The 72,089-nt window shown below is 38.9% G+C and overlaps 3 protein-coding genes across 3 annotated transcripts in view; 2 read left to right on the forward strand and 1 right to left on the reverse strand.

Moving 5' to 3' along the window:
- TFPI2 (tissue factor pathway inhibitor 2) overlaps positions 1-2,341 on the reverse strand; it is a 5,149-nt gene extending 2,808 nt beyond the window's left edge. Inside the window, exons 1-3 of the mRNA XM_014853362.3 lie at positions 1,963-2,341; positions 1,475-1,657; positions 391-570 (exon numbers count right to left, since the gene is read on the reverse strand). Coding sequence (XP_014708848.1) covers positions 391-570; positions 1,475-1,657; positions 1,963-2,050 — 451 coding nt within the window. The 5' untranslated portion in view covers positions 2,051-2,341. The remainder of the gene's footprint in view (positions 1-390; positions 571-1,474; positions 1,658-1,962) is intronic.
- A 13,545-nt stretch (positions 2,342-15,886) lies between these two features.
- Positions 15,887-20,923, forward strand: GNGT1 (G protein subunit gamma transducin 1). Its single transcript, XM_070500788.1, has 3 exons — positions 15,887-15,985; positions 16,080-16,182; positions 20,673-20,923. Exons 2-3 carry the CDS (start codon positions 16,087-16,089, stop codon positions 20,799-20,801), a joined length of 225 nt encoding a protein of 74 aa, XP_070356889.1. The 5' UTR covers positions 15,887-15,985; positions 16,080-16,086; the 3' UTR covers positions 20,802-20,923.
- A 9,291-nt stretch (positions 20,924-30,214) lies between these two features.
- Positions 30,215-35,105, forward strand: GNG11 (G protein subunit gamma 11). The gene is made up of 2 exons (XM_014853361.3): positions 30,215-30,944; positions 34,667-35,105. Exons 1-2 carry the CDS (start codon positions 30,849-30,851, stop codon positions 34,790-34,792), a joined length of 222 nt encoding a protein of 73 aa, XP_014708847.1. The 5' UTR covers positions 30,215-30,848; the 3' UTR covers positions 34,793-35,105.
- Positions 35,106-72,089: the final 36,984 nt, after the last annotated feature.

Raw genomic sequence — 72,089 nt, forward strand, 5'->3', positions numbered from 1 at the left:
TATATTCCACTATCTCGTACATACAACTGATTCCATACAAACCAGAGGTCATGGCAGTCATTAATGAATACTGAATTTTTTATGTATAAATTGAGTAGATGAGAAATAGTTCTAAAGAAACAATGCAGAAGAGGAAGCAAAAACTTGAATCATGGCTTTGTCACTTTCCAGCCCTGAGAGCTTGGCAAGCGAACTTCTAGCTTGTACTCTCGAAAGTAAAAATGGGGATAATAATACTTCGTCACAGGGCAATAGTATGAAGATTGGTATTGTACTATATGTGAAATCACCAGAACGCAAACCATGTTAATTCCACATCAAATTATCGATTTTTCACCCTAAAGTCTTCATAAAGAAATGAAATAGAAACACCATAAAAATAGTATTTACTTTTCTTTGGTGCACAGAAGCCCATACAAGTAGCTTCATCTGGGAACTGGTTCTGATTGCTGTGACACCCGCCAGATATGAATTTTTCACATGTCATGGAACTTAGATTGAAGAAATACTGTTTTCTGGGCTCCCCACACTGCCCCTCACTGACTTCCAACCGGCAAATTTTGGGAACTTCTAGTAAAAGGAAGGCATAAAACAATGTTAGTCAAAAATTAGCCTTCTTAGTATTACTTTCAAAACTTTACTGTATTTTCATAAACAAGTGGCGGGAAAAGGCATATTTAATGCTGGGATAGTAAATCCCCCAAAAGCTGCCCAATAATCCAGTTATTTAGCTTTTTTAAACAGCGTCTCCAGAGCTGACTCAGCTATGATAAATCTTTCAAAGGCAATGGGACGACTCTGTTCTCTCCGGGTGTTCTGATTGTGTCTACATATGAAGTTAATCAAACTTATTCACAGGAAGACGCATTTTCCCCTGGCTCAGTTCCTTGAACGTGAAAGCCCCATGCTCTGTTATAGGCCCTAATAGATATAACAAACATAATTGAAATAAAATAGAAAACAGTGCCATGCATCTCCACTAATTCCTACAGTAACCCAAGGTATGTTTGGGTCCGGGAGACAAAGTGAGGTTATAATTAGCTAAATCGCACTTTAATAATAAAAAACTTTATACAATTTCAAATTGATGGACAATCGACATGAGGAAATGGTGTTCTCAAGGAGGCATAAAAACCATAGGTTTAGAACTAATGATAAATACAGAAAAGCACTTATGTTGCACCTAAAACATTATACCCTTGCATTATTATGCCCTGCGGTGAAATCTTTCCCTGAGCCCGCACAGGCACTGAGTTATGATAAATGCCAGTTAGGAGAGAAGAAATGTGTTAGTGGTTGTAAACTTGTGATTACTTTCAGGAAACTGAAAACCAGTGAGCCATGCTTAATGCTTGAGAAAACTCAGGCTAAAACTTACCGTAGAAAATGGGATCTGAAAACTTAGCTAAGTTACTACCAGCTCTCCCGTGCAAGGAGCGGCGCAAGAGTTCTGAATGTGAGTGCGACAACTTACTCTCTATCCTCCAGCAAGCTTCATCGCAGGCCGCCCAAGTTTCGAAATTGTTGGCGTTGCCCTCGCAGCCCCCGTATATGAACTGGCGGCAGCTCTGCGTGTACCTGTCATAGTAGTAGCTGGGGATCCGGGCTCGGCAGGGCCCTTCGTCCGGGGGCAGCAGGCAGATCTCTGCGTTGTTTCCTACCATCGGGGCAGAAGGAAAAACCAAAGAGAGGGAGGGGAGTCAGCCACATCTCAGGGAGGGAGAGGCTTCCCGGGGAATTCTGTCCTCTCCGTTTGGAGCAGAGGGGCCTCTGCAGAAAAAGAAAGTGCGAACTTGGGCGCAAGTGTCCCCATCGCACGGCTCTGCGGGGCGCCCAGCAGGGACCTGGGAGAAGGAGGGCGCAGAGATGGGGTGCAGGGGGCCCATGGCCAGCCGCACCCTGGCCGCCTGGTCCAGAAAAAGCCTGGCGGGAAGAGGGATTCTTGGACGGGCCGATCGATACCTGACGGCACCTGAGCAGCAGCTCCCAGCACAGTCCCCATGAGGAGCAGCGGCAGAAGCAACAGCCCGAGGGGGTGAGCAGCGTCCATGGTGAAGTATCCCAAGAAAGCGCCAGCGGGATGAGGGTGCGCAGCGTCCCGCCTCGAGACAGCCTGGGTGCCTGCTTTATGTAGGGTGAGCGTCCTCCGACCCCGGACGGGGCGGAGCGTGCCTGTGCAGAGCCTGGAGGAGAGGTTGATTCATGGCTGGCGTCTGTGACTCCCACTCTCGCCGCCCTGGCGCTGGAAAGTGTGTTGGGGGGAGGAATTCCCCAAGTTGAACCTGCCTCACAAACTGTCTTCTGTAGCCGGCAGGGATGACCAGATGGGGCATGTGTCAGTGATGGGAAGTCGACAAGCTAGAGGGAAATGACCTGGGGGTGATTTCATAAGGTTGCAGTTTGCAGCATCACGCTGAAGCCTGGATCCACATTTTGAAAGCACGAAATCCACGTATTTGAAGGGCAGAGAGAAAGTATGAAGTTCATAAGGCCAAGGGAAGCGGGGCTCAATGCAGTGGACCCTTTAATTAGATTAGAAATTTAAGTACATGTGTATTTATTTACATTTATACATATATACATATTTCAATCGAGGCTAATTAACATTTAATAAAAGGCTCATAATATATCTTAAATGTACTGTTTGGTGAATTTTGACAATTATATACACCCTTGTAATCACCACTCCAGTCGAGAATTAGACCATTTCTATCATTGCAGAACATTCTCTTATATCCTTTCCCTGTCTATCCTTCTATCCCTAGACCGAGGGCAACCACTCTTCTGATCACCCTGGATTGATTTTGCCTGTTCTTGAATCTAATGCAAATAGAATAATAAAGTATTTGCGGTTCTGTACTTCTTTTGCTCCACTGCTGTTTTTGAGACACAACTGTGTTATTGTATAGTTCGTTCCTTTTAAATGTTACGTCGTCTTCCAACGTACGAATATACCACAAATGGCCTATTAGTGGACATTTGTGTTTTTCCAAGTTTGGAAATATTATAAATAAAGCTGCTTTGTGTACACAAGGAATTTTTACTACTCTTGGGTAAAATATTTAGAAACTGCCAAACCGTTTTACAAAATGGTTCTATCATTTTACACCCCCACCAGCTATGCTTGAGAGTTGTAGCTATGATTTTTGAGCTGGAACATGAAAGTCCAAAGAGAGGTGGCTTTGGGGAATGCCTCCCCACACCTTTCTTAATGTCGGTGCATCTGTGAAAGTTCCCTGCTCCTTTGACATCTTAGCCAGAGTCTAACTTTTTATTTAAACAAAACAAATTATCTACCCTGCGATTTGACATGAAATATTAAAGATATTTTTGGAAAATATTTTAATGAGTTCTCTTGATAAGCATGTCTTCCCTTCCTCCTCTTTTTCCTTTTCTTCTATTCAATAGTCTCAAGAGAATAGTTATTCCTGCCTTTTCCTGAGGGTATTGGAGGGAGTTTACAGTTCTCTCCCAAGTTTCTGAGAATCCCAATCTCACAGTGGGTTAATAGTCTGGGATATTTTGCACACTATACCTCCTTGTGCTAGTTTTCAGTTATCCTCATGTCATGGCATAGAATCCTCTTCCTAGGAAAATGAACCTTGTTTGGAAATACTGAGAGTCACTTACGCTGTCAGACTATCTGTGATTAAGAATGGCAGTCAGGGGGCCGGCCTGGCAGTGTAGTGGTTAAGTTCATATATCCACTTTGATGGCCCGGGGTTCACTGGTCCAGATCCCAGGCATGGACCCAGCACCACTCATCAAGCCATGCTGTGGTGGCATCCCACAGGAAAGAGAGGAAGATTGGCACAGACCTTAGCTCAGCAACAGTCTTCCTCAAGCAAAAAGAGGAAGATTGGCAACAGGGGTTAGTTCGGGGCCAATCTTCCTCACAACAAAATAAAAAAGAATGACAGAATGTAATTACCGGAAGTGGAGGGTGGGAGGAGGAGGAATTGGAGGAAGGTGGTCAAAACATACAAACTTCCAGTTCAAAGGTAAATCAGTACTAGGGATGTTACGTACAGCATGATGACCACAGTTAACACTGCCGTACAATATACAGGAAAGTTGTTAAGAGAGTAGATCCTAAGAGTTCTCACCACAAGGAGAAATTTTTTTTCTTTTCTTCTTTCTTTTCTTTGTCTTGTTCTATATGAGATGATGGATGTTAGCTGAACCTATTTCAATAATCATTTCACAATATATGTAAATCAAACCATCATGCTGTATACCTTAAACTTATACAGTGATGTATATCAATTATTTCTCAATAAAACTGGGGAAAAAAAAGTATAACAGTCAGAGATATAAGGATATATGTTTAACAACCAGCTCTCCAGTAGGAAAAACAAAGAAGAAGGGCTGGTTTATAGAGGTTGCTGATTTCCATGGTGTAAATGCTCCCATCATGGCCAATTTCAAGCTGCTAGAGTTGGAAATAGATGGGTACAACTCGTTCCCCAGAGCCAGTGTGAGTTGGCTCCAGCACGCCATCAGCTGGTTTTGGAAAGACCCATTCATGGGAAAATCAGATTAGACCCTCCCAGTACCTCCCAAATATTCTTAGTGGAGAGAAATTTTATCAAACATTTAACCAGGATCACGTTCAGGAGAAAAGTTAACTCAACTTCAAACTTAGCTATTTCCATTCTTTTGAATATGATTGAATATGTATCTCCCAAATGGACTAAAATAAATTCAAGGACTGATGCTGAGTCAAATGTGTCATTCAGCATTGACTCTTATCACTTCTGTTCTTTGTAGTCAGCTGCTGGCACTTTTTGATCATCTTTTGCTTCATATAAAAAGAGGAATCTTTTGAAATAGGGCAGATTACTGTGGGAAATTGCATGATGCAATGGGAAAATAGACTTAGGAGGCAGAGGAGACCCAGTTTTTAGTCTTTGCTCCTTTGGACAAGTTATATAAACTCTCTAAGACTCGGTTTCCTTATCTATAAAATGGATATAATAACTGTACCTTACTAGTGTGTTATGAGGATTACAGGGAACGTGCTTAAGCACTCAAAGAGACATGCTTTAGCTCCTCACACACAGGCACCGAATCCACCCAGATCATCCCACGGCCCAGTGCCCACTGAGAGCCTTGGCACAAAATTTTAAGATGGAACCTCAACCACAATCAGGACACAGAGCAGCATGAACTGGCCTTGCAGGACTGAAACTTGTGACTTTGTTCCCATCAGCTCTTGTCTTTGGCTGAGCTCAGAGGCCACCTCTCTGCCTAGGAAGGAGTGGCACAATCAGACATCACTTTGTGATGGTCTCTTCTGGGGAAGGGAGCTTCAGGGTTCTCTCACCTAGAGCAGAGTACTGAGTCCGCTCAGGCCTGCTGTGTAGCACATGGAGTGAGAGGGGGTCCAAAAACCAGGCTTTTCACCCCTCTGTGGGGTAGAGTCTGTAGACACAGATTGAAATCCATGTTCAGAAGTACTCTAGAAATGTTAGTTTCCTTCCCTTGTTCTGTGCCAAATAGGGTGCATCTTTAACACCTCCATGAGCACTGAGCAGGGACGGGGAAGAAGGAGAATTGAACAAGTGGGGTAGTTAGAAGTTTGAGGTTGTCAAGCCAGGTTATCAGGAAGGAAATTACTCCTCTTAATTGAAAAACAGTTGAGTATTTTTTTGTCCATAAAAAAGATATCTTCCAATATAAGGGGAATCTAAATTTCCTGGGACGACTATAAATTACTGAATTTATCCTTAGGACCATGTGGAGGGAGCCATGTTACTACCACAATATCCTCCTTAGGGATGTCGTAGTACTTCTGTCTTCTTAAACCAATGTCTGGGCCAAAGGTTACTACATAGCTGAGAAAGAAAATTCCTTTATCCAAAGTCAACAGGAAGTACAAGGCTGGAGGGAACTGGGAAGAACAGTCACCCAGATTGATTCGTCATTGCTGTACCAAGTCACAGCTTTGATGACTGCGGCTAAAGACAGAGGCTCAAAATGGTTTGGAGTTCTGTAAAATTAGGCATGAAGTTCTTATAATTTGAATGCTGAAAGAAACTGTGAATACATCTGTTCCAGTATTTTCATTTTACAGAGTTATAAATTGAGACCTAGAAAGATAAAATGACTGGTCGTGTTTATTTACCTTAGTTGTTGGTAGACCTGAGACTAGAAGAACCCAAGTTCTTGATCCTCAGCCCTGTGTTCTTTCTAACATACCCAGACCCGGGCTCTTTCTTAGGGTAGAACACTAAACACTGAATCGAAACACACAAAAGCTACAGTGAGTTCAGAGCCTGTGTGCATGGGTCAGATCCCTGCCTCTGTTCTTTCTCCCCCCTTGGCGCCATAGCAAATGGATGTGAAGTTGATTTGGAACACAGTAGCTGCTAGAATTTCCAAGCCTTGAGCATGATGTTCTACCCTCTGAGAGCCCCACAGGCTTAGAAGGTGACCATGAAATTTAAGGTAAGGATTGAGGCAGATGGTCTTCGTCTCTGTCAGACACTTTAGAGAGAGGCAGCATGTTCAGCTTATGAGTGAATGAGAATTAATTTTTCCCACTTATTTGGTGATACTTATTATATTTGTAACACTTATTATATAACATAGTCTCTTAAGGAGCTACATTATAACTTCATCATAAACAGAATTCTTGCTGCCTGTTAGTTTAAGGTCTCTCAAAATAAAATCTGAAATGAGTCCAGCTGACAGTAACAAGTTTACACATCTGCTAAGAAAGGCAGTTAATCTCTTCTGAGAGATGAGGGGTCACGAGGTTTTGTTAGAGCTTAGGCAACCTTCACCAACTAGGCATTTTTCTAGCAAGTGGGGCCGCATAGGACGTGTTTACTCTAACGCGCCCTCTGTCGGATACAGAGTGCATTTGTGAGTATTATATAACAGGTGGACCCGCTTTAAAGGATGAGACAATTCCTATGCCTGATTTTATTATTCTTGTTCCCCCTAGGGAGGATAAGATAACAGAGTATGTGATGTGTCTCTTACTTGGTCATTCTTTCATTGACCTATTTAAAAAATAAGCAGATTAAATAGTTAAAATGTGCCAAATTTTGTGCCAGGTGTTTGGGATACAGAGATGAATAATCACATTAGGGATCTCACAGCATAATAGGGTAGACACATGAACGCTATATAACACTGCTGCGGTATAGTGTTCTTAGTACATATTAAAAATGTGTACCAGGTTCTATGGGGCCATAGAGGAGGAAACAAATAAAAGTTAAGCAATAGCTCAAAATAAAATTCAAAATAAAAGCCAATCCACGCAAACATATCCAACATTCCATCTCCTGTGCCTGTGGGATACAGAGTCTCATTCCATCGTCAGCTGGTTGCTTTGGTTGGTTATTTTAGGAGCTACGGTTCTAGCAAAGCATTACCTTCCATAGGAGGGCAGAATCTCAGAAAGCCCCTTTCTCTTCTTGCTAGATGTATGTTCCCTCAAATGTCATGCCTACATGTGATGCAGACCATCTTTTTTATTGCTCATGTTTCTGCATATTTAATCACGTAGAGCACCCAGAAGCTTGGGACAAATTTTGTACTATTTTAACCAAGACCTTTCCGGCACAGTGCAGCCTCACTGCCTACCCAGAATTCTAGCCTGGTTTACTAATCACTGGAGAGTGGCATGTCAAGAATGAGGAAAGCAAGAAAGAATTTTCCCTAACTCCTGTATACCATGTCGGAACCTCAATAGCAATAACTATAAGAATGGATACAATGTTTGTTGAGAGTTTGCACTGTATTTTGAGTCCATTAGCATATTGAATCCCCTGTAATAACCACTTGAGGGAGATACTTTATTCTCCCCACTCTGCAAATGAAGACGCTGAAGCTCTAGACAGATAGGGATGTGGCCAGAGCTGTACAGCTCGCACAGGCAGTCTGAATCCTGATCCGCTGGGCTCACTCACTGTGTCCACATCCTTTTCTTCCACACTGGTGAAGATCAAAGCCAGGCTCATACATAACACGTGTTCATGATCCTGCTTCAGTACTGGACAGCTCTATTTCAGGTTTCCTTTTTACTCAAACATAAAGTTTATAACTGAGAACAAACAGATAGCTACAATTTAAATACATTGCTATAATGCTCTAAGAGAAACATCTGCCAAAGTTGATAATCAGATTAGAGAATTGAGAGTATTAATCATGGAAGTCCTTATTTTCAGGGTTATATTTAGCAGAAAGGAATAGACCTTGACCTTTCAAGTCTAAAGACATCTTTTCTTGCAAAAATATTGTCATTTTTATGCTCTAGCCCAAATCTCCTGTTAGTTATACACTACTTACTAAAGTGCCATAAACCCTCCAAATGTTCATTTATTCTAGCTTTGTGTGGAAAAGCTTTTGTATCTTAAATCACACAGAGGGAACAGCCTGCCATTTGGGGGCAGGGGGAGGCAGTAGCTGCAGTTGGAAAGTGGCATACATCTCCTAGGACACCCACTCTTCTTTTTTTCTCTTATTGGCTATTAGCTGAGGGAGAAATTTAGGTGAACTGAAAGGTCTGTATTAGGAGAGAGTTGTGTACACTAGCCTGGACTACGTATACTGAACCAGCCATAGAGAGGGCTGCTCCTACTGATCAACTGAATCTCCCGTATTCTCTATCCTCCTTTCTGTCACAATGGAAGTTATTCCCTGGTCCAATCAGAGGCCAACCCCCTGGCTGCTGCTCTGGTCCTTCGCCCTCTCATCTTCTCAAGGACTTCACTCCTCTGTCCCCTCCACACCGTCAGGTCTGCTCCTGTCTTACCCCTCAGCACACACACCCAGGTCTTAATAATTTCTGCTTGGAGTGCTCTATCCCTGATATTTTTCACCCCAAATTTCAAGTTCATATTTGATTCTACATCCTTTCCTATTAGGGCCCCATTTCACTGCTCCCTTTGCCAGCAAAATTTAGCAGAAATGTTATCTGCACCCTCTGCCTCGACTTCCTCATCTCTATTTCTTCCACATTCTTCTCCAATTAAAATTCCATACTGGGAAGAGGATGAACAGGAAGTGCTCTTGTCAAGGGCAACTCATGTTGCCACATCTTACTGGATCTCTCAATAAATGTGACACCCAAGCCAGCTGTCCCTAAGATCACCAAAGACCATATTTTCCCATTTATATTTTGTCTAACCTCTCAGCAGTATTTAACAGTTTCAAATCCTTCCTCATTCTTGAAATGCTTTTTTTTTTGGTATTTATGATACCACATTCTTCTGGTTTTCCCCGACCTAGTTGACTACTCCTTCTCAATCAATCTGGCCTCCTCCTCTGCCTGCCCATTAAAGGGTTGGCAACTCAAAGCTCAACTTTGAGAACTCTTCTCTAACTGTACTCTCTTCTTATGTGATTTCAAGTATATATACATGAAAACCAGGTACACACACATATACATACATACACATACACATATACATATATTTGTGTGTATGTATATAGTCTTGATCTCACCTCCAAATTCCAGAAACTTATATCTATTTAACATCTCCACTTGGATGTCTAATAGACATCTCAAACATTATATGTCCTAAACTGAAGTCTTGATCATATACCCCCAACCTTCCTTCTTTCTGTAAATGACACTTCTACTTAGATTCTCAAGCCCAAAACTTTGAAATCACTCTTTACACCTCTCATCCCTTCATTGCCCAATCCATCAATAGTCCTGTCAATTCTGTCTCCAAATCACTTTTTTTTTTTCCTGAGGAAGATTAGCCCTGAGCTAACATCTTCCTCCACTTTATATGTGGGTCACTGCCACAGCATGGCTGACAAGTAGTGTTAAATCCATGCCTGGGAATCAAACCCATGAACCTGGGCCCCCGAAGTGGAGTATGTAGAACTTAACCACTACACCATGGGGCCAGCCCCCCCAAATCACATTTTTAATCTGCCCAACTCTATGTCCATGGCTACCAATATAGTTCAAGTCTGTCTGTTCTTAAGGTACCATTACATTAGATTCTTACCTAAACTCCCTGTTTCCACTTTTGTTCCCTACTCAACCCCACACAGCAGAGTATTTTGAACAAATTAGACCATGTCACAACACTTCACTTCTTCAAAATGAAATTAAAACTTTCCATTAGCTCCTCATTTTATTCCTTACCATTCAAGTCAGTCAGTCTGAGTGACTCTGTGTGATCTGACTACTGCCTCCCTTACTGACCTCATCCCATCTCTCTCTCTTGGTCTTACTATCCTCAAGTTACACTGTGTTTTCTATTTTCCTAGTACAACAAGTTTGTTTCCACCTCAAGTCCTTTGCATGAGCTGTTCCTTCTGCTTAGCCCTTCTCCCTGCATGAAATGCTCATCTCCTGACCTTTGCTTCACTGTCTCCCTCCTGGCAGTTGGATCTTGGTCCCACAGGCTCTACCTCTAATCAGTCTACATGATGTTGCTCCACATCCCAGTCGTCCCTTATGACCTTGTGGTATCACAAACTATCTTTCTAGCATTCATCAGTTGAAGTCACTATGTTTATTCATTTTATTTTACTTGTCTGATCCTCTCACTATGATGTAAGCTCTGTGAGAGCAGGGAACTTACCTGTCCTATTCACCATTGTATTCCAGTGCTAAGAACAAGACCTGGAAAGGAGGATCTCATACATGTCTGTGGAATAAACAAATTACTTACTATCACCAACCCACCTGGCTCAGTAGAAACAGAGAAACAGAATTGCTCTGGGGAAGAAAGTGAGTTGTCATAGAACATATCTAAATGTCTATAAGCCACCTGTACCTTAAGAATAAGCTAACAGGTTGAGAGAGAATGGTATTTATGTAACAAAATATCAATAGATACAAAAACAACTGGCTTCCAAAAGCCAAACACGATAAAACTTGTGATCAACCTGATTGCATGGAGGAAAAAAACCCCAAAACGCAAACTACTTTTTATGTGACAGAAAAAAACCCTCAACTGAAAAGAATGATTTATACAGTGATGAAGAATAAACACAGTAAGAGATTTAAAAAAGCTGATTTTGTTTGCTTTTTCAACCTTTAGCAATCAAGATGCCTGGAACATGGTAGTTGATAAATACATGCTGAATGAATGAATACTTGTTAGCTGCTATCATTTCATTGGCCCAAGTAAAAAAAACAAAAGGAAAAAAGAGTAGATACATAGACATAACGTGTTAGAGGCATTGTATACAAGTGGTCAGCACTGTGTCCAGCACACAGTAAATGCTCAAAAGTTGTTAGCTAATATCATCTCATTTAATCCTCATCACGACAAATCCACTCTCCTGTGTTATTTTCGTCTCTTCTCTCTCACTTTAGGGTGCTCCAGCGTTCAATCCTCTGTTCTCTTTTCTACTTACCTTGGGTGTTCTCACCTGTTCTTGTTCACGTGGTTCTCTCCCAGTTCTGGCCTCTCCGCTGAACTGCAGACTGCTCGTTCAAATGAATGTTTAACAGGCATCTCAAGCTTGCAACTCCCCTTCTCACGAGCTTCTCAATCTCCATCTCAAGAAATAACAAATCCTTTCTTGCAGTTGTTCAAGCCCAAATCATTGGAGTTATCTTCACTTTTCCCTTTCTTTTTCATTTTGCATGTGACCTCTCAGCACATCCTATCCTCTCTACTTTCAAAATATATCTAGAATCTCTCCACTTGTCCCCACCTCCACTTGTATTACCTTGACTTTAGCCACCATCATGTCTCAGCTTAATTACAGAAAAGGCCTCTTCCCTGCCCTCACCCTTGCCCTCTATAGCCTAGCCTCAAAATAGCTGCCAAAGTAATGCCACTAAAATATAATGTCACTTTGTTACTTAAAATGCTCAAAGATCCCTAAGTCACTCAGAGTAAAGCCAGAGCCTTTACAATGCCCTGCAAGACCTACATGACCACTGATCTCGCATACTATTCTTCCGCGTATTCTCTTGGCTCCTTGTGTCCATACTGGCTCACTGGTCCCCTTGCACTTACCGTCTCCTGGAACTGTCTTCCCTTAGATACATACGTGGCCCACCCATTCATTTCTTTCAGGCTGCCACTCAAATAGCTTCGTCTCAGAGAAGCCTTCTCTCAATCATCTGAACACTTCTCTTGACACTTCCTGTTCCTTCTCCTTCTCTGTTTTATTTTTCTCCTTAGCACTTATCACTATCTAAAATTTGGTACAGTTTATTTTTTATCTTCTTTACTATCTCCCTAATTAAAATGTAAGTTCCTTGTGGGCAAAGTTCTCTAATTGTTTTCTCTGTTCTACCCTCAAGCATCTAGAATAGGGTCTGGCACATAACAGCACACAGTAAATTTTTGTTGAATGAATGAATAAAATGTTAGCTGTTATTTTTTACAGTCCCAAGTATAATGTCAAGATGAAAAAGATGGTACAAGGTAAGAAAATTATACCCATATGATTACAAGTTTATTGTACATAATACAGTGAATCTTTCTGAAAAAAATGTATCAAACAATGTTTAAAAATCAAAATATTTAAACTGCTAGCAACATTTATATTTCAAAGACTCTGTGATTGCTTCTCCGTATAAAACAAAGGACTTTTAAAAAATTATTTTCATAATTTTCCTCCAATACAGCCCCTATAAGTTAAATATTTTGTCAAGTTTTCTTACTTCAAAATGCGCTTATCTGAAATGTGTAAAAATAAACAAAACAGGTAGCCTTTGAACTTTACACTAGTTCATTTTAATTCTAAAATAAATTACCAAGAAACCTAATGGAAACTCTCAAAGACATTAGTGAGACACTTGGGCTACTCTACATAGTTCTAGCCTCCTAACATCCCTCACCTCCACCCACGAAATCCACAAACAACTTGATATATTTGCAAAGGGCCCCCTAGGGGGCACTGTTGCCCCCATTGAGAACCAGTGCTCTATGGATGGAATACTTCCTTTCCCTCCTCTTCACTGTTTTTGGACCTTAGCTCCTCTGATGGTAGTGCAGAATGGAGAAAGAGGTAAAGGACAAATATCTTCTGCTTAACGGGGGTATGTTTCTCCCCGGGGTTAGCTGTAACTGCTACCTTAGCCTGTTGTTTTGAGTCTTGAGTCCTCCTTTTATATTCTGGTGAAGGTAGGGGTGGGGATGCTCGGTAATAGGGCCAGTAATCTGATCTAGCCCCTCTTAGGACTTCTCGTGGAGATGTGGCCCAACCTGACGGCTTAGATATGAGCGGCCCAGGTTGGGAGCAGGGGGAAGCTTGGGGATAGAGAGTAAATTAGTTGAGGTTATATCTGAATCCTTTTAAACCCTTGACTTCAAAACAACTTTGAGCATCTGAACTCTCCATGAGACGATATATGCTGCCCTTCTCTGTGGGTCTGGGTGTCCTTGAGGGAAGTGAGAGTTGTGATCCTCACTCTTTAAATTTTCTCATGCAAGACATGTGGCATCAAATTTGTCAAGCATTCTCGAATTTTCTAGGATTGATCTCCACCAAATGAAGTGTGTTTGACTTAAAATACTATTAAACATGGTGAATCACAGCATTTTAGAGTTAAGAAATCATTTGCTAATAAAATGAAGTTAAATGCCTTGCACTTTTCTCTATGTCTAGGTATATATTTGTGACATAGCTTGCAAGTGTCTTTATCAACACTTCATGATTCTCTTCTGTATACCTAACAATATACAGGGCAATAGGCAGTAGTAAGGAGATAAAGTTACAAAAGATATGGATGCTCTTATAAAGATCCTTACAATCTACAGTGTCTTAGATTTCTTAAAAGTAGAGCCTAAGACAAGGATCCTTGTCTAAGTGATTTATCGAGGGTAAGCTCTCAGGGGAAACCTCTGAAGGAAGGAGGAAAGGAGGATGAAGCAGAAGTTAAGCAAAGGGATGGTTTCAGACGTCTAGCTTCATCCTGAACCTATGGGGAGTTCTGTAAGGTTCTCGATTACACCAAGGCTTTTCAGCCCAGAGGCAAGTGGTGTGGGCTGTTAGAACCCTACTTCAGCCAGCTATTTGCCACAGGTCACCCACAGGGGCGAGTTGAAGGTATAATCTCCAGACATCACCAGTTGAAGTGATTCCCATCAGCCAAGGACAAACCCATGCAGAAGGTTTGCCCTTAACAGTCAACACCTGCAGCTGCTGAGGGACGAATACCTCACCCTAGAAAGGGAGATCTGGGCAGGGCAGCACCATCAATGTCTACGCATGGTTTTAAAGGAGCCAAATCATGTCCACATGATCTTGTAAGAGCACTTATAAAGCCACCTGTCAGCAAGTGACATGTAAGACAGCACGGTCTGAAAGTCTAGAGGTACAGAGTAAGTGAGTAACCCAGCTAACATGTACTGAGTGCTTGCTCTGTGCTACATACTGTTATGCAGTCTTTATTCCTCTCAAGAAATCCATAACGTAGGTAATATTATTGCTTCTATTTCCTAGTAAACTGAGGCACAGAGGGGTTAAGTAACTTGGTCAGGGCCGTACAGCTAGCAAGTGCCAGGGAATGATCATTTCATTAGCAATAATATGGTATGGTTTCTCTGGAACAGAGAAGATGAAATTCTAAGCCCTACCCCAAATCAACACCTCTTAGGTTAGGCTCCTATTTTAACAAGTTCCTAAAGTGATTCTTATGCACACTGAAGTGTCAGAGCCATGGCCAATTGGAATATGTTTCCCAAGATGGAGAAAAGTTATACAAAGGACAATATCAACAGGTAAAAATCATCAGCAGAAATAGATGTTTGTGAATTTTATAGATATTCTGAAGGAAGTGAGAAGGAAGGTAAGAATAAAATTGAGATGGGCTCTCAAATACCAAATGATATTTACACAGGAATAAATAACCTTTCTGTTGTCATATTGTTTCTTAAAAAAAGAACAGATTGGCAAAAATAAAAAAGTACAGGAAAGACTAGCTTTGGGTACCCATAGGGTGTTCTTTCCTACCTCTGGGCTGGCCTGATTAAACATCTGTCCCTAAAACTAAGTTAAACTACCTCTTTCCCAGAGAAGAGTAGGTATTATAAAATTTCAAAGGTTTTGGAAATGAAAACAAGGAAATATATACATACAAGTAAATAAGTTAACTGCTACTATATGATTAGCAGAGTATTTTCGTGTAGATGTATAATGTTAAATTGTTCTCTGAAATAGGATGTAGCCTGAATATGTCTACTTTCATAAAAATACATTATTATAAAAATTGGACCAGGCAAACAAAAAAGAGAGAGAGAGGATCAAAAAAGGAAAGATTATAAACATGATGCCACGTGGCTACAATGAAATATTTTCCATTTCATACGGGTCCCACCAGGTACTGAACCATCTTTCCCAATGCCCATTGATCTAATGAAGGACAAGAGACTGCTAGGGGTGCAGAAGAGTCTATTCTTTTATGATGTACATCGATAGATCAGACTCACTATGTGCCCTTTAACCTGCTGTGGTTGCATCATTGCTATCCAATTCACTGTGACAGCTACACACAAATTCCAGATATTGTTTGGAGAAACACTTCTAAGTAATATGCTAGTTTATTTCTGATTAACAGTGTTGTTTGTTTGCTATATTTCTATTCTGTTGGTTCATATTTCAATCCATAATTTATGAAGAACTTATAGTAACCCGTTGTATGGTTCTCTGTTAATGTGAGTTTATAATAGTCTAGTGATTTAGGGGCTTAATGAGCAGTCCTCAGAAATGACCTCAAACTAACTTAAATGGCATGAATCATATGGTGAAGGGATTTGGAGTTGGAGATGAGGGTTGGAAACCCAAATTTTTACACTGTGCAAAAAAGCAGGGAGAAGGAAGAGCTTTGGGTATTTAAGATTTTATACTGACTAAACTGACCTCTCCCCACAAACCTACTAGCAGGTGTTTAGAGTCAAGCGCTTGGTTTAATCATATTAATAAAGATTATACAGGAGCTTTAAAATCCCAAGGCTAGTGTGCAGTGCTAGAATTGCTCAGAGCGTTCATGAGAACTCGATTCTCACAGGAAGTTAAATCAAAGAAAGAAACAGCTCACTTAGTAAGTTAAGGGCTGAGGCAAGGGTTGGCTCATGTTGACTTGAATCGAGTCCAGCAATTCAAATGTATGAACTAACCTTCCACCTTTTTGGTAGGCAAAAGATGCCAGTGATCAATATTGAGGACCTGACGGAAAAGGACAAGTTGAAGATGGAAGTTGATCAGCTCAAGAAAGAAGTAACGCTGGAAAGAATGCTGGTAAACTGCTGCTCTGTCTTGAATTTTAGTTTAAGCTAGACACACTGGAGGATGACCAGGTTAGATACCATTGAAGGGGAGCAGACTGTGCCACCCCAAAATATGCCTCTTTGGCACAAGGATTATTTAGGCTGATTATTTTTAAGAAACAGCAGACACAGGAAAATCTCTGGACACCAAGTAAGTAGAAGTTACCCTTTTGGAAGAGACATTTACATTTATATGGGAAATCTCCATTTGTAAGGGTATCTCCCCCTCTGTACCAGGAAGAGAAGGATGACCAAATCTCTAGAAACTCCTATCAATGCAGAAGGCAAGGACTTAAATCTGCTTAACAACCTTACGTTTCTTTCCTGTGCTTTTCCTGGTCACCTCTCATCACTGGCTCCCCCACCTCTCAACATCTTCTTTCGTCTTTAGCTGGAGATGGTGTTTAAGGTGGTGTCTTGGGCCATTTGGGGGAGTTACTCAGTTTTCCTGGGTATCTCCCATGTATACAGGAGGTATACATGTTATTAACCTTCTATTTGTTTTTCTCCTGGGTTAATCTGCGTTTTTTATTACAGGGATGCCTAGGCCAGAAGCAAAAAGGGTAGAGGAAAAATTACTTTTCCTCCCTGGCACCATTCACTGGGAAGGCTTAATGTAGCTAAAAATAAATTGTTCACATAAAAATTAATCAGGGATTGGGGCTGCTCGGTGGTGTAGTGGTTAAGTTCACACACTCCACTTTGGCAGCCCAGGGTTTGCAGGTTCAGATCCCAGGCGCAGACCTAGCACCGCTCATCAAGCCACGTTGTGGCAGCATCCCACATAAAACAGAGGAAGACTGGCACAGATGTTAGCTCAGCAACAATCCTCTTGAAGCAAAAAAAGGAGGAAGATCAGCAACAGATGTCAACTCAGGGCCAATCTTCCTCACAAAAAAAAAGATTAAGGGATTAGTGAAGAATACGAGACAGAGACCATATTTAGCAGAGCAAGAAAGTAAAGCAATGCATATAGCTGTTTCATTTTTACTCTTTTAAATTGATAAGCTTCTCTTTATTTGATTTATTTGATATGGCTCAAATACTTTTAGCCAAGACCTCATCCCCTTCAGCACTGTCATGGCCAGTAATGAAGGAGTACGTTCTATTCCTTCTTTGCCAGTAAAAATGAGTTCAAGCCCAAGAACTCGCTGGTTCCTCCTATAAACATCTGACAGATCTTGGAAATGGTTACCAAGAGTTCTCCGCCTTTGGAAGGAGCAGAAATGGCAAAGAAATAAAAGTTTCCACCAAACAAAATGAAGCTTGGAAAAATGTAGATATGTATTTTAGATCTCTTCGTTTTAGGAAAGTTAGTAGAATAAAAACTCCTCCACAAAAGATAAGAGTATATTTTATGTTTCTTTTAAAAACTCATTTTATCGGGCCAAAGCAAAAAAAGGAGTTTGCATTATTTTCATATTTTGCTGAAAACTCTTACTCCCAATAAAAATTGGAATCCTGGCTCCTTTTCTGTTTATAATTGTCTCAAACTTCCCTGCTGCCCCTTCCATACAGGCAAAACATGTTTTGCTGTCAAGATAAAATTAAACCTATAAGCAGCACAAAAGCTTGGAATACACACCAAAAGTTAAAATCCTTATCTTTATAACTTGGAGAAAATAAAATAAACTTTTGAGGTAAAGGAGAGTTATTTTCTCTTCTTTACTTGAAACTTCCAAAAGCTGTTTTATTATTTCTATACCCAGGATTGTTGTTTTGCAGGCAATTTGGTTATCTTTATTTCTATTACTCACTTGTGGCAAGCTCACCTGGGAATCTTTATTTTGGGTAAACATCACATACATCTCATCTGTCAGGTTTTGGGTTTCCTTCTCCCTATTACTCAATGTCTCCTTGGTCTGGAAGTCAAACTAATTTAATAGACTGCCAAAACTCTGCGCGCGCGCACACACACACACACGCGGAACTTCCAGGTCCTGAACCCATAGCTCTGACGCAGCATGGCATAATGTCATTACCATATGGTTAAGTGGATAGACTCTGGAACCATACCCCTGGTTTAGATCCTGGCTCCACAACTTTCTCCCTGTGTAACATTCACCTAAGTTATCTAACTTACCTGTGCCTCTATTTCTTATTCTGTAAATGGGAATAGTAACAACACCTAATTCAGACGGCAATTGGGAGAAATAAATGGAATAGCATGTAGAAAGCTTTGAGAACAATCCCTAGTAAATAGCAAGTGCTATCTATCATCATTTTTTTAATTAGTATTGATAACTACGAACCAGAATGATTTATAATATGCCTCAACATATTTTGCTGTCAAGGCACTGGTATTGTCGGAGTAAGACAACTCTTTGCATCCAGTTTCTAAAGCTGACAGATTTGCAATGACTATAAGTCAAAGTAATAGGCAAAGACTAAAGACAATCTTTGCAGTAATAGCTAAAAATGCCTACCATTTGACTGAGCATCTATGGCATGCCAAGCACGTAATGCAACCAGTGCTGCTCTTCCTATTTCATAGAGGAAGTAGCTAAACCTTAGATGAACTATCTAAACTAAAGATACACACGTAGCTGGTAGGTGGGCAGAGAGCAAATTGAAACCTGGGGTGACCTGAATCCAATGTCCATGCCCTTTCCACCGTGCCAGGTAATCCTGTATTAACCTATATATACTTATAATAAGCTTTCCTGAAATAATTTTTAAACACATACACTCCCATATGATCTTGGGTAATTTATTGCTCCTCAGATCCTGAGATCCTAGCCAGATACCGTCAAACCAACCCTTCACTGACTCCTGAATTAGACAGCAATTTAAAGATTTTATTTTTTTCCTTTTTCTCCCCAAAGCCCCTCCGGTACATAGTTGTATATTCTTCGTTGTGGGTCCTTCTAGTTGTGGTATGTGGGACGCTGCCTCAGCGTGGTTTGATGAGCTGTGCCATGTCCGCGCCCAGGATTCGAACCAACGAAACACTGGGCCACCTGCAGCAGAGCGCGCGAACTTAACCACTCGTCCACGGGGCCAGCCCCAATTAGACAGCAATTTAAACCTCTGTTCCTGACATCTGGTTGGGGCCAAAACAGCTGGTGTTTGGAGAAGGAAGAAAAATAGTGAATCTAAGTTACTGCATATTTCAAAAGTGTGTATAAACTCCAAGTAGCATCATATGAAGGAGCCACCTGACCAAGGCCTTGCCCCAGCAGGAAATAATTTGTTCTAATATGTGGATCATGAGTTTGCAAAATTGTGAAGTAATCTTGAATTTTATGTCTAATGTTGCTTGGAATTTGCAAACAAAAATGGCAGAAAGTAAAGATTTTATTTTTTAAGAAACCAAATAAATTAGTTAGATAACTTATAGAATGGCCACTTCCATTAAGGACTGCCAAAAATGAAATAGTGTTCATATCATAAATGGTATATTAAGTGAAAATGAAACAAGTTGAAAGTTAAAAGAAGTGAATAGTTTGATCCAGTGTATATATGCATGTGCACACACACACATTTGTATTTACATATGTATAGAATACTGCCTCTCTCTAAAAGACGTGTTAAATAGTACGTTAACAGGTTCTGCTGAATCCATTAAAATACTAAAGCATGATTTTTCCCAAAGTTGTTCAATGGTGCTGATAAGTGAGGAGGAAGCTCATAAACAAAACCAATGATTCAGTTCAGCAAATATTTATTTATGAGCACCAGTTAAAAGCAGGCTCTGTTCTAGGTGCCTGGGGTACATGTGAACAAATCAGCCAAAGGTCCCTGACCCTTTGGAGCTCACCTCTACTGCACTATCATGATCAATCATTGTAGATGAGTTTAAAATAAAATTGCATGTGCATGCTTCTGAGAATCCAGGAGTGGTGAGAAGCCTGGAATTTAACAATTATTCATTCCCTTTGCCTTTACAGGTCACATTTTTAGAGTGAGGAAAAAGAGTTAATCAATGTTCACTCTGATGACATTTTTTTTTTTTCTTGGTGAGGAAGATTGTCCCTGAGCTAACATCTGTGCCTATCTTCCTCTATTTTTCATATGTGGGATGCCACCACAGCATGTCTTGACAGTGGTGTGTAGGTCTGTGTCCCAGATCCAGGCCTGGAACCCTGAGCTGCCAAAGCAGAGTACATGAACTTAACCACTACACCACTGGGTCAGCCCCCACTCCAGTGACATTCTTGGCCTGTGTTACCAGCTCTGTTCTGATCCCTGGATCCTGTCTCCTTTACAGAAGCTGGAGGCAGTGTCTGCTGTGAATCCCTAGCTGGAGTGTGGCCAGTTGTTTATCCTTTGCCTGGAGATATCCAGGAGGACAGGGGAGGGGGCAGCTATTTCTTCTTCTCGCCTAGAAAGTACATATGCATTGGGAGAAAGAATCACGTTGAAAAGATAGAACGCAAAAAATTATTGTAATAAATACATCCTAGGATTCTGCAATATTCCATATTAAACAAGAGTCATCTTTTTCTCCTTTCCTTTAAGGTATCCAAATGTTGTGAAGAAGTGAGGGATTATGTTGAAGAAAGATCTGGGGAGGACCCACTAGTAAAGGGCATCCCAGAGGACAAAAACCCCTTCAAGGAGCTCAAAGGAGGTTGTGTGATTTCATAAGAAAAAAAAATCCTTGGAATATCTTGAGCTTTAATGACAATACTAATTTTTGGTCATATATAATACTATGAAGCATGTACATGAATTTTTAAACTTTTAATAAAAATTGAGATGTGATAATACGTAAGTCTATGTTTTCTTAAAGTATTCAACACAGGGTTTAACGCATGATTGACAATAAATATTAATTGACCCGATTCATTAACAATAATTTCTATGTTTTATGAATAAGTCTATATTATTCTGGTTGCCAGCATATAGTTAATGTTTTATGTTTATTCACTTCCCTTTCAACACTCATAATAATTCACCCAGAAATTTCATGGTTAGACTTACATTTTTCCCAACTTTTCTCTTGCTTACAGAATTAGGAAGTCTATTCTTTTGATCCACAGAAGATCTATCTTGGCAGAATGTGTGCTGGGAAGATTTTTGTTGTGGATTTTTGTTTTCTGTTTGCTTTTCTCTCTCAAACCCCAGTCAGTGGTGACGGTTTTAACAAAACCTCTTCTCACATTCTTACCAATTCTACTTGTCGCTAATGACGAGACGTTTTCCCAGAATGCCAACTGGATTAAGGGTTCAGTCTGTGGTCACAGAGCACAGTGGATTTAACTAGAAGCAGAATAAAGGTTATGAGAAGCCACAGTTTCTGGCTCTGGCACTTTACTGCGTAACTGTCTTTGGATAAATTACAAAATCTTTATTAATCTCAGTTTCTTCTGCTGGGAGTTAGGGATAACAATGGTGCTATTCCCTTTTTCATGGGGTTTAATATTATAATAGGGTGACTGTAACACTTGGCACACTGCCTGGAACATAGTAAGACCTAATAAATGTTAACTAGTATTATTACTGGGCAAGGAACTAGACAAAATATCCAGAATCCTTTAAGATCCATGATATTCCATCCCATGCCCATGAAGACTCTCACCAGTACAGCTCTTTTTCTGTAGCAGTGTGAGGGAGAGATGATAGACAAACAGTATCACCTGCATCATTCTGCTAATCAGTTTCCTCCTGGCATCTTACTGGATTTGCAGAAACCAAATTTCACTGCTTCTGTGCTAATGACTAAAAGATAACTTGTCTCTGTTTCTGTAACAAATAACCAGTGTTAATTACTCCAACCTGGAAACTGTTTTTGGCGATAGTATTTCCTTGTTGCTGTCTCACATTTACAGTGTTATTTTTGGATACAACAGTGAGTGGAATACTCAGAAATGCAAATTGATTGTCATCCTTTTAAAACAAGGTAAGAACTATTATTTGGGCTGGAAGGCAATCTAAAGGTCATCCCAACTTTTGCCCCTAGAACAGTGCCCTCCCACTCTGGCCAATAGTAATGCTCAACAAGGATCTACTGACTCTTGTCCAACCCCTTCATTTTGGAATGGAGAAAATCAAAGCTCAAAGAAGTGAATTGATAAATGTCTCATGTTCAGACTCTGGATCTCTCGCTAAATGGTTAGCAACACATTCTACCACATATCAAACATGCTTTGGGTATTAAGGGATTCCAGGATAAACTACTGGAATCTCTTATTTCCTTTTCCTCAGGAGAAGCTCTTTCCCTCCTGTTTAAAACTACAAAACCCTAGAAGAAAACGTAGGCAGTCAGCTCTTAGACATTGGTCTTAGCAATATTTTTGGAGGCCAGTCTCCTCAGGCAAGAGCAACAAAAGCAAAAATAAACAAATGGGATTACGTCAAACTAAGAAGTTTTGCACAGTGAGGGAAACCTTCAACAAAACAAAAAGGCAACTTACTGAATGGGAGAAGATATTTGCAAATTATACATCCTACAAGGGCTTAATATATAGAGAACTTACACAACTTAATATCAAAAAATCAAACAATTTGATTAAAAATGGGCAGAAGACCTGAAAAAACATTTTTCCAAAGAAGATATACAGATGGCCAACATGCACATGAAAAGATACTCAGCATCACTAATCATCAGAGAAATGCAAATCAGAACCACAATGAGGTATCACCTCACACCTGTCAGAATGGCTATTATCGAAAAGAAAAAATAACAAGTGTTGGCAAGGATATGGAGAAAAGTGAACCCTTGTACACTGTTGGTAGGAATGTAAATTGGTGCAGCCACGATGGAAAACAGTATGGAGGTTTCTCAAAAAATTAAAAATAGAACTACCATACGATCCAGAAATTCCACTTCTGAGGAAAACAAAAACACTAATTAGAAGTGATATATGAACCATTATGTTCATTGCAGCATTATTTACAATAGCCAAGATATGGAAGCAATCTAAATGCCCATTGGTAGATGAATAGATAAAGAAGATGTGGTATATATACACAATGGAGTATGACTCAGCCATAAAAAAGAATATAATCTTGCCATTTGTGACAACATGGACGGACCTAGAGGGTATTATGCTAAATGAAATAAGTCAGAGAAAGATAATTACCGTATGACTTCACTTATATGTGGAATCTAAAAAACAAAACAAAGGAACAAACAAAACTAAACAGAAACAGACTCAGATATAAGAAACAAACTAGTGGATATCAGAGTGGGGAGGGGTTGGGCGACAGGCGACAAAGGCAAAGGAAATGAACTTCCAGTTATAAAATAAATAAGTCATGGGGGGATGTAATGTACAGCATAGGGAATATAGTCAATAATATTGTGATAATTTTGTATGGTGATAGATGGTAACTAGACTTATTGTGGTGATCATTTCATAATGTATATAAATATTGAATCACTATGATGTACACCTGAAACTAATAGGATATTGTATATCAATTATACTTCAGTAGGAAAAAAAAATTACAAACCCTCTCCAACGACTCCCAGCACTTCCTGTCTCCCTGTCCCCTGCGATTTTCCTCCACAGCACCCATCGCCATCTAGCATGCTGTGTATTTTATTTGTTTGTTTGTTTAGTTGTGGTCTGTCTCTAGTGGATTTCCACGTGCAATTCAGTGTTTATTAAGTGTTCTGTATATCTTTGTTTTTCCTGATTAAAAAATTGCAAATGCTTGGCTATGGCATTTAGTACATGTTCGTCCTAACCAATGTCTCTAGCTTTCATCTAACAACTGGAAATCGATTTTGGAGCCAGATGATTCCAAGTTAAAACCCTGGCTTGTCCACGTTCTAGTTGAGAACTTTGGAAAAGTAACTTCAACTCTTTGAACTTCAGTTTTTTTAATGTGTAAAATGGAGGATTAGGATGGATCCTTGCATGAATATTTAAAATTGCTTAAATCAGGGCTGAGCATATAGAAGAAAACGTAATAGATGTCATCTATTTTTATAAGCCCTGTAGACTTCCTGTAGTCAACAAACTTAACAATTAAATAATCCCTGACATGACTCCTCATTTTTCCACCTTCTGGAATTTGGTTACCCTGACCTCTCCACCTGAAGTGTCCCTCCAGTGCATCTCATTTCAGCCTTTTGAAATCCTACTGCTCTTCTGAGGCTCACTAAGAAGTATCTCTGCTCTCCCCGACTCCATCCCGAAAGTATTTTGTATCTCTTAAGTCATTTAACGTTATTTTGCTTTCTCTTATTATAATTTGTATGGTTCTCTTAATCTCAATGCTATATTGTGAATTTCCCAAGCCAAAAGCTCTACATATCTTTGAAACTGCCATACCAACTAATAAATTGTTTGTGCAATTTAATTGACCGATAAGTGTTTAATTTAATTAAAAGCAAGTAAGGACACCAGTGCAGGCATACGTTGGAGACATTGCAGGTTCAGTTCTAGGCCACTGCAATAAAGTGAATATCTCAATAAAGCAAGTCACATGGTTTCCTAGTGCATATAAAAGTTATGTTTACACTATACTATAGTCTATTAGATGTGCAATAGCATTATGTCTTAAAAACAACGTACATCCATTAATTAAAAACTACTTTATTGCTAAAAAATGTTAACCATCATCTGAGCCTTCAGCAAGTCATAATCTTTTTGCTGATGGAGGTTCCTGCCTCTGTGTTGATAGCTGCTGACTGATCAGGTGGTGGTTGCTGAAGGTTAGGGTGGCTGTAGCGATTGCATAAAATAAGACAACAATGGAGCTTGCTGAGTTGATAGATTCTTCCTTTCACAAACAATTTCTCTGTAGTATGCAATGTTGTTTGATAGCATTTTACCCACAGTAGAACTTCTTTCAAAATTGGAGGCAATCTTCTCAAACCCTGCCACTACTAAATCAACTAAGTTTATGTCATATTGGTAAATCCTTTGTTGTCATTTCAACAATCTTCACAGCATTTTCAACCAGAAGCAGATTCCACATCAAGAAACCACTTTCTTTGCTCATCCATAAGAATCAATCCCTCATCTGTTAAAGTTTTATCACGAGATTGCAGCAATCCAGCCACATGTTTGGCTCTGCTTTTAATTCTAGTTCTCTTGCTGTTTCCACCACATCTGCAGATACTACCTCCACTGAAATCGTGAATGCCTCAAAGTCATCCATGAGGATTAGAATTAACTGCTTCCAAACCCCTGTTAATATAAGTATTTTGGCCTCTTCCCATGAATCATGAATGTTCTTAATGGCATCTAGAATGGTGAATCCTTTCCAGGAGATTTTCAATTTACTTTGAAATTGATCCTCACAGGAATCACTACCTGTGGCAGCTATAGCCTTACAAAATGTATTTCTTAAATAATTAGACTTGAAAATTAAAATTACCCATTGATCCATGGGCTGCAGAATGGATGTTGTGTTAGCAGGCATGAAAACAGCATTCATCTTCTTGTGCCTCTCCATCAGTTCTTGGGTGACCAGCTGCATTGTCAATGAGCAATAATATTTTGAAAAGAATCTTTTTTTCTGAGCAGTAGGTCTCAACAGTGGGCTTAAAATATTCAGTAAGTCCTGTTATAAATAGATGTGCTGTCGTCTAGGTTTTGCTGCTCCACTTGCAGAGCACAGGCAGAGTAAATTTAGCATAATTTTTATGGGCCCTAGGATGTTCAAGGATGGTGAATGAGCACTGGCTTCAACTTCAAGTCACCATCTGCATTAGGCCCTAACAAGACAGTCAGCCTGTCCTTTCAAGCTTTGAATCCAGGCATTGAATTCTCCTCTCTAGCTATGAAAGTCCTACATGGCATCTTCTTCCAATAGAAGGTTGTTTCAGCTACATTGAAAACCTGTTGTTTAGTGTAGGCACCTTGATTAATGATCTTAGCTAGATCTTCTGGATAACTTGCTGCAGCATCTACATCAGCACCAGCTGCTTCCCCTTGCACTTTTATGTTATGGAGATGGCTTCTTTCCTTAAATCTCATGAACCAACAACCTCTTCTAGCTTCAAACTTTTCTTCTGCAGCTTCCTCACCTCTCTCAGTCTTCATAGAATTAAAGAGAGTTAGGTCCTTGCTCTGGATTAGGCTTTGGCTTAAGGGAATGTTGTGGCTGGTTTGATCTTCTAGCCAGAGCACTAAAACTCTCCATATCAGCAATAAAGCTGTTTCACTTTCTTATCGTTCACATGTTCACTGGAGGAGCACTTTTAATTTCCTTCAAGAACTTTTCCTCTGCATCCACAACTTGATTAACTGGCACAAGAGACCCAGCTTTCAGCCTGTCTTGGCTTTTAACACGCCTTCCTCATTAAGCTTAATCATTTCAAGCTTTTGATTCAAAGTTAGAGACGAGAAATGTGTGACTGCTCCTTTCACTTGAACGCTTAGAGGCCATTGTAGGGTTATTAATTGGCCTGATTTCAATACTGTTGTGCCTCAGGGAATAGGGAAGCCTGAGGAGATGGAGAGGGATGGTGGAAGTCAGAACACACACCTATGGATTAAGCTCTCCATTTTATATGGGTGTGGTTCGTGGTGCCCCCCCCCAAATTACAATAGGAACATCAAAGATTACTGATCACAGATCACCATAACAAATATAATAATAATGAAAAAGTTTGAAACATGGTGAGAGTTACCAAAATGTGACGCAGAAACACAAAGTGAGCAAATGCTGTTGGAAAAATGGCGCCAGTAGGCTTGCTCGATGCAGAGTTGCCACAATCCTTCAATTTGTAAAAAATGCAATATCTGCAACATACAATAAAGTGAAGTGCAATATGACGAAATATGCCTGTATTTTTTATATTGGATGATTCAGAATTCTTATTGGCTTAACTAATGATTAAATCAATAGTAGGGCAAAATTCCTGTTGCTTAAAAGTACAGATTATCAGCAGAATTTTGAATAAGATAAAAATCATAGGAAGGATGTATAGAGAAAGACAGTCCAGGAAGAAGGAAATGAAATCATGACTGCCCCACAGACTACACAGCTACAACCGGCAGTGAGTGACTCTTCTTTTTTTTTCAGAAGTTATTTTGGGGCCACGGATTACTGGTTAATGGGAATGAGGTAGGACTACAGCGAAACAACACTTCAGGCATAGCCTTAGCATTTGGCTCTTCCATAACACTTCCTGATGTTATTAGTGAGAAGGGGTTAAGTATACAGACTTACTAAAATACATCATTTTAGATACTTGCACTTTGAAGGTGTTTTGTACACATAGGTAAGTTTAGCTTTGGCAAATAACAAAAAACCTCACTGTTATTTTAATTTAGATTGATTTGATTTTAGCCAGATTTCAAAACAAGGCTAATATCCAACTTCCTAAATTCCTAAAAGAATGTATTAACATAAAGAAAACAGTAAACTAAATAATGAGAACGATGAGTTACATGTGACGGAAATTAAATTATTGTGTGAACAGAATTGATCAAAGGAATCATTTTGATATCATAAATTGTAAGTAGTTGTTAAGGTAATCAGAGCATCAGACACAGGTCATCCTGTGACTTCACATTATCTTCATCTAGAAAAGGAATCTTATGTACATAGTTACATGGAATGGGTGAGTTCGTGAAAATTTCCATGTGATAGTTACAATAAATTGAACCAAATATCAAATGAACCAAGAGTGCATCAAATGTGCATTAAATACTTTCCTTAAGAGATCATCATTTGACTGTTTCTAAACAGTCACCAATTACTTTATAAATTTTAGAAGAGTAGAAGGTGGGAGGTAACCTAGTTTATTTACACCAACTAAACAGGTGGAGAGAATCTACGTCTTGCAAAAATCACAAGATAAAATAAGACCAGAACTCTAATCTTTTCTGAGTTCAAGTTAGCTAACATCCGTGCCCATCTTCCTCTACTTTATATGCGGGACACCTGCCACAGCATGGCTTGCCAAGCGGTGTGTAGGCCCACACCCGGGATCGGAACTAGTGAACCCTGGGTCACCAAAGTGGAATGTGCGAATTTAACCACTGCACCACTGGGTGTTTAATGACATACTTAATATATCAGAAAAATAGTCAAAACATTGTTTTTCCTTTTTTTGCATCCCAAGGTAAATATTTCATGGTATTCACTTTTTTATACTTTAAAAGTGAAAATAGCCACATGGTGAATTTTATTTTATTAAGCAGATTTCTTTGAAATATTTGTGAAAAGAGAGTGTGCTAATGAAACTTCATTTCTGATTATCCTTCTCATTTTTACTGCAGAATGGTTCCTGCATATACTATTTTGTAAAGTAACTTTTATTAGAGGTAATATGTAAAACATAAGTAAAAAGTTAACACTACATTTGGATACAACTGATATAGATTTTAAAATTTGTTTATCCAAAATTTTTGCTGATGGAGTATTTCTGCGAGAATACACAAGAAATTGCTTACCAGGGATGGTCTCTGGGAGGTAAATTCTGTGCTTAGGGATAGAGAGCTATATACTTTTTTGTTTAAAAAAAAAGCATTGCCATCATTTTATCATTTAAAACCAAACAGCAACAACAAAACATTTTTCAGAATGCTGTGTGAATATGGGCTTTCAGCATTTTTCCATTCATTTTAGTTTAATCAATTTACTTAGTATGATATTAGCATGTGACATTTGATAAGAATAAAAATTTTTAAAAAGTAGACTAATGTGTATTTCATCTCTAATTTAAGTCTCATAATACTGTGGAAGAAGTTAAAGAATCATTATGGATTTATAAATATTTATCACTGCATCCAACTAGATGATTTCACTGGGAAGAAATTTCCAGGCCAAAATAATTCTATTTTTATGATTTGGCACAGACATACTCACATTCATTTACTTAACCAACTTATTTAATTTGGGTGCTGAACTTATTTAATTTAGGCTACATTAACTACTTTCACTAACTTATTTAAGCTATTTGTAACTAACCTTTAAATTTAAGGAATGAGGAATCAAAGAAATGAATAGGTTCTGGAGACAGATGTGAGCTTTTTGTCTTGGCTCACTGCTTACTAACAGGGAAATCTCCGGCAGCTGATCTAACTTCTTTGAGCCTGGAAGATCCTGGAATGTGTGGTATTTCAAATATAGAAAAAGAAGCAACATTTTTCTTTGTAAAAGTGATTTATCATATCTAGAGACATAAATACAATTAGAAACAAAGTATACCTTAGCTAATTCACCCCTCCCCTGCCCCATCACGTATTTTACAAATTAGAAAACCAAAATCCAAAAAAATAAGTGATTTTTCCAGTGATGGCCAGTGGCAGAGCTTGGGCTAGAACCCCTGAGTACTCATCAAGTAGCTCATTGTTCTTTTCATTCTAGTATGTTCCTTGATGACAAGTGGGTGGAACCTGGTGAGAAACTATGAACAATCAAACAAAAACCTCTGCTTACGAAACAGGGAATGGCTATGGATGTCTAAGGCCAAGTACCCTGAAATAGTCAGTTAATGCCTCATTCTTAACTTGAATTTGACTCTATAGGCAGGAGGGAATCTCCAGAGAGGAGAAATATCCGACTGCTTGGGAAGCTTTCTTACATCCATGCTTTATTCTTCTTCTAGTCTTTTGAGCATCATTAACAAGGTTTTAGTTTATAGTCAAAGTATATATTGCACATCAACAGTTTTCACATCAGACACTTTTCCTGGCTTTACAAAGTGGCAGCTAGATGAATAGTGCTTTCCAGAAAGTGGAGAAACCAATACTAAGTGAATCCACTGCCTATATGCAGGAAGATGCTTGGGGCAGGAATTCAAAACCCTTGGTGTCAAGTGTCACTCAAACCGTGGCAATGGGGAGCCGAGAAACACTTTCTGGTAAGAACTTTAAGATTCCTGCTTCTGTCTTCTCCAGGATCATCCGCTCGTCCTCCAATCATTCCAGAACAGTTCCGTGACAAAGAATAAAAACTCTGCTGTTGAGGATGCGGACCATTTCTTAACGTCAGAAAAGGGCCCTGCAAGTTGTAAACAATATTACAGGCCCCGTTTATCCCAAAATGTTGAAATCCGTCAGTCATTTAACAGACTGGATGGATACACATCAACAAATGTGGTGGGTGTTTCTGAGATTACATCAGTTTCATTTTCCACTTGGGCCTTTTTTCAAGCGTCCACATTTGCCACCAAGAAACACACTCATAACTGGGGGAAAGTTACGTGCCGTATATTTTTGAATCTCTTGGAGAGGTGAAGGGCCGTTATTTCCTGCTGGGTACTGTCCTCCTTTTCTTGCTTCACAAACAAAACCCGGATGTGACTTGGGAACGGAAAAAAAAAAAAAAGAACAAAAAGTAAAACTTCTGTTGTTTCTCCAGGAAAGTGGGCTAGCGCAACCCCAACCCTTGGGCCCCCGCCCACGCCGGTCCCCCGCGGGCGTGGCACGACCCCCGCAGGGAGATCAAGCAGCGCTAAGCTTTTCAGGGTCCTGGGGCCGCCTCTCAAACGTAACCCTACTCGGGCTCCCTGGGGCAAGGTTCCCGGGGTGGAGGGGACCTGAGAACGAGACCAGGGGTTTTAGGATCCTGGGTCGCTGGGCAGGGCTGGCGTGACGGGGCGGCCCGGAGGCAGCTGAGCCCTCGGGCGCGGGGGACCACCGCGCGGGAGGCGGTCACGTCCTGCGCCGGCGGGCGGGGTGCGCAGGCACCGCAGTTATTTCGGGACGCGCCGCGGTTCGCAGCACTTCCAGCCGCTCCACTTCCAGAGCTGTCCCAGGGCCCGGTTCTGGGGCGAAAATGCCGGCCCTTCACATCGAAGATTTGCCAGAAAAGGAAAAACTGAAGATGGAAGTTGAGCAACTTCGCAAGGAGGTGAAGTTGCAGAGACAACAGGTAATTCGGCTGTCCCAGAATATTTCCTTCTCTGAAATCCAACAAGGTCAGCTTTTCCCGGTTTGTTACAGTAAAACAAACAGGGTTTTGGGTTTTTGTTTCTGCAGCTTCTCTTGAAGTAGGGCTTTGGTGGTGCCTGGGAACTGCCAGTTGTTGTAGGGACATCATAGGAGGTAAATGAGAGAGCAAGGATCCTATGAGTAATTTAAACCCGAAAGTCCGAACATCTGAGGAGCCTAGAATGGGGGAAATAGACAAGAACTGCTACCTGCTGGTAGAGAGTTGGCTTTAAAAGCTCAAGCTGTAGGAAAAGGCAGATGGCTAGTTAGTTCCTTGATCTTTTTCATTACGGGAAAGAATGGTATTTGAAAGGTTTTTGTTTTGTTTTATTTAATCACAATTTAAAGTCTTGAATTACCTAATTTTGAATTCCACCGGGGCTCTCCAGAGCTGTGCAATGAACAGCCCATTGGAGCTTGGGAGCAAAACATTACAATCTATTTTTCTTTATTTGTAAATATCATCCCTTTATAATTTCCATCCCTTTAAAATTTCCAAATTATAATTTCCATAATTTTCATATGCACCTCAGTATGTGTATAAGCATTTATTTATAAATAAATACAGATACTACTGTATTAGTTCATTGTGCATACCTATAAAACATAACATCTGCTGCCAATCTCCCTCTTTTTTGCTCAGGAAGATTGGCCCTGAGCTAACATCTTTGCCAATCTTCCTCTATTTTGTTTGTGGGTCCACAGCATGGATTGATGATTGGTGTAGGTGCACACCTGGGATCAGAACCTGTGAACCCCAGCTGCTGAAGCAGAGCATGCTGAGCTTAACCACTATGCCACCAGGCCAGCCCCATGGAGAGAGATTTTTTAAGGAAAACGATCTAGTCCTTTCTCCATAGCAAGAAAAATTTAAACAATTTCATTTCTCTATGGTTTAATACTAGGAAAAAAATTAAGAAAAACAAGGGAAATGAAGCAGATGTGGTAAATATGCTCACTTGCCTTCCTGCTCTAGTTATGGTAAAGCTGTTCATACCAAGAGTTTTGTCACTCAGAATGTACATTTAGAGTGATGTTTGGAAGATGCACGCTTTTTTGAGTTTTACTCTTTATACATTTCTTTTCTCAAATTTAATCCTTCACTTCCAAATACCTACTCTTCCTAGATTTTGGAGTGCAAAGTCCTTTTTATTGATGTTGAGAGTTTTTATAGCTTTAAAAACACAGCTGTGTTTAGGGGCTGGCCCAGTGGCGTAGGGGTTAAGTTCACATGCTCCGCTTGGGCCGCCTGGGGTTTGCCGGTTTGGATCCTGGGCACAGACCTGGCACCACATGTCAAGCCATGCTGTGGTGGTGTCCCGCATAAAATAGAGGAAGATTGGCACAGATGTTAGCTCAGGGCCAATCTTCCTCACAACAAAACAAAACAAAACAAAAAAAACAAAACAAACAAACAAATATAGCTGTGTTTAAAGAAAAAAAACAAAGTTACAGGATCTAATATGTAGACTTGTTTCTTGAAATTTTAAGGGACCCATTTTGTGAATGGCAAAGCCCACAGTACAGCATGTGTTGACCACTTAGATTTTTCACACCGTGAACCTTCGAGGTTCCATATTAAGCAGAGTTGTATGTACTGAAGTAAAGCATTGTCTGTGCAGGGTTGAATATCTTAATATCTGGTATCACTATGCAGAATTTATAGGGCAAAAAAGAGGCAAGTGTCTTCTTGTTATTTAAAGCTTCAAATTAGGAATTTGTGGGGGCCTGGATGCAGCTGCCTGTGTGGAAATTAAAGGTGTCTTTCGTTAGCAGTTTCTCCCTGCCAGCTCCCCACTTCCACCCCTCAGGACACACCCTGCTGGATGGACTTTCCATCCGGAAGCTCCAGGTGTTTGCCAGAGGGAGCGAAAGCTTCTGAAATGGCCTTAGGGGATAAAAGGAGAGGCATCAATTCCTAATAATAATATTCAAACATTTGATTCTCCACCTTTAATTATAGGGTAACACAAATATGGCTCTTAGAGATCATTCAACTCTCTCACTTTTAAGGAGGAAAAACTAGAATCCCAAGGAGGCTAACTAGCTCCTCATTTAAGACCTCAGAGACAACGATAGGGTAGTTACAAAAACACGCCTTCTGATGCCCAGTCCATTATTCTGTCAATAAATTGTTCATGTCTGAGCTGGGTGCTCTGCTCAGGCCAAGGACACAAAATTCACAGGCTGAATTCTGGCTCCAGCTAAGTGTTGTTCAAACGTATCGTCTTGATCATGGAAGGAAATGCATCAAAGGAGTAATTATTCACTTTGAGAGGTTACAGATCTCTTTGGAAATCTAATGAAGAAGCCTCTTTAAGAATGGATACAATTTGGGGAAACTTGAATCTTATCCACAAATTTCTCTGGGGCCACAGACCCCAGGTTGTGGATGCTTGCATCATCACTGCTGAGAATTCACTTAAAATGCACACACCGTGAATGCCAGCAGCAATTGAGAGCAGATGCTACCTGGGAGAATGAGTGATACCTGAGAAGATTTTATTTTGCCACATTTTAAGTCATATAACTACATCACTTAGTTTTAAATTTAAATCAGTGGCCTTCACATTGGTGTGCAAAGAGTCTTTGGGGTGTGGGAGTAAAATATGAAAATTTCTATCTTTGGTTAGTTTTAAATCTCATCTTTTTATAATTTCCAGGTTATGTTTTATAATTATGCGTGCTGTATTAACACAGTAGCATCAGCACTTATTTATAAGTAAATAATTATATACATTTTGGGATACATATACAAACATGTTTTAGTGATCACCATTAAAACAGTTTGAAGATTACTAATCTAGATGACAAATTCAGTGGGAACAATTTGCCTAGTTTTAAAAGGTTTCCATTGGGATTTGCTCGAGCTTCTCTAATTTTTACTTCTAATTTCTTACTAGTAATGCAGGCCTTTATTAAGACTCTAATCCTTCTTTTTTTCCTTTCCTTTTTTTTCTCACTCTTGCAACCTGTCTCTTCAAGTTAGATATTTTGAAGAAACTATTCCATCCTTTCTCCATTGCAAATAAAGTTTGAAGTGATTACGTAAACACAAGAGTCCTAGACAAGCATGGTCACCTTAGATAACTCTTCTATCAGGATCATTGTCCTCAAGCAACGGGAAGGAATTCTGAGCAGAGACACAGAATGAGACTGAGCAACTCCAGCTTTTCCAGAGTCAGACTTTCTCCAATGCTTCTGTCATTTTGTGAAATGCAGAACCTGGCACTCACCCATAATAAATGGGAATTTTGGCAGGACACACTCCAAAACATTTGGGAATTTACTACTGCACCTGCTCATTAGCATGGAAGATTGAAAGCAGGGTATGTTTTAGTTCCTAAAATATTGTGGACACGTCATAATTAAATTTGAGCAGAGTGAGGAAGTCATATGAGGAACAATCGATCGAAATTGCCAGAGATGATCTATTTAATACAGTGACTTTCAAACTTTTTGACTCTGACCACAGTCACAAATATATTTTCCATAGATTGTGTCATTCATATGTATTCCATATGTTCTGTGATGCTTGCTAATATTTTTATGCGGTTCTACTTCATTTTTCAAAATGCTGGTTGTACCCAATTATATTAATTTCACTAAAGGGTGGTGACAAAGTTTTAACAATCCTGACCTAATTCATTTTTTTTTCTCAAGGTGTCTAAATGTTCTGAAGAAATAAAGAATTACATTGAAGAACGTTCTGGAGAGGATCCTCTGGTGAAAGGAATTCCAGAAGACAAGAATCCCTTTAAAGAAAAAGGCAGCTGCGTTATTTCATAAATAACTCTGGGGAGACGCTTCATCCTCAGTGGAAGAACTAGCTTGTTTTAGTTTGCCAGAATGAAACCGACATGCCTTTTAAAGAGAAAAAAAAAAAAAAGAATGAAATTTAAAGGAGACTTTCTTCAGCACTTATATAGATATGTTTCTGTATACAAGCTATGTGCTTCTCATCTTTGCTCACTACACTCCCCTTTTAAGAGGGCAGAGAGTATCAAATGTGCAGTTATGGAAAGAAGGACGTTACTTGTGCATGACTCACCTCTTTCAGTATATTGCTTGATGCCTCAAATAAAGTTTTATCTCTGAAAAAGGAGTGTTGATGATTTAAGAGAGCATTTAATTTTTTTGGCCTTAAATTTTATATTTTTCCCCATAGCCTTTCTGGTGTTTGGGACATGTATCAAAAGATGAGGTGGTTTGATAGATCAGTTCCCCAATCCAGCTCTCTCTGCTTCAATTCTTAGGAGGTTTACAGTGCTGAGTTCTGACTTCTGGAATGTGTCTGATCTAATGTTAACTATTAGGGAATTGAGTGAGTAGAATTGAACGCTGACAGGAATCAGATTATTTGAGTCAGGAACCAGGCCAAGCCATGCCTACATAAGCACTTCTGTGGTTTGTCACCATACAGATCTTGTTCAAACTGTTGCCGCAACAGTGGCCTTAGGATAGGGAGAGGGTTGGGGTCAAGAGGAGCACCCGGGCGCCAGCCCTGGAATGTTCACCCTCAGGGAGCTGCACCTCCTACAGGCTCTGCAGGTCTTGGCATGGCCACCCTCCAGCTCTGTGTCATTGGAACAGAGACTTGGTTCTGCGTGGCTTGGGCCAAGCACTGCTCTTTTCCTTCTCCTCCAAAGGGACAAGTTAACCTTGTACCCATTTCTAAAATTAGCTTGCTTTTTTCTCATTGATTTGCAGGAGTTTTTAATATATTCTGACCATGCATCCTTTGTCGGTGATAGGTGTTGGAGGTGCCTTCTCCCAGTCCATGGCTTAACGTTCCACAGCGGGACCATCGCTGCAGCGATTTTAGCCCGCAGATGCAGCACACCAGAGTACATGGCCTGCTCAAGTCCTTCATGAAGACACCCATAGCCGGACCTTAAAGAAAGGGACCTTTCTTCCTCTCTTTGAGCATTCTTCCTCCCTCTCCCTCTGTCTTTTGGATGCAAGTTGCACCAGGTTTGAGCCAAAAACAAGACAAGGAAAACCCTTACAGGTTAGCTCCAGCTCAAGTGGGCTCAGTTACTAACTCCTCCTGCAATTTTACATATGACACCAGAAACCCAAGTTTCTGCTTGACTAGGTCTTTTCTCCAGCCTAGATGCATAGGTGTGCTTCATCAAGCCAGAGAGGTGCCTGTGACTCCAGCAGCTCCCTCAAGTCTATCAGCACCTTCACTAGGAACTACTTTCCCTTCCCTCTCCAAGAAGGAACGGGATACCCCAGGCTTTTGGTTACGGCAAACCAAGAGCTGGGAATATTTCCTTCAGTTTCTTGCCTTTTTTCCAAGTGTTGAAGTCAATTGGGATTACTGAGAGCCCAGGGATAATTTTACTCCAAAGGAGGATTTACTCCAAGGTGAGGTTTAAGAACAGCAAAGGTATTATTTTTTGCCAACAGCCATAGAACAATTAGTATTTGGGTTATGTTGCTATTATTTCATTTAACATTTAAAGTGGCATGGGATTTTAGTACCTTGGTGCTTGTAAAGTTTTACTTTAATGAACTGTTTCATTTAAGTCATAAAGTTTTCTTCTGTTGCATAAAAAAGCAAACATCTATTCTGCTTATTGGTAAGGCAGATCAAATCACCTGCTTCCTTCATGAAAGGCCAACTCAATGCATTTATCCACTAACTTCTTGAAGTTGGGGATTACAAGGCTGTATCCTGAATTTCTATCAGCTGCATTCAGCTACCCATTCACGTGCATCTGCAAGTCCTAGCTTCTGCTCTTCCTGTACCTTCAACCATATGACAAATTAGTCAGCCTACTTCTGTTTTTTCACTAATAAATATCCAATCTTGTAGATGTTTCTACCAAATCTAATCTGTTCTATTTTCCTTACTGTTTCATCATCATAACTCAGCAAATCTATAAGAAGTGTAATAAAATACTCTTGATTTTCAAGTGTTGAACTTATTAGCTTGCGTTAGGAAGAAAATGAAAATATGGTAACTATGTACTTAGATATATTATATAAGTAACCTTTAGTAAGTGGGAATTTGTTAAGTAGAATTCAAATCATGTGTTCAACTTCTTTCAGTATATAATTGTGTAATCATTTGATATCTGATTGATTAAATACTTATTATGCTTTGTGTATTGAGACTTACGTTCTATAAACCCACATTAAATTAGCAAAATAGGCTTTCCTAATTCTAGGCAGAATCTACATTACAAGCTCACCCCTACTTGGTATTTTAAGACAGGTTATTCTGTATCTTGGATGCAAACTGGTATCTCATTACTGTCTAAGTTTGCATTTTCTTGATTTCCTATGACTTCTACTGTCAGATTTTTGTGTACCTTTTGATTACCTTCACCCATTTCAACCACACCCCCCACCCCCTACCAATGGCAATCACCACTCTGTCCTCTGTATCTATGAACTTGGTTTTCTTTTTTTAGATTCCACATAAAAGTGAGATAATATGGTATTTGTCTTTGTCTGACTTATTTCACTTAGCACAACACCCTCAAGATCCATCCATGTTGCTGCAATGGCAAGATTTCCTTCTTTTGTTATGGCTGAATAATATTCTCAGATTTTCTTTATCCGTTCATCCATCAGTGGACATTTAGGTTGTTTGGCTATTGTAAATAATGCTGCAGTGAACATGGGGGTACAGATACCTTTTCGAATTAGTATTTTTGTTTTCTTTGAGTAAATACCCAGAAATGGAATTGCTGGATCATATGGTACTTATATTTTTAATTTTTTGAGGAACCTTCATACTGTTTTCCATAGGGGCTGTACCAATTTACAATCTCACCAACAGTGCACAAGGGTCCCTTTTTCTCCAAATCCTTGCAAACACTTGTTATTCTTGTCTTTTTGATAATAGCCATTCTAACAGGTGTGAGGTGATATCTCACTGTGGTTTTGATTTGCATTTCCCTGAGGTTTGGTCATGTTGACCACCTTTTCATGTACCTATTTGCATCTACTTTTACTTGTTTAAAGAAACATTGAAAGGTTATACAGGAAATTACTAAAAATTGCTACCTATGAGGACCAGTGGTGAGTATAACCAGGTGGGAAAAGATGAGATTGAGACTTCTCATTGCATATTTTTCTGTAAAGTTTTGATTTGGGGACCCTGTGAATATATTATCTAGTTTAAAAAGTCTAATTTAAAAATAAAAAATAGAAGCAAAATTCATATTGCTGTGTTTAGGCCTTGGAGAGTAAGTGTATTTTGGTATTAATGTTCTACGAATGAGAAATAATTTTGTATAGTCAACGTGATCTAATAGTATAATTTGATCTATTAAGTTTATCCCACCAAGTACAACAAAGATATTGAGTCAATAATAGTTATATTCCACTCTTATCCCCTTTAACTGAGTCTTCGAAGGATGATAATCAATGAGAAATAAGCTGCTGTTTCTAACATAACAGCCTATGAGAGCAGGGACTAACAAGAACCTATTTTTGATTTAATAGAGAGGAGCAGGATGATCAGAGAAGGAAAGTGCTGTGGGAGCTCTCCTGTTAGGATGAACCCTGATCCCCTACTCTGTGCGCTGAGCTGTCCTAATCAAGCAAGACCGGGACGTCGTCATCAGCACCTTTCCACTTGAGCTGCATTCACTTTGAGAGGGTGAATCCACAGACCATTAAAAAACATTCACTTCCGTTGGGGGAGTAGAGACGCATTGATGCCAATTCTTCCTTTCTCTTTTGGTTCACACACACATTAAATGATTACCTTCTCTTCTTTTTAAAAGAAATCCCTGATATTAAAGAGTGCATAATTTCATTGAACATGAAAATGAGCAGTCAAGGTGGGATCAAAATAGGTGAATTATAAATTTCAGAAATTGGCCCAGAAGCTATTGTACAAAAGTTACACTTAAAATAAAGGGGAAAAGTCCTTGTAAAATTCAACAGTCATGAAAAATAATTCATCTTGATATGCATATAAATATATGTATGCATTTATTTATTCAACAAAAAAACGCCCGGAGCTCCCTCTCTGTACTAGGTGCTGGTTTAGGCCTAAAATATATAGTGGTGAATTAGACAAAGTCCTTAGCATCGTGGAATTTACAGAAAATATAATTAATCAGATATATGTGGAAATTGCACGGTATATTATGATGTATAAGTTAGGGTAAATAGGAAAGTGTTTTTTGTATTTTTTAATGATGATACTGATGATGGCATGATGATGATGATGATGACTTATACTTTTGAAGTGCTTAATATTTATTTGGCACTGGAGTAAGCTTTTGACATAGAGCGTATCTTTTAATTCTCAGAAGTACCTATGTATCTGGTAAATAATTTACACAAAGTCATACAGCTAGTGTAACTGTCAAAGCATACACTGTGCCTTAAACACTATACAATACTACTTCTCTACTACAAGCCAACACATATGCACAGTGAAAAGAGCTATTAGCTCAACAACTTTCTGAAGTGGCTTTTGGTATAAGTATAGCTATTTGGTATAGGTACAGCTACTATAGCCTCAGAAATTTTTAGCACTGACGTATGACATAGAGTTTTATAGTAGTTCATTTTAGTTGTTCTTACTGCTTGGTTGGTTGTTTGGTTGGTTGGTTGGTTGATTTCCTATATTCACAGCCTAATACAACAATTTTAACCTATATCAAGTGGGAGAATTTTGCTTTCATAATAAAAACTATCTCACAATTCTAAATTATGATGAGTGATAAACTCTAATTATATATCAAATCGCTTTTGGTCATTTGCTGAATAATATAATCTCTCAATTTAGTACCAGAATTTATCTGATAGAAGCTACATGAATTATTGTAGAGTGCCTAGAAGAAATAAACTGGACTCTGTAAGGACTTTCTTGAAAATACCAAAATTATTAAATGATAGTCAGTCTGCAGTAGAGAATTGCCTACAGGTACCAAAGAATTTTCTCTGAAATGTGATCTAACTCTGTCTCTGTAAAAGCTTGTATGTTTTCTTTAATAAATGTGGCCACAGACTTTAGCTTCTGTCATCTCAGCCTTTTCATATAACCAGCCTGAGACAGACAATGTTAATAACCTACTTCACAGAGGTGGTTTGGGAATTAACAGGCCTGATTCTCTAGGCTATGAGTAGAGCTCCTCAAATCCATAAGAAGGCCTCATGTATTGGCATTGACAGTATCAATAAACATTTTTAACACTTTTTTGGAAGTAATCAGATTGAATATAAATATTAAAAAAATATATCTATTCTACAGAATTGGAATATTCACTCAAACTTTCATAGCTCTGGTATAGTGCAGGGAAGGAAGGAAAGAGAGTTAGTCTTGCTTTATTGAGTATTATGAAATAGTGTTAAAACCTGTGTGTGTCTCAACCTAAGAGAAAAAAATAAAGATGAGAGTCGAGAAATACTTAAATCTATATTAAATACTTTAAAAATATAATCTAAAGACTCTGATAAATATTGATGTAGTTCACTGATTACTTAAGAATCATTCAAAGACCATTGTTGCTAAATGTTTCCTCTTTATAACTAAAGATCTATGTTAATAAGGAACCTCACAACATGGATGTGCATGCTCTCTAATTGCCAATATCCAGACTTGTACTTTCTCTTTATTTGAATCGATGTTTGAAAGATTGTATATGAAAAGGTTCAGAATGAGCCTCCTCAAAATGTGCCACTTTGGCATGTGGATTACTTTGAGCTGAAGACCATCAAGGCCCAGAAGAAAAGCTTTTTACCTCCCCCTTAACTGCCAAAAAGATTTAGATAGAAGGCCTGATCCAGGAAAAGAGCTATGACCAGAGATAACTACAAAGAATATGGGCTAGGTATGCTAAGCTGGGGGAGCTCAGCAGGGCCTGTTTGCTCAAATTTCTCTCTGTGTTGCATTGTCTCTGCATAACACGACAAATATTTTTTTACAATATTTTGCTTGGTTTGGTTGTTACAACGTTTGCTCTTCCCATCTGCCTATGAATTGCCTTCTTTTCTTTTAATGTCTCAAACCTCTACCCACTTCTCCTTAGCTCAAATGGCATGTAAGTCTTAATTTCCTGACTACTGGGAAGCCTCTCATTTCTTTATGAGGCTCCTGAATGTACAAAATTAAGTTTCTTTTCCTCCTGTTGATCTGCCTTATGTCAATTTGGTTAATAGGCCAGCCAAAAGAACCTAGAAGGGTAGAGGAAAAATTTTTCCTCCCCTACAGTATGCAATTAGGTTTTCAGCTGATTCTTATTTAAATATATTATTTTAATGTACAAGTAGATATAAAGTAGAATAAAACAGTATTTATTAATATTTGGATTTTTCAATTTTGGGCAGGGAGTAATTTAGACATTTATAAACCATTTATTTTAATTTGATTTGACAAATGGATTATGGGCCTGCAAACATGACATTCTCTGGACAAGTTCAGCCAATATTTTCCCTGCATTCTAGGAATTGGCAGTCAAAAGGAATGGTAGTGACATTTACCAAGTCCAATTAATTAAACCAATTTTATGTACAGAGTATAAGTGAAGTAAGTGTTTGAGAAAAGGAGGAGTAATAAGTGAATGATTAAAGAAAGGCTAGGACATTTCTACATTTTTCCGGGAACATTTCATAGAAGGAGATACGGTAGCTTAAGTGAAGGGAAGATAATTGTGAAGTATTAAACAGAGGGAGAAATTTCACTTGTTGCGTGCAGCTTGGCAGACCAAGAAGGCATTTATCAAATTTATATAACAAGAGTAGAAGGAATAGGAGTTAATTTGTTATACTGTCTTTGGTAAAAAGTCTTTGAAATGCTTTTCCAGCCATTGTGGGTAACAAACTACTTCAAATTCACTGACTTAAAACAATCCATTTATTATTGCTTATGAGTCTTGCAGGCGGTTTTTCTGGGCCTGACTCTGTTGATCTTGGCTAATTTCACTATTCATCTGCAGTCAGCTGATGGATCAGCTGTTGGCTAGGAGTTGGCTAAGGCAAAGTTGGTGACTGGGATATATGTCTCTCATCCTTTAACAAACTTGCCTGGGCTTGTTCTCATAGCATGGCAGGATTCTAAGAAGAGAGTGGAAGCATAAAATGTGTCTTAAGGCCTAGGGAAAGAACTAGCACAGCATCACTTTCACTGTGTTCTATTGCACAAAGCAAGACACAAGGTTAACCCAGATTCAAAGAGAACGAAAATAGATGCCCCCTCTTGGGTGTGGGAGCTGCAAAGTCACATGGCAAAGAAATATTGATACAAAGAAGGGTAGAAATTTGGGTACGTTTTACAACCTATCCACCTCATTGGGTGAAGATCCTGGTCTCAACTTTGGGCAGTGGAAGCCCATAGGAATAACCCAGGGATATGTGGGAAAAGAAATTTCTTTAGGATAAACAAGAAGGTTCTGATGCTAAAAGCAATATATAGGGATGATCAGGGCACACACTCAGACAGTAGTTTAAAAAGATTGAAAGGGAAGGATTATTTGTGAGAGGAGAAGCATCAAAATGAATTTTAGAGAGTTTCAGTACCTTGACGAAACCTCAGTAATGTGGCAAAGACAAATTGCATGTAAGTGGAAGTGAACAGCCTCTTGAAAATTAATGGTACTGACTCAGTTTATAGACACATCAATTTCTGGAAAGCAGAAGACTGCAGGTTCTGATTATTTCCTTTTCATCTATAACGGAAGTGTTGTAGATTAGAAAGGACTCCTGTAACTTGATCGCCTCTTCATGCTGAGGGACTCATTTTCAACAGAGCCAAATTCCGTGATGTAACAAGCTTTAATTTCTGTTTCCAGCACTAGTCAGTCAGTCTGGTGAAGGGAAAGGCTATAATAAGCTAATCCTGCCAATATTTCAGAAACATAATATTGTGCCACTCCCAGCCCTCCTAGCCTTTTGGGGCAGCCTGCATTTCTTTCTAGTGTTTTCCTAATATTCACTCTTAGACGGCTGAGATGAGGGAGGTGTCAAGAGAATTTGGGTTTACTATTTAATTTGCTCCTCAGCTCCCAAATTTGCCCTTGTTTTAATTCTTCGGAACATGTTGTCTGAATTTGGACTTCAGAGGGACTCCTGTTGATGTTTCTTCGGGTGTATGTCTGTGTTGGAATTTTTTTTCTTAGTTCAATACATTTCTCATATTAAGGTTGAACTCTTTCTCCTTAACCCTGATCAGTATTTCTCAGACCTCTGATTTCTTTTACTATGTCAAAAGTTTCTCACAAATTCCTCATACTTTGCTGTAGTTTGGAGAGTACAGTTATCTGGAAGGGAAGGAATTTGCCCATACTTTTTTGATTAATGAGTAACACAATCACAAGTTTGAGGGCTCACAAATCACGAGCTTAAAGTATTTCACAGCCTTGGTGCATCCATTGACTTGGTAACTGACCCTGGAAACATGTGATTCTTTGACCTTTTTTAGAAGGACATTTCCCAAAACAAGACTAGGGACTCCTCTTCTCAAAATTTACTTGACAGCCTGGAATCTAACATTTGTGTCATTATCATGCATTTGTATAAACTGAAAAATGGGTTTAAGGTTATGCATTTGTCCTATATTGGAAAGGATAGAAGAAATATTATAAATGTATTTTCCTAAGGTCATAAATCATAATGGTATATTAGATCAGGGGTTGTCAAACTTTTGCTGTGGAGGAGCAGATAGCAACTATTTTAGCCTTGCAGACCACACCATCTCTGTGGCAAGTACTCCAATATGAAAGTAACTATAGACAATAAAATACACAAACAAATGGGTATGGCTGTGTTCCCATAAAAGCATTTTTAGAAAACCAAACAGCAGGCTGGTTTTATACAAGGCCACAAGGCTCTGCTGTGGGTCAGTGTTTTTCAAACTGCATCTTAGGATACATTAGTGGTCGATTTAGTGGAAAGTTACTAATATTTTTAATAAAACAAAATCAAATAAACTAAAATATCACCATACCTTCCATTTAGGAAGAAGGTATTTGTCTTATGAAACATATATATGTTCAAGTCAAGATGTAAAATTCATTTCTTTTTGTACATTCCAGTCAATAAAAGTGTGAAGGCTGCTGGTCTGGTGTTAGAGCTGGCATTCCAGCTTTTGACAGTATGTAGTAAAGATTGACCTTGCCCAAAGAGGGGTCTGGCCTTTCCCTACCCATCCCTGGGAGGTGATCTCTCAGCCCATTGAACGTCCTGCTGATAAGAGTGTCTTGTTTATCCAGGAGCTTTGGGCCATACCAGAAAGTATAACAATGTGACTTACGGTGAGTCTTTGAGTACGTGGTATCAGCTTGATCTCTGGAGAGGCTGGAGACTCAGGCTAGCCATATGGGCAATTGACCGTGGAGCCCTAACAAAGAGTCTGGATACTAAGGCTTCAATGAGTTTCCCTGCTCGGCAGTACTCCATGCATATTGTCACACATTGTCTGCAAGAGAGTAGTGTCATCTATCATTCCATTGGAAGAGGGCACCTGGAAACTCTGTCCTTGGAACTTTCCTGACTCTGCCCTATGCATCACTTCCCTTGACTGGTTTTAATCTGTCTCTTTCAGCTGTAATAACTGTGAGTACAACAGCTTTCAGTAAGTTCTGTGAGTCCTTCTAGCAAAGTATTGCCTCTAAGGGTGGTCTTATGGACCCCTGAACTGATAATTGGTATCGGAAGTGAGGGAGATTTTGTAGACTGTCCTTCTAACTTCTAAGATGAGGAAAGCACAGGCCAGCGGCATTTATAAAGATTGTACAGAAATTAGCAGTAAAGCCACCCGGAGACTACCCGGTCTGTGGTCTCCTTATTTAGAGGCATCTTCCTCCTCTTGTGCCTCTTCCTGCTGCTCGCTAACATTTGTTGAGTTTGTCTGACTTTGTGCCAACAGCTTTGTACACATTGACATCTTATCCTCACAAGGACTCTGTAAAATGCGTACCAGAATCCCCATTTTACGGGGACAAAACTGAGGCTTGGAGAGCTTAGGTAAATATCCCAGGGTCACACATATTTTAAGTGGTGAAACCAAGATTCAGAGCCAGAGACTCTGATTCTACCTAAATCTCATTTTCTCATTGCTTAATTTTGTTTCCATCAGTGTCATACATTCTGTTCTCTAGAGAAGCTGATTGTAATTTCTTTCACATGAAACCACCAGGTTACCTGGTATAGATGTATATAACAAAGAAGTGCATCGAATACATCTTTAGTATTCTCCTAAGTACATAGCATAGTTAACCCTTAATAAATAGAGGTTGGTAATGAATGGGGATAAAGGATATAGGGCATTGAATTAGAATCCCATGTATCTTCTTGGTTTTCCACATTGTTGTTGACGTATTGGTTTTCTTCCCCTGAATCTTTTCCTTCTTTTCCTCCTCTTCCTCCTTTTTCTCCTTTTTCTTCTCTTTCTCTCTCTCTCTCTCTCTCTTTTCTCTCACTTCCTTTTATTCTCATCCTCCCTCTCCATTATTATTACTATTGCAAAACCTGATTAGACTAATCTCAATCTCCTATATTTCTAACACACCAAGTTAAACCAAAATTGCAGCTGAATGGGGTGTCTTGTCTGACTTTACTTAAATAGATTTTCGGTATAATGCTTTCTCTAACGGAGTATTTTACCGCTATTTGCTACACAATGGAACTCAAATCATTCTTTTTTTCCTTCAGACACTTAGGCTAAGGATGTCCAAGAAATGAAATCTGAGATTAAGAAGCAATGGAAAAATAAGTACTGTATAATTCCTGTTAGTATCATTTATAATGCACCTAAATCTGAAATCAAAAGAATGCTCTGACTATCTAATTCATAATTCAGGCCATTAAAATTTCTAAAGGAAAGTCTCCTTTTGGAAAAGTATTTATTTTCTTTTTCCAATCCCTATTACAGATTATAGATGGGGAGATTTGCTTATTTTCTTGTTTTCTCACCAGTAGGGAGAAGGAAGATGATTTCCTGCTCCTCATATGTTCAATATTCTAGGAAAAACTGGATTCGTGGGGATGAATAAACCAACAAGTAATAGATAAGCATAACACTGATAGTGACTTCTATTTGTACAGTCTTTTGATATTTTCTGTGCACCATCATGTTATTTCATTTGATCCTGAGAGGTAGACAGTATAAGTGTTAAACCCCATGTGATATTGTGATTTATAATAAGAAATATATATTTGGTCTTCCTCCCCATTTCTGGCACAGAGCTCTTAAAATCTTTGAATCCTAAGCATTTGAAATCCTAAGTATTGATAGCATCAAAAAGTGTCTTTGTTATGTTAATGAGGTGACTTTCGGGAAGCTCCTAAGGATGGGAGCTGGTTGCCAGGACAACCAATCCTTTGCTTAGAAGGTTGAAACTTTCAGTCCCACCCCCCTGACCTCCCAGGAGAAGAGAGGGACTGGAGATAGAATCAGTCACCAATGGCCAATGATTTCATCAATCATGCCTGTGCAGTGACGCCTCCACAAACACCCAAAAGGACAGAGTTCAAGAGCTTCCAGATTGGTGAATACGTGGACATTTGGGGAGTGTGGTGCACTCAGAGAGAGTATAGATGCTCCACACCCTACCCTACCTTGCCCTATGTGTCTCTTCCATCTAGCTATTCCTGAGATACATCCTTTCATAATAAACTGGTAAGCTAGTAAGAAAAACGTTTCTCTGAGTTCTGTGAGCTGCTTTAGCAAGTCGATCAAACCCAAGGAGGGGGTCGTGGGAACCTCTGTTTTATAGCCAGCATTCAGAAGTACAGGTAACAACCTGGGCTTGCAACTGGTGCCTAAAGTGGGAGGAAAGGGTGGTCTTGTAGGACTGAACCCTTAAACTGTGGGATCTGATGTTATCTCCAGGTAAATAGTGTCAGAATTGAGTTGAATTCCCAGATGCCCAGCTGGTGTCTGAGAATTGCTTGGTGTTGTGTGGGAATCACTGCCCCCTACACCCTCCCCCGCCCCCGTCAAGTTTGAAATTGGTCTCACAACACCTGAAGACCCCGTGACTTATTTTTATCCAAGAGATGAGAAAATTAAGCCCTAGAGGTTAAGGGATTTATCAAGGTCATACATCTAGTCAGGACTTTGGACTTTGTAAGTCCAGTGCTTTCCCCTCTGCACAGTGTCTTTACTCAGTTCAAATAAATATCCTCAGTTGGCATGCTATTTTTTTCAAATACACATTTTCCTTAAACCAAGAGCTCTTAACCTGTAATATACATAAGTATATGTGAACAAGTTTCAGGAGTCAGTTAACCTTCTGAAATTCAATTTAAAATGTTGTGTCTATATACTCCCCCGCAATCCGAAGTCAAAACAATCTACAATTTTCATCTCAAAAATGTCAATAAGGCAAAAAACATTAGGATCCTTTCTTTGAGAGGGAGATTGCCTATATAACTCAAATGAAAGGGAATGCTTTGGACCTGTAGTTTAGACCATACTGCTATTTCACTGTGTTGAGGACTTCTAGGAGACTTGGAGCACAAAACCCTGTGTACCCCCCACTGTACCCTCTCTACCTTCCATTGCACAGTCGTCAAAGTGACTTGTCTTCCCAACTGTTTCCTTCCATTAGCTTTTCCTTTTATCATAGTCAGTCAAAGTGGCTGCTCCTTCCGCCAGTTCTCCTTCAGGGGCTGAGGGGCTCCCATTGCCATATCCTGACTACCGCTTTACTGCCTTCTCTTATTAGTGTTTGAAGTTCATGCTGCTCGCTTTTGCCATCCTCTCTCCATAGATGCAGTCACCTGCTAACCTTGTTTTTTCCTTGATAAACATCAGAGACCTCGACTCCACCCTTCCCTCTAATCTGCCAACTTCCAAGATGATGACCTTTTTAACATTTCACCCTTAGCATTTCTCAATCTCCTTAACCCAAGGGATTACAACACTAGTTTTGCACATCCCACTCTCTCATAATAGTGTGCTACTTTAAAGTATTAAAATACTAGTATTTTTGTTGGTATATTACTGATTTGTGATATTAATAATTTCTACCTTGAGTTCTTCCCGGAGAGTATTAAAAATGTGAACAAAATGACAGTTCAACTTTTCAATGCAAAACGAATCTATGTTGCCAGAAGTCAAGATTGTGGTTGCTCTTAGGTGTATGGTGTGACTGAAAGGGGTATGGAAACACCCCTACTGGGATTCTGGAAATGTTTTGATGTTGGGTGAGGTCCCTAATTACACAAATTTTGTTCAGTTTGTGAAAATTCTTTGTGTTGTTTCCTCCCATTAAATGTACACTTTTTGCAATCACATAGAAAATATTCTGACCTCCTTTCTCCCCTTTGAAGCTCTCTAAAAGATACTATTCTTGTTTCAATTCTAATTTCCCAGGTTACTAATGAGTTGAGCATCATATGTTTTAGTCACTTGTAGTTCCCCCAGAGCCGGTTTGTCCCACACTTCCTGAGGGCCATGATAGGGTCTTAAAAGTTGTGGAGGGATGGCAATAGGAGAACAGGACAGTGTGTGGTGGAGTGGGGAGGGGAGTGGATTTTGGGAGTAGAGGAGAGTAACGAAGGGTGGGAGGTCACTCCCTTGTCTAATTCCCAGACCATCTCTGCAGGCTGATTACTGATGCACTTCACTCTCCTTCTCTTCTTATTCTAAGCCTGATAAATTGTCAGGGGCCTGACCCTGGTGCTCTTAGATGATTTATTTAAGCCGGGACTTTTTTCCTCAATCGTCTGAGTCAGAAGGTCAAAGGCACCTCAGGCCTGGACCCTGACCCTCTTTCAGGGGAAGCAGCACTTTGGGCAGAATGTAGAATATAATGACAACCACATCCTGCTTTATGATAAATTACCAACTTAAATATCAAAATAACATTATTGTCTTTTTGCTTCATTATTGCAGTCTTTGCTTTGTTTCCTTCATCTCTCTCAATTTATCTCCGCCAGCGCTGGCTTATCTTAAAATTTTTTCATCTTCAACCCTAAACTTTGTGAATTTTCTAGGCCTTCATCTCTCCTTTTATATAAATGCTGGTGTTTGGCCACATCTTCCTTTATAGTTCCTTTACTTTTCCCAATTTTTTCCCCACATTTCGATTTTCTTTGCCTCTATCCAGCCTGGACCAGGTAGTCAGCCATTTTAACATCATTCTTGTGTAACTCCAATGTCAGATAATTTCACCCTGTCCTTTCAGAGTTAGACAAAACTTACTCAGCTCTCCTGTTGTATGTCCTGTGGGAAGTCTAGGTCCATGTATGTGAATTCCTGAGACTTACTTTCTCAAGATCACCTCTGGTTCTGAATTCTAACCAACTTATCCCTCCAGCCCACTCACATTTCACCCCCTTTCACTATTTTCTTTTCTGAGTCTTTTCTTCATTTCCCCAAAACTATTCTCACAAGGCATTTTTGTATGTAGCAAATATTATTCATGACTTGAGTAAAGAGGAGTTTACAAGATAAAAGGGGAAATAACCTCAAGTTGAGTATCAGATATCTGTCCATGGCAGTCTTTGCGCCATCCTTCTCTCCAAGCCTTGCTGTCCAGTCCTCCTTCAACATTTCTCCTCCTCATCCTCTATTTTCTGGTCTATTTCACCTGCAAATTCCAGGTAATTTCTAATGCAAATCAGAAGTCAGTTTAATATAGTTATAAAATATATAAATAATACATACAAAAATATATAAATACATATTTATATATAATATATATGAAATACATATATAAATATAAAACAGTCAGTTTAACTCTACCTTTCTTTCTCATCTCTCAGGACTTCAACTTTCATTGCCTCTCTTTTCATCTAAATAGTTTTTGGGGTATTTTTCTAAAGACAGTTCCTTCCCTAATATGAAGCCTTGTATTACTTTTGTCTCCTTCCGTTATACTTGCTACCCTTGTAAGGCATTCACCACCTTTTTTTTCTTTTAATTTCTGTTAGGGCTGCATCTAAATCTTAAGAAGTAAGGGTGGAGCAAAGTGCTCAGGAGTCCAACATCAAAAACATTCATTTGTAATGAAATCTCTGCCTCACCATCTAAGTTAATGTGTTTTCCCCTTGTTTTTTAATTTCACCTCCAACTCCACTCCTTGTGTCCCATTTTAACCTCTGCTTTAGAAGCCACTCCTTACCCTCAACCTTTATCTTGGCTTTCTTACTGGAGTTTCCCTTTGTCTGCTCCCTCTCCCTCAATAGCAAATCCCTGGCACCAACTCTTTTCTGACTCTTGCCCTTCTCTCTCAGACTTTGCATTGGGTAGCTACATTTTTCCCCTGGCCTTCTCATGCTGGCCCAGCTGCACCTTGGCTCTAGTATGTCTCCAGCTTCCTTTCTTCCTAGTAAGATCATGGCCAAGAGATTGTTTAGAGTTTATTTTGAACCAGCACCTGCTGGGTCTCTTTCTCTCCTCTTTTCCCCATGCCCCACCCCCCAACCTTCGTTCTCTCCTTATTCTGTCAGTCAAAATGTATTGAATGTGAACCAGGTATCCTTAAGTACTGAAGACACAGGGATGAATTACTCCATGTCTGCTTTATTGGTGCTCATAGTCCAGTGGAGAAAACACCCAAACAGGTAATTATGTGTGACTAGAAGGAGGGTCTTCACTGGTTTGGAGTAAAAGTATGATATTTTCTTTTTTTCCCCATGAATTGTTCAGTTTCCTATGTGATTAATAGGAAATATATATTTCCCTCTTGAACTTTAATTACCCACCTCAAAATTTTTAAGAGTCCTAGGGCTTTATTCAATTTAGAAAAAGGCAGTTGAGCTTTCAAATGCCAGGAGGATAGAGAAATGGAAAGCCTGATCAAGTCACATTTTCCATTGCTTCTAAACAGTCCCATCAAAGATTGTCTAGCTGTCAGAAATGTGCTTGTTGGACTGAATCTCTCTTATTTCAGACTTAGGCTCAAAATTTGCAACTTCCTTGCTTGATTCACACATATGCTCAACAGCTATTTACTAAAGCACCATCCAGATCCAGGATGACTGACCCCCCTGAGGTAATTCCTATTCCAGTCACCCAACCATGAATCCCAAGTTGCCAGCACATAACGGACCCTTACCTTCTTGTAAATTTCTCTTTGGAGCCTTAGATGACTTTGTGCCTTTTCTGGCCAACAAACTTTGTGTTATACTAGTCCAACCCAACAGATTTCCTTAACATCAAATTTGGGGGAAAAGAATTCTCTTGCCTCCCATAAGGCCCTGAGCCTCATGCAAATTGGCTTACTCTCTCCCTATGATCAGCCTAAGGCATCAAAAAGTAATGTGAGCAGCCTTCCTTAGACCACATCAGAGGAACTGAGTGGCGTGTGATTGTCTTAAGAGAGAGCGCAGGAGTGAGCCTTCTTGTAATAAAATAAGTCTCTTCCAAGGTAATTTACCTTTGTCTACTCAGGCAGAAAAGAGGTGTGTGCTTCTGGTACTAGTCATTCAGTTACAGGATATGGTATGGTAAGAAAGTGATAAAGATTGATGTAGAATGTAATAGCCTCTCCATAGGAAAGTGAGCGCCTCTGTTTTATCATAGTCTCGAGTTTCGTCTGCTTCCAGGATGTTGACTACGTATGGAGAAAACTTGACTAACCTTGGCTAGGCTCTTCATGGCATTGGGGTTCTTTCACTTCTCACTTGAATTCTCCACTGTGTCAGTTACCAACTTTCTCTCTTCTCTTCAAGAATCCAGCCCTGCTTCACCTGCCATCTTGCTGGCAAATGTCCCACCCTTCCACACAGTGGAAAAGTTTGAGAACAAATGTACACTCCCCTAATTTTTCTCCTTCTATATGAGAATGTGTTCAAAGTTCACCTTTATTTCTTGGTCCCTCTCTTTTCTGTTGGAGAAGCAAGCGTTTTCCTTTTTTGCTAAGTCTCTCTTCTTGAGCTCTTATATCCTTGGATCTCCTGGAACCTAATTCTACAAGTTATGCTATCTCTCTTAGATTTTCTATTTCTCACCCTTGATTAGTTTCTTCTTTTCTGCCTAGAAATGTGACTTGCACTCTCTACTCAAATCAATAACAACAACAGCTATAATAGCAAAACAAAGGGAGAAACTTTCCCTTGTTCCTACTTCCTGCGAGAGCAATACCCTCCATACTTTTATCTGATTTCCCACTTTTTAGAGTGTTGCCTGTATCATTTGCCTGACTGCATTCCTTACTCCTTACTCATTCTTTGAAATCTTGCAATCTCACTTTCATTCTCACTATCAGCTTTCTCCTCATGACTTTCCAACTGCCAAATCCAGCACGCTTAAGTTCTCATTCACTTGGGACCTTCTGTATCTTTAGATACTGCTTTCCACTCAAAGCCCTTTCTCCTTTGACCTCAAAATCTCACCTACCATGCTTCCGTCTCTTGGAGCTCTTCCAGCTTGTTTAGTAGCAACTCTTTCCAGGGTCCTATACACAGACATCTCTCTTTACACCTCTCCATGGGGAATTTCACTAGTGATCCAATAACATACTTCCCATTTCAGGAAACTTGAGTGGCCCTATTTTGCCTACCTAGAGATATAAGTACAATCTGCTCAGCTTGGCTTCAAAATTCCACACCACACATTTTGAAATTACCGTGTTAGGTTTTTCTCCCGTTGTTCTTCTGTATATACCTATGCAGAGGACTGCTGGTTGATGGCTAAGTAAGCCTTAAGCTCTTCCGCCTCTCAGTCATTCATATGTCCTTTACTCCATCTGAAACCCTGTCTTCTCTCCTCACCTCATCTCCTGTCCAGCTGGCCGCTAGGCTGGCATGCAGACTGAGCAAGGTCACTACAACCATTTCTGGGTTATTTAAATAAGAAACTTGCTTAGCCACTACCTTTCTTAATATACTATTCTTAAACAACATGCTGACTTTTTCTCTCTCTAATCTCTTAAATAATTCTCCACTTTCAGAAGAGATAAAAATGTAAATTCATTCTGTTTATGGAAGTGTCACATGATATTAGAAAGCAAACCTATTCCTTTTTTGGATTAAGACTTTGAACATAACTACTGCACTTTTGGTTTTTTTAGTAAGAAAGGTAAAAATAACATTAGAATCTCATTCCTCCTTTTTTATTTTATTTTGTTTTGTTTTCTAACTATTTAAATTCCACATTTTGCTGTGTGCTAAAGCACTGGACTCCATATTATAGGAGAGGCTGTGGGTGGTATACAGTTCATGACTATGTCAGTGAAAGCACAATCATACTGTTGACTGGTTTGGCTTAGACAGTAGGAAACATCTGGTAGTTTCCTGATATTTATCAAGACAGAACTGTGTTTCCTTTAAAAACAGCTTCACATGAACAATGCACTACATAATAGCAGAGGAATTTTATAACACAAATATAGAAAACAAGAATGCAAATATTAAATATAGAAATTAGTTTCAACAATGTTAACCAAAGAGTTAATTATACTCAAGAAATATATCAATATTTATATTCTTAGTAAAATATCTTTAATAAACCTTCTGATTTTCTTTCCCATAGCTGATTTCTGTCTCCAGTTTAAATTGAGGCATTAAAGCAAATGAAGAGGACTGCTGCCCCCAAGCACAGTCTGCCTTCTTCCCAGGTTCCCTGAACAATATGCACGTCATTGACTGGGGCCGACACTATAGAAGGTGTTTTGCTATGGCGATCCCACCTACCCTGCCTCATCTGCAGAGACTTTTCTATGTATAGAAATACTGGTAACTCTCCTCCCTCCCTACCATCCTTTCTCACTTCATCCCACTAAAAAGACAGCATTTGGAAAGCTTTTAGATCCAGAATGGTGTTTCTTTCTACTGAAAAGTATATCATACAAACAATCTTGGATAGTGGTGCAAATTTTGATTATACTTTTTCTTCAATGTAAAGTTCAAATGTGTTTACAAGCCAGTTTCAGAAGAATTTCAAAGAAAGGAGTGAATACGAAATCTGAAAATAGTTTAAAAAAAAAATGACTGGGATCTGATATTTCTGCTTGAACTTTGTAGATTTCAAAACCTGGGTTCCAAAGTCTGAATCTTTCAGCTAAGGAATCTTAAACTAGGGTGGCTTTGCCTAACATTTCTCCTTTCATATAAACCTGTGATGAACGTTTAAATGCCATCTTGCTTCTGATCTATATATCAGAAAATTGGATTAAATACTTGTAGTTATGGTTCCAGTGTTAACAAATGTCAACCTTCTAGGCTTGGCCCGAAGTAGACATTGCTAATCAATCACAGGGTACTCTCCTGCTGAGCTAGAACAGGCCCCATAATCCTTCCCAATAGCTCTGCAGGTTTACTAGTCAATTGGAGTTGACATGACAGATTAAATCTATTTGCCTTCCCAGGTTTAGACTTTTTAAAATATAACAATCATTTGGGCAAAACTTATCATTAAACACTCTTCGAAAGGAATGCTGAAAAACTATCTTGGCAGTCCCTCATTTCTATTTTGTACATGGCCATTTTAGGAGATGAATAACTGCAGGTGATCTCATGCCTCCCTTATCTTTCTTTTCCAACAGCGCCCTAAAACTTTATCTCAGCCATTTGGAATAAACTTCTGAGTGCATCACTCTCAGGTCCTCACCACTGATCTGTTTTCAGCAAAAGTTGGAAGGACAACACGTCTTCCTTTTTTCTGTAACTTATCTTCTCCTGTTCCTTAAATTCTTTTAGTTTCTTCCATCCTCCAAATGTTTGTCACTTAATCATTTCTTTATCATATTATGCTTCTTCTCTCCAATAATTGCTCCTCCACACTATATAAATATGCTTTCAGGTTTTTCTTAGCCTAAAATAAGCAAGCAAAAGCATAAACTTTTCACCAATTCTACTCCCTCCTTATATTAGCTTCTTATAACTTTTTTTCCTTTAACCACATATCTTCAAAGACTGAGCTGTTTTCATCAATCTTTTCTTAATCCCTTGAAAAGATTTAAAAATCCTCAGAATTTGCCAAATTCTTTCCTCTCCCCTTGGCTTCTCAGAAGCGTTCTTGACATGCTTCCTATCCTTGGCTTTTCTGGCTGCACAAATTAAATTTCTTCTTTGCTTGTCATTTTTTCTTTCCTTCCTTAACATTTTATATACTCCTAAGTCTTATCCTTGACCTTCTTTTCTTCCATTTCTCTACATCCTTCTCTTTGGAAAACTCAACTCTGAAAATTTCAACTATCATCTCTTTGAGTATGACTTTTAGATTAATATGAACTCCCAAGGTTTCTTTCCTAGATACTAGTTCCATATTTCCAAATCCCCTTCTGCACATTAAATAGTGACTCTCTTTTTCCAATTACTTGCAATCTTCAAGAGACTTTTTAGCCTGCGTATTCATCTGCTTCTTATCCTGCACGTCAAATTTAATTGCTGCCTTTCAATATGTTTTCTGGGAGCACTCTTTCTTCCAGTTCCCATTGTCATCTTGATCAAGGCCTTTATCACCCCAAACCAGAAAGTCTAAAATAGTTATATTACAAGTTTTCATAGTCTATACTTCTATAGTCTCTCTTTATAAAGCCACCTTGCATAAGACCCTGAGGTTTGTCATCTTAAACCACAGTTTTGATACCATAAGTCCTTTGTTGAAAACCATCGTGGGATTACTATTATCTTTTGAGTGAGGACTGAGCTCCTTATCTGACAGCCAAATGCCTTCATGACCCAGGCTCAACCTATTTCTAAAGGTTGAGTTCATGTCAAGGTTACTTCCTGATTCCAAAATTTGCCTTGATCTTTTTTTCTTATGAATTTGTGCATTTGTTTTGCTATTTTCAATATCTGGAATAACTTCCTCTACTTTTATACTCCATCTTGTAAGATTGTATTCAATTTTAATACTAAAATCAAACAACCCCAGTATTCACCTTGAAGTAGAGTTGTGACCAGGTCTAGGTGGGATGCTGTCCAAGAAAGAATAAAAAAGGAGGCAGTTGAAGGACATCCTAGGAGGTGTTTGAGATTTATGTCCAAAAGAGACTTATGGATGGTAACTAAAACCATGGAATTGCTTAAGGAGAGATGTAAAAGCAGAAGAGAGCCTAGGCCTGGCCTGGAGGAAGGCCAACAATTACCTTCTGGATAGAAGAGAAAGAGCATGCAAAGGACACCAAGAAACCATAGCCTAATACAGGAGAAAATGACATACAACACAAGTCAAAAGAAGAAAATGTCTCAAGAAGGAGATAGTGTTCTTTACTATTAAATGCTACTGAGAAATCAAATAAAATGAAAAGTTAAAAGAGATAAATTGTGTTTAGTGACATGGAGGTCACTACCGATCTTAATGAAAGCTGTTTTGGGGGAATGGTGGAGGTTCCAGCCAGATTAGAGTGTTGACTAGTGATCAGGAGACGAGGACTTGGGAACAGCAAAATATGCACAGCGTTTTTGACAGATTTGTTGTAGCTGAAGGCGAAGGAAGGATTGGGTAAGAGTTTTAGTTTATTCTTTGGGAGAGGCTTGAGAGAGCTTAAAAGCAAGTGAAAACATTTAGGTTTAAAGGGAAAATAGAAAATATTGCAGACAGAAAGAAACATTTGATTGTGTAAAGTTTCTCAGAAGGTGAAAGAGGATGGGCTTCAAATCACAGCTGGGAGAGCTTGACTTTTACGAGGAGGAGGACTACTTCCTGTCTTGCAAAAGAGAGAGGGTGGAGAAGGAAGAAGAGAGAAGGAACATGTTTGGTGATTTAAAGATCAAGGAAATGTCCAACTTACCCTCTGAGATAGTAGGTAATGTCAACTGCTGACACCAAGGAAGAAGTAGAAAGTAACTGGGATGTAAGTTTCAAGAGAATGGAAAAGGTTTTGAATGGTCACTGCTGAATAATGTGACTACAGAATAATATGAAAAAAAAGTTATTAGAATGCCAACAAACAATACAAGCAAGGAGAGAATCAACAGGTGGGTTTATCTAGGACTTGTATTTTGCAAGACCAAGGAGATCAAAATATAGGGACATAAATTCATTTAGAGTATGAACAGGAGCATTATTGAAATGTTGGATAATGGAGTATATCCATTCCCGTTAAGAGGAAAGTGAAGAAAAATGAAAGGCTAGTGTATGTTTTAAAAAAGAGTTGTAAATGGATTGGAAATCTTGATCAGAGTCAAGAAGGGTCTCAGATGCCCTTTCTGATGGCCCCAGCTAGGAGTTCTCTTCATCTAGCCTCACTTTCACAGTCATTTGAACTGCTTATCATTCTTTGTAATGTCATCCACCGTATACCACTGTACTTCAATAAAATGACCTAACTTCCTGAAGTGTGTACAGTGTACACAGCCACACCCTTAGCCTTGCTCATGATAGGTGCTCAATAAATAATTGTTGAATGAATGAATAAGGGAAGTGAGGAAGGAAAGAAGGGATTAAAGTAAGACAAGATACTTTATCTTGGCCTTTATTCGCAGGTTGTTGTCAACACATATCTTCCTGATACTGTTTCCTTTTCTTGCAACTCTAAGACTTAATGGAAGATATTTTAGTCTTTTATTGATCCAAAGATTGAAGCATTAGATTAGGTCACTCAAACCAGCAAAACAAATGTTTTATTTGTTCATTAAACATACATTTGTGCTTTCTTATTATTCACAACATGAAGCAGAAAATTGTGAAATTTTCCAGTGATCACAATTCGTTCCAGAGGGCAAGTCTGGGACTGAGTCACCAGCTTGTCTGGACAGCAACAGACCATTATCTACTTGGACAGATCCTGTGGCTATGCCTGCAGCTGACCCGGAATGGCAGCAAACGGCTGCTTTTCCAATTCCTTTTTAGTTTCTTTCTTTAAGAAGAAAACAATTGGATGTAACAGGATAGAACTTCACTGAACATCACTGTTAAGATAGTGGCTTTCTGACTTTGCTGCTGGTGACGTGAATGCTGTTCCTATTAGACTAGTAATTCGCCAATCACTAAAATATAAATTTTTCCATTTTTACCTCTGAATCTGTAAAGAATACAAATTAGTCCAATTTACTTCCTTTATATTTTTTATGATGATTGTATTGATATCTTTCAGTCCAGTCTGTCTACCTTAACTTAAATTTCTTTTATCCTTTTCCTATTTAAGAATTTGTCACACATTGTCAAAGATACAGTTAAAAAATGAAAAGTTTCAAAAATTTTTAAAATAAATAACTGTGAACTAGATTGAGTAGTGTTATTTTAATGACAGTACTGAAGTACTATCTGATGTTTTATTACTGAATTGAGTGAATTTCTCACTTGCCCAGATAATGTCTGACCATTAAAACAGCAGATGTATTTTATGGAACACATCAAAGTTTGCATGCACGATGCCTAATGGACTAATCGCGGTAAACAATATCGTGTCCTAAGAGTAGAACTTCAGTCTCCCTTTTTTTTTCTAGTACTAAGACTGATTCTCCATCACAGAAATCATCGTCATCATCATCAGCAGGTACCTCAGGGCCACTGCCATCACCAGCAGGGGATGTTGAGCCCCTCCTTTCACAAAGGCCTCATGACAAAAGTGTTTAATATACAGTCCCTCAAAAGAACAGACTCTCCCCAGTGTTTTTATTTTTGGTATCTATTAATTTTCTGGAGATTTCTAGATTTCTAAAGAAGAGGTAGAGTGGCATGCTATAGAAGGAATGAGGAAAAGATGTGGACTCCAAGGGGTCCAGGTTCAAATCTTGAATGTACTATTTGCTTGATTCTGAGTAGATTATTCTGCCTTCTTTAATCTCAGTTTCCTCATCTGTAAATCAAGGATAAGAATAGCCCCCTGATATGGTTCATTCATTCAACATCTATTTCTTAGGTGTCTACTATGCACTGGGTCCTGTGAGCAATGTAAGAAGGCTTTGTAAAACCTACAGTTTAGTGAAGACATTAAGTGAGTGATTTTAGTTTGAGTGGCAGTGTATGCATTGTTTCAGAGCTGGAAGTCTGGAGCCAGGATACCTGGGTTCAAAGCTTAGCTCTGCCACCTACTAGCTACAGCACTTTAAATTGCTTAGTCTCACTTTGACTCAGTCTCCTTATCTATAAAATGGGATAATAGTAGTATCATATCACAGGGCTAGAGTCAGGATATGAATTATTATTGATTAAGGTGGGGTTTTTTTTCTTTCTGATGAGAAGACTAAAGTTCAGACAATTTGAAATAAGAAGTTAGGAGCACTTCATAACTCTTAAGGCAGCTTCTGTGTGTGTGTGTGTGTGTGAGGAAGATTGACCCTGAACCAACATCCACTGCCAATCTTCCTCTTTTTGCTTGAGGAAGATTGTGGCCAAGCTGACATCTGTGCCAATCCTCCTCTACTTTATATGGGATGTGGCCACAGCATGGCCAGAGGAGCGGTGCTATGTCTGTGCCCAGGATCCAAACCTGCGAACCCCGAGCCGCTGAAGCGGGGCACGTGAACTTAACCACTACGCCACCAGGAAGGCCCCTTAAGGTAGCTTTTTAAGGAAGAGAACTTCTTATCTTTCAGAAACCTAGGGAGAAGTAGAGAAATATTGCACTTCTCTAAATGGGTTTTTGATTTTTAAAGTCTATATTGGGAAACATTACTGGGACACTAAGGTCCACTGGAACCACTGAGCGACCACTGAAATGAGTGGGACTTAGTGACATCTGACGAGTCAGGAAAGTCCAAGCCTCGTTCAGATGGACACATAAAGCAGGAAAAGACAGAAAGGGACCCAGATGTGCAGAACAGCTCAAATAGATGCACCCTCCTCACTCTCTCAGAAACACACGTAGTCACCCCATCACAAACTTGTGTTTTTGCTGCAAAGATTTTCAGTCTACGAAAATAGGAAGGCATTAGCTATTCTTTAGAGAGGAAGAAATAGTAAAAGTGTTTAAAAGAATTTTACAACTCAAAATCTCTCTTTTCCTGTACTAACGTATTTAGAACATCATTAAATTTCAAAACCAAATATGAAGAAAATTTCTTAAAAAAAGAAAAAAGTAGGAATCCAAGAAAAAAAAAAAGAACATCTATTGAACATCTAAGTTTTGCTAGGATAAAAGTTAGTATTATATCACAAATTTGCACATGTAGTTACTTGTAGCATGTCTGACAAAATCAGTGTAATTATTTTTTGCCAGCCCTTTTGCAGTACCTACTTTGTTCCAGGCACTGTTCTAAGAGTTTTATGCATAATATTCCACAATTAAATAGGGAGTTAGTTGTTGGTTTTTTGTAGACTCCTTCAATCAAATTTAGGATTTTTTCCTCTACTTTTACTCTGATGGGAAATTCTTAACATTAGCTGTTGTTGAGTTTTGTCAAAGAAATTAAAATTGGATAGAGAGGGGAGAGGCAGGATCTTGGGGACAGTGTACCTTTAAAAGGCTTGGGGCTCTTGGACCAGGCAAAACTTTTTTTTTTTTAATTTATTACAGGTGGGTCGTGGCCAGGTTCTCAGACACAAAGCAGCACTCACTGGAGAAGTCTCAGATGGTACAGTCATCCGTGGTATCTGAAGGAGATTGGTTCCAGGTCCCCCCCAATATACCAAAATCCATGGATGCTCAGGTCCCTTATATAAAATGGCATAGTATTTGCATATAACCTACGCACATTCTCCTGTATACTTTAAATCACGTCTAGATTACTTATAATACCTAATACAGTGTAAATGCTATGTAAATAGTTGTTATACCGTATTGTTTAGGGAATAATGACAAGAAAAAACAGTCTTATGTGTTGAGTACAGATGCAACTATCATAGGCTTTGCAACCCACAATTGGTTGGATCTGCAGATGCAGAACTGCAGATACAGAGAGCAACTGTGCTGTGATCGAATCTACTTATGAGCTCTGAACTAAGGATGAGGGAGTTCCACCTCCCTGAAAGGCAGTGCCAACCGTAACAGTGCATAATGTGGTGTCCCTGATTAAAATTGCTTCCATAGCTTGACAAATGCCTTACATTTGATCGCACTTAGGAGTTTACAGGCAAGTTAGCATCCATCACACTCATCCTCATAACCGCCCTGCAAAGTAGGAGTCATTAGTCACACTTTACACATTAAAACAAATTAAAACAAACGTTGAGGGCCCACGGGTTTCAAGCCATATCCAAGTACACAGACCCAGTATAAGGTAAACCAAAGACTTTAAATGAAGACAAGTTGGCTTAAGTCTCAAGTTTGTCCTCCTTTGCTACCACTGCTTTTTTGTAGTCTTCGGATATACGAAACTGGATGCTGCCACTATATAATGTATTTTATTTTTGTGTTTTTGCGTTTCCTTTGCTCATTTTTCTGTCCCTTCTTAGAATAGTTCCTTTTGGAAACTACATCCCGGTTTGTGTGTACCGAAGACAAACAGGGAAGGGAGCCAACTTGGCCGTGCTGTGCCTGCAGGGGCACACCTAGTGTGCAAGGCTGCCTCGAGTCAGAGATGCAGGAGCCGTCTGGGGCTGGGGCAGTTATTAAGTTCTCACTGGAGAATGGATGTGACAAAGAAGACTGCTCTTTCCTCCTTGTACCAGGGCAATGCTCTTACAAAAGTACAGGTGGAAAATGGTTGAAAAGGACAAAGTACTGTTTAAGTGTGCCAGATATTACATTTTTAGTGCAATTGACTGTGGATCAATTCACTCTAAAAGAGCATAATGGCAGTTTATGCACAACACAGAGTCCCTTAAAATAAATAAAATAAAATTGGAAATATAGCAGAGAAAAGCCAAACACTGTGTACTTCATGCAGTTTAGGCCCTTGACCATGTACTTTGAGGCTTTTAGCAAATAGAAATAATTTTATTTTTATAGTTGTGATACCTAAATATACAGTTCTCTAAAAGAAAAAAAAAGTGGAATATTATATTCTACTTCAAGTACATATATATCCCTAACAAACTTCTTACTTCTGAACCCACAGTACCATATTTTTAACCCTTTGTATAGTTACAGACTTCAGTCCAAAAAAAAATTAAATATACCTCTTGAAAGACTTTTAGCATTCATCTCAATTTTGCTGATTGCTTGACACCTTATAATTTCCTTGAGACTTACATTTTTGTTTCTTAATTCAAATGAGTTTTGCCACTGCTCTCAGCTTGCTGATAAGATGATTATGTATTCTGCATCTTAGTGTGCTTTCTGGTGATAAATTATATTATAATTGTCCCTGCCAGAGCTGCTTTAGTTAAGTGCCTGGTAGCATTTTCATTATACAAGTCATTTTCCTCCCCGAGGGTTTGTAACTTTACCCTTCTAAAATATGTTTTTGTTACTCAGTTGCTAATTGAATATGCATATTGAAGTAGGGCAAAAAGAGATATCCCTAATATTTGAACCTACTCTCAATGGAGTACTTCTTCAATTAGAACTTTTATAATGCAAAGGAAGAAATCGTCTCACTTCCTCTTAAAGAAACTGTGATGGAGAGTTAGTGGGCCATACCTCTTGTGGGTTTGAAACATATGGAAAAGGGCAGAGTTTATTCTATGCCTCAATGCTCTCTCCCTCTTCTACACATAGAAATGTGTAACCAGGAACCGCTGTTGGGTGTTTTCACAATGGTTCATCAAAGTTACATAAAAGATAAAGAGAACTGGCAAGATGTTAAATGATGGGCTGCTCATCAAAGCAAGTAACTTTATGGACCATCAGCATGGCATGATGAGTGCATGACACAGCTTTTGTTGAAGATAAAATTGATTGCACCCAATGAAACAAGGAGTAGATGGAGTTCCTAGCAAGAGAGGAGATAATAATGAGATATCATAGATAAATATTTGCAGGAATTTCTATGTATTTTATATAACACATTGTAGCAACTGCTGAAAAAGAGTTTCAGGTAGAGAATTTACAGAGACGTACATGTGCCAATATCTAAATATAATATACATTTCCTTGATCAAACCACTTGGTCTAGAAAAACTGTGACTGAAATGTATATATTTACACATGTATGGATGGATGGATATATGTGTGTATGTATATTGTATATCCATTAGAAGTGGCCTGCAAATTTCTTTCTTTCTGTCTTTCTTTCCTTCTTTCTTTCTCTCTTTCACCCTCTCTTTCTGTGTCTCTTTTCCTTCCTTCCTTCCTTCCTTCCTTCCTTTCTTCTTCCCTCCCTTCCTTCCTTCCCTCATCTCTCTCTCTCTCTTCCTCTCCCTATCTATCAGTCTATCTATCTATCTATCTCTCTGTTTTGACAAGGATTACACAGTTGTAGCGTTCATGCATGAGGATACTTCTATTGTGAGAATAAATAAATCATTCCTCTTTAAAGCTTTAGCCTTTAGAGGCTTATTTTAAACACAGCATGAGATACCTTAAATGACACTCTAAAAAGAAAATAAATCAATAAATGAAATACAAACGAGAGGGTTGTGCAAAAACCCATTGCCTTCAAATTCATATTGCCATTTACCCATGTTATATAATTATTCTTTGGTGACATAAATACCATGGTGCATCAGAATGATTGTAGAATCTGGAATTAGACAAACTTGTGTTTGAATCCTTATTTACTGTGTAACACTACACAATCACTTCTCTCCTTGGAGTTTTAGTTTTCTCATCTGTCAAATGAGTGTAATAATAACCATGCAGGGTTGCTATAACAATTAAATGTCATGTAAAGTACCTAACCCATTTCTACCATGTAGTAGGTATATCATAAATACTAGATCCTTTCCCTATATCACCTAAGTAGAATTTTAAATGGGAGGGAGGGAGGTGGTTTAGATTAAACCTATTACTTACCGTTTCAGCATATGTGGAAAATATTATTTAGAAAGGGGAGGGGCAGCTGTGTTTCTGGTAATATTTGCAACAGTTCTCAGCTTAGAGGCAGAGAATGTGAGCATTGAGCATCTAAGCTTTCCTGGGATCAAGATTGAAGAGAGTTTGATTTTATCTTTGGGCTATTGCAAATTATCAGACTTATTTTTTATTAAAATATTAAGTACCAAGATATATTTCAAAGTCATATATAATGATTGGGAAATCACTGATGCTGTAATCAAGGAGTTCACAAGCCGGTAAGAAGACAGGTGTGTGAACAAATGATACATTGTGAAAAGTGTGGTATTAGATGTCTGGTGGAAATACTGATCTGATGCAAGCGGGACCAGTCAGATAATCAAAAAAACTTGACTAAAGTTGTGAGTCACAAAAAGTGATGCATACATACTGTAAATATTTAATTTAGACATAAAACTTAAAAAGGCATGTTCATTTGACATAGTGCTAAGACATTTCCTTTAAGTGTGTATCTGCTGATTGGAATGGCTACTTCTTTTTTTTTTCAATCTATTGCCCAATTCTAGCTTTCAAAAAAGTGAAACAAGGGTCCGGCCTGGTGGCACAGGGGTTAAGTTTACACATACTACTTTGGTGGCCTGGGGTTCACCGGTTCAGATCCCGAGTGTGGACCTAGGCACAGCTTGTTAAGCCATGCTGTGGCAGGAGTCCCACATATAAAATAGGGGAAAATGGGCACAGATGTTAGCTCAGGGCCAGTCTTTCTCAGCAAAAAGAGGGGGATTGGCAGCAGATGGTTGCTCAGGGCTAATCTTCTTCTTCAAAAAAAAAGTGAAACAAAAAACTTGAAAAGCAATTTGAATGCTGAATAAAGTTTCAGAAACTTTAGTAATGTCTTGCCGATACCTGATTCAACAGTAGTATCAAGCAATTCATCTTTACAAAGTTATTTGTAAATTTATTCAACTTTGTTTTCATTAAACAATGACATCCTTTCTTTAACCCTGTCTATAGAATGGCATAAACAGGTTTGAGAACAATACAAACTAGCTCTGGGTAAGTGTACAGCTTCGATTTGTGGAGTGGAATTGCAGGGACACACTTACCGTGTTGTGCAGCATGCCTTGGGGACTTGATGGCTTGTGCTATTGAGGAAATGCAGAGTATCAGTTAGGCCACTTGTTAAGCGGAGGTTGGTTTTGAGAGCTTTTAGTAAGTCACAAGTTTTGGTGGTAGCACAAAAGAGGGGATGTTGCAGTAGTCATGATGTTAGGAGCTCTTGTGTTATATTTACGTATGATAAACATCATCTGATATTATGACTCTCGTAAGTTAATAATTATGTGGCCTCAGGCAACTGGTTCTAAACCTCAGTTTCTGCTTTATAAAGATCATAATTGAGTTGTAAGAAGGCGTAAATCAGTCAGCACAGTGCCTGGTCACACTGTGTTCTCCAAAAAGGTTAGGGATGATGATGACAGTGGTGAAATATCAGAGAAGCCTTCTTGACTGCGAAGATGCAATCATACTCGAGCAGATAGGTTATTTTATTCCTCATATCACCTCTTTTTGAATTTTGTTTGTAACAGTTGTTCTTGCTGTTTGCTTGTAAAAATCTTCTAGCAAACATGTAACCACACTTTCAACAATCACTTCAGGCTCCAGAACCTTACCATCCCTAGGTTTTTCTAGGGACAGGAATTTTCCTAAAGGACAGGACCAAATATTTTGGAAATACTAGCTTCTGTTGGAGGAAATAGGAAACTTCAAGTGTCACAGGCAGAACCACAAGCAAAAGTTCGGGGGGGAAGAGTGAGGGGTAAAAACTAGAGTGAGTTTATGAAGAACGCAGCTCCTGCTAGATTGGTTTAATTTCCTTTATGATAAAGTGCTCTGTTTTGTATATGAGATAAATATAATGAAAGTTGTATGATATCAAATGCTTCAAAGTATTTGATTTTTTCCATTATATGGGTTTTGTATAAATAGGAAGCTGGAATCTCTTCCTTTGTCCGACTCTCAAGACTTGGTGCCTGCAGGCTTCTGTGCTTGACCCCTTCTTTCTCTGAATGCTTTCAGTAGAGAAGCAGATTTACTTCCATGACCTCAACTCTATTGAAAACTTATGTCTTTGTATCTCTTATGAGTCCATGCCAATATCCCACAGGCATCTTGCATACAGCATGCTCTAAAATGTAATAAATTCCATCTCTCACTCTTCCAACATGTTCCTTGTCAAAGGTCATTTGCTCAAGCCAGAGACCTGAGAACCAGCCTTGACCCTCACACTTTGCTGACTGTTCATATGTCAATAGTCCCCCAAGACCAGTTGATATTTCTTTACGAAAATTTAGAAAGTTTTATTACCAAAAAATGGATATAAGTTTTTCTATGGCAGCATTTTAAAACACTAAAATGATTGATTATAAGGCAAGGATTACTGTTAATAATGGTAGAGCTTAGCTCTATGAAATAAGAATTCCATGATATAAAAGCTTTAAGGATGAGAGAAAGTTTGAAATGAGATTTAAAAGACAGGTGAGACTTTGGGGGACTGACAGAAGGAGGCAGATGGAACATCTTAACCAAAGGTAAGAGAGAGAGGACGGAGCAGCAAGGAGACTGGAGGGACCAGCACTATCAAATTGTGTAGTAAGATTGGGCTGAATGAGGACCAAGGGAAGTCACGGATCTGGGCACCAGCAAGTCATCAGTGGCCTTTGAGTAAATGGTGCCACTGGAGCTGAACGTGAAACCTAAATTAAAACATGAAATGTGAAAACAATATATAAGAATGTGGGAAGAAGAAATTTGATGGTGAAGATAATGAACTGATACTGGGAGAGGTAGGGTAAAGAGGAGCTTTCCTTAAGGAGAAGCTATCTGGGGCAGTTTTTAGATTAAGGAAAAGGGGAAATTGAAATGAGAAAGAGAAATGATAATAGCGCAAGTGAATATAGCAAAGAGTAGGTAGTGGAATCAGGAGTACCCATAGAGGCATTATCTTGGAAAGGACAGGGGATAATTTTCCTCCAAGATCACAGGGAAGAAAGGAAATATGCACAATAGCTGAAGAAATTTGAGGCAAAAGAAGTATAATATCAAGAGAATGTTTACCATACGGTTCTGATTATAGGAAGCAGGAAGTGAGCAGTCTTCAACCCAGCTGGGCAGCTTTTTAAAATACCAATGCTGGGTCACACTTCCAAGATTCCAATAGGTGTGGTTTGATGCAGAGCCCAGGGGTCAGTATTTTTAAATATTTCCCAAATGATTCTAATGTTCAACCAGAGTTGAGAACCATAGGCTAGAGAGAAAGGTGAGGGTGCCCACATTGAGAGGAGGTAAAGAAGGTAGAGAAGGTGTGGACACCTGCTGAGATTAAAGAACCATTAAAAAATAATGTCTTTTGACTGAAAAATCAAGAAAAAGTGGTGCTGGCTGCAAGGAAAATGCAATGTAATATCTATCTGTTCAATGCAGTCTTTTGCGTTATTCTCTCCTCTTATCTATTTTATTCCCCTTATTACTTCCACCAATCTTCTTCCTGATTTCAGGCCAACCCAACCCTCTCTGGTTGCTTTGGCACGACTTCCCTTTTGTCATTTGCTTTCTTTACATCTTTCATTCTCCACACTTTTCAATTTTTCCTAATTTTCTGCCCATTAGTTCCTTTCCACCTTCGTCTAGCCAAAGTGGCAGAAATAAATTTGTCCAGGTGGGGGAGAGAAAAGAAGGCAGTTTTGGTAAACGAGCCAAGGCTGAGCTGACTGCAGAACAGAGCAGGCCTGGAGGATCTAGCTTTGTCACAGCAACTACTGAGAAAGTTGAAGTAGGAGAAGGCAAAGGGAAGAGCCCCCCCATTTTGTTCGTTTTCCCACAGAAGTATAATCTCAGCTTCTTTGGGGGAAACTACAGTTTTGTATACCAGTCTCAGAGTATGAGCAAAATACTGGCAATCAGTCCATGCTTTCTTGTGCCAATGGGTATGACTGGGAGATTAGACTAGTTGAGACTGTTTTAATTACAGTGAGAGAAATGAACTTCAAATAGCTTGATCTAGAAAGAAAATCATTAAACATAAATGCCCGAAGGATGCCAAAGACAGGTAGGGTCTAAAACCAAGAACTAAAATGTTCTCCAGACCATCTCTCCCATATTTCCCCTCTTATCCTGCTGTTTTTGTGTTTTTTCCCCTCCATGTTGCATGCCAGTATTCTATGCTGCTTTTCCATCCAAGTTGTGGAAACTGTTCCATGGATAACAATTCCAGCCAGAGAAAGTAATGTGTGTGTGTGTGTGTGTGTGTCAGAAAGAGAGAGAGACAGAGAGAGAGAGAGAGAAAGAAACTGCACACGGAGAAATAATCCAATTGGTTTAATTGGGTTCCTTGTTGACTTTAGTCCTTGTCATCCACAGCTAAGACATTCAGCTCTTCAGTACCAGCATGGCTGCCAGGTTTGCACTCCTCTAAATTAAGAGGGAGGAACATGAAGAATCTGAGCCACCAAAAAGTGGTTGGTTGCTCCAGAGACTGGCTCTGCATCTTTTTTGGTACCTGATTCCCCCAAAAGTTTCTCTAGGATAGATAATTAAGAATAAATATATCTTAGCTTCCCTTTAGTAGTTCAATACATAAAATTTCTCTATTCACACAAAATAAATAACATATTTCATAAATGAAGTCAGCATTCACCCTAGAAAAATGCTATAGGTATACTTAAATGTAAAGAAAACTGAATGTGAGAAATTATAAATGTAGTAAATTTCGACAGGTTTCATTTATGCTCTCTGCATGTGAAACAGAAGATGGGGTAGGGACTCCTTCACCTCACACAAGTGAAAAGGGGAGCTATTTAGGGGCTGATCACATGCTTGAGGACAGGCGTGGGCATTTACACTTAATGCTATTCCTTTCCATTCCATCTACTATTAACTTTAAACCATGTGGCTTCATTTATATTAAAAGCATATATACGTGCAAAAGCGTTAGTAATAGTAGTAGCAATAGGGACATCAAGAGGAATTTTTCTTGTTCATATATGTCAAGATTTGGATTTTTTGTCACTGGTTGAGAAGAGTGAGAATCAGAACTTGCAAGAATTTCACTGATTATTTCATTTCATTTTTTAGCCTAGCACTAGTAAAACTGATAGTAGGAACTTATTGGCAATGAGAAAATAGAAATCTCCATGGACCAACAATAGAGTTGAGGGCCAATTTCAGCACTCATTACTTTAAGCCCATATCAGTGGTAATGTGAGGTGCTGACTGGAGTATGACACAGATCAGCCACCTAAGCCAAATTCTCTCACTCATTTTGCTTTTGACTCTCACTGTGATTTTATGACTACTATCCTAAACTAATCTACTGTCATCTCTCACCTAGACTACTGAAGTGTCTTCCTAATTGCTTTACTACGTGTACTGTGGTCCTCTTCATTTATTCTCTACAGTGTTGCCAGAGCGTTAATCTCATAACGCAGTTCTTGACCTCCAGTACAAATACGGCTATATATCATCATTTTCCACCTCTCCTTCTGGAAATCATCCAAAAGCAATGTATTAGTCAGGGTTCTCCAGAGAAACAGAACCAATGGGAGATATATATATACAATTTATTATAAGGAATGGGTTATATATAAGGTTATATATATATATATATATATATAAGGAATGCTATTATGAAGGCTGAGAAGCCCCATGATCTGCCATCTGCAAGCTGGAGACCCAGGAAAGCCAGTGGTGTAACTCCAATCCAGGACAAATAAAAGCTTTGGAGAGAAAAGGACAGGCAAAGGAAATCCAACATACCCATAATTGGAAACCCCAAAGAAGAAAGCAAAAAGTAATAGAAGAGAATAAATATTTAAAGATAATACTCAAGAAAACTCTTATTGAAATAAGAGATCTGAATCTATATATTGAAAGACATCCCTGTACTGGACAAAATTGAGTAAGAATAGTCAAAACTAAAACTTATTTCAAAAAATTTTCAATACCTCAAAGTTAAAGAAAAATTCCCTTGGGGATCCAGAAAAGTAGATCATGCCATTTTATATACACACACACACACACACACACACACACAAACATACACAGAAATTCTGACCGTGTAGACACCATGCTCGTGTCAGCAGTGCATGAGGATATCTGCATCTCCACCTCTTCCAACACTTGTCATTTAGTATCTTTCTAATTTTGCCACATAAACAGGAGTCAGGATGTTTTAAGTGTTCTAATTTGCATTCCTCTCATATTATTTAGCGTCTCTCCTTAAGCTTGTGAGATTTCCTAATTAAGTGCTCAATAACCATATGTGGGTACCATAGCACACAAGGCAGATGTAGAACTTCACATGCTTTGAACACTTTTTTCTATCAGAGTTGCTCTATTTTTCTCATTGCTTTACAGAAAGTCATATATATTCAGAGTAACAACCACTCATGGCTTTTAGATATTACCGAAATCTTTCTTTATTCTTCCATCTGGCTCTTCCCTAACTATGTTGTCTTTCTTTGAACAGAACTCTTTAAAGATTTTGTTACTTATTTACCAAACTTTTGCACTTCCTGAAGTTTTATTCAAGAAGTGTTTCCCAATTTTGGGGTAACAAATATATTTTTCTACATTTTATTCTATTAACTTTCCAGTTTTACCATTGTATTTTATACGTTCAATAAATCGGGAGTTCCATTTTGCATGTGGTGTTATGTGGGGATCCAGTTTTACTTTTTCACCGTATAATGTGACCATTTTTCTATAGAAGCTACTAAATGATTGTGTTTTCCTCATGGATCTGCAGTGTCCTATTTAGTTTCCATATGTGTATGCAGGTGTTATTTTGAGCTCTTCATTCTATTTCATTCATCTTTCCATCTGTTCTTGTGCAGGTATCATCCTGTTGCAATCGCTATGCCTTTGTAGTAGGTCATAAAGTCCTTAAGGCAATACCTTACCCCCAACCTGACCTATTCTTCTGCTTTAAAGTTGAGATAGTCAATTATGGGTCTTCTTTTTTTTTTTTTTTTTTCTTTTGAGTGCCTCAAGAAAAAAAATCAGATGAGAATTTTCATTAGGATTGCATTGAGTGTGTAGGTTAATTTGGAGGAAAATTGATATCTTTATAATAAGAAGTCATTATATTAGAAGACACATAGATCAATAAAATATAACAGAGAGCACAGAAATAAACCTAGCATATATGGTCAGATGATCTTTGACAAGGGTGGTAAAACCACTCATTGGGGAAAGGACTGTCTCTTTACCAAACGGTGCTGGGAAAATTGGATATCCACAGGCAAAAGAATAAGTTGGACTCTTATCTTACACCATCTACAAAAATTAACTCAAAATGGACTACAGACCTAAACATAAGACCTTAAACTGTAAAACTCCTAGAAGAAATTCTCCTAGGTGAAAATCTTCATGACATTCAACTTGGCAATGATTTCTTGGATATGACACCAAAACCACAACCAACAAAAGCAAACATAGGCAAATGAGACTACATTACACTTACAAACTTTTGTGCATCAAAGTACAAACCAACAGAGTGAAAAGGGAACCTATGGAATGAGAGAAAATATTTGCAAATCATGTATATGACAAAGGTTTAATATCCCAAATATACAGAGAATTCCAACAACTCAAGAACAAAAAATAAAATAACCTTAATTTAAAAATAGACAAAGGAATTGAATAAACATTTCTCTGGAGGTGATACATGGGTGGCCAACAAGCACATGAAAAGATGCTCAATACCACTAATTGCAAAAGAAATACAAATCAAAAGCACAATGAAATATCACCTGACACTCATTAGAATGGCTACTGTAAAAAAACAATAACATAAAATAATTTATTGTTGGTGAGGACTCAGAGAAACTGGAACACTCATGTATCATTAGTGGGATTGTAAAATGGTGCAACCGCTATGGAAAACAGTATGGAGGTTCCTCAAAAAATTTTAAAAAATAGAACTACTGTATGATCCGGCAGCCCCACATTTAGGTATATATCCAGAAGAATTGAAAGCAGGGTTTCAAAGAGATATTTTCACACCCATGTTCATAGCAGCACTATTCTCAATAGTCAAGAGGTGGATGCAACCCAAAAGTCCATGATGGATGAATGGATTTTTTAAAATGTAGTATATTCATACAATGGAATATTATTCAGCCTTAAGAAGGAAGGAAATCCTGTCACATGCTACAATATGGATATGCCTTAAGGACATCATGCTAAGTGAAATAAGCCAGTTACAAAAAGATAAATACTGTATAATTCCACTTATATGAGGTATCTAAAGTAATCCAATTCATAAAAAAAGAGAAAGTAAAATAGTGGTTTCCAGGGGCTGGGGAAAGGAGGAAAAGAGCAATTGTTTAAAGGTATAGAGTTTCAGATTTGTAAGATGATAAAGTTCTGGAGATTGCTTTTCTAACAATGGGAAAGTACTTAACACAACTGAACTGCACACTTAAAAATGA

The sequence above is a fragment of the Equus asinus genome, chromosome 1 (assembly GCF_041296235.1).
Source record: "Equus asinus isolate D_3611 breed Donkey chromosome 1, EquAss-T2T_v2, whole genome shotgun sequence".
NCBI lineage: Eukaryota > Metazoa > Chordata > Mammalia > Perissodactyla > Equidae > Equus > Equus asinus.

Excerpts from the sequence above, each read along its gene's own strand:
- GNGT1 (XM_070500788.1), top strand. The coding sequence starts at position 16,087 with ATGCCAGTGATCAATATTGAGGACCTGACGGAAAAGGACAAGTTGAAG. Across the intron at positions 16,183-20,672 it reads TAACGCTGGAAAGAATGCTG|GTATCCAAATGTTGTGAAGA; the intron begins GTAAACTGCTGC and ends CTTTCCTTTAAG.
- GNG11 (XM_014853361.3), top strand. The coding sequence starts at position 30,849 with ATGCCGGCCCTTCACATCGAAGATTTGCCAGAAAAGGAAAAACTGAAG. Across the intron at positions 30,945-34,666 it reads TGAAGTTGCAGAGACAACAG|GTGTCTAAATGTTCTGAAGA; the intron begins GTAATTCGGCTG and ends TTTTTTCTCAAG.